This window comes from Mobula birostris, chromosome 13 (genome assembly GCF_030028105.1).
Source record: "Mobula birostris isolate sMobBir1 chromosome 13, sMobBir1.hap1, whole genome shotgun sequence".
Lineage (NCBI taxonomy): Eukaryota > Metazoa > Chordata > Chondrichthyes > Myliobatiformes > Myliobatidae > Mobula > Mobula birostris.
The window spans coordinates 66,566,045-66,626,992 of NC_092382.1; the positions used below are offsets into that span (position 1 = coordinate 66,566,045).

Below are 60,948 nucleotides of genomic sequence, written 5' to 3' on the forward strand. Positions count from 1 at the left end.
ATCGCAGAGCGTGACCGTAGGATTTCAGTGAAAACCTGGGCATCATCTGTGGGTGTCACAGGAACTCGACAGTGTTCTCTTTTGGGTGGAGGTGCTTGTGTTATAATTTGTAACTGCAAACTGTGTCTTTCGTGGTACACTACCATGTTGTGATGTTGTGATGTAATCACTGAAGAAACGCCACCAGAAAAGAAAATGGAAATACAGTGGGTGCCAGTCGCCGTCATGTTGGATACTGGCAGACTGAGAAGATTAATCGCATCATCTTTTCTGTAACTTCTCTGAGACTGAACACGTGCTATAAAAAAGCTTCTTGACTTCTTTGTTCATCTGCTTTATGATAAATCATATTTTATGATTTCTTATTGACACTGTCAAATCTGATGAGGAATTATTTATGGGTTGGAATCATTGTAACAAAGTGGTCACAGACCAGCCAGGATCTCATTGACTGGTGGGCCAGGTTCACGGTGAATGCCCCTCTCTGTTCTCTGCTCTGAATGTACAGCCCATCTCCAGAGAGGATCGGCATCCGGCCGTGTGATCCCGATAAAGGGAACATCGCTTACTTCGCATTCTCTGTGAATCTGGCAGTCCCCAATATGTTCATTTCTGCACCTCACAGAAAATCTCTGATCTCGCTGATAAGGGAGAGTTGGCGGATGGTTCTAAACTCCTCTTGAGCCTGGTGATTGAGAGAGGCTCCCGCGCCCGGAGGGTGATGTGGGAATCGTTTGTGAAAATGCGGAATGGCGTCCCAAAGTTGGACAAAATACTTAAAGAAATACAGGAATATGGTGAGATAATAGTAGAGATTAATGTCAATTCGGATTCAAACAATGCACACTCTATAATTCTGATTTCACCAAACTGTTTAAAATTAAACAGGTTGTGCACCGTACGAGCGATCAGACCCCGCTCAAGGTTTACGGGAGATCCCCAGTGAGCTGAAAGGTAGGTGAAGAAAATGCTGTTTCCACCAACCGCTGACACTTGCGCAGAACGGTCATGTTGATGAGTCACGGGGGTTTGACCAGGTAAATGTTGTCACTGTGACACAGTACATACTAAGGCACATAGAAACATCGTCTCCTGGAGGAAGAGTTTACAAAGGACATAATGAGGAACGAGGCTGAGAGTCGGGACTTGAGGAAAGGGGTGACTCCTCTCTGGTGCCTGGAACTACAGCTGCTTGCACCGGGGTCAGAGCAGACAAAGGAGCAATCCGGTGGAGGGGAAATCTGGGAAACCTCTACACCCCAAAAGGTCAAAACCTCACCCGACCTGCCTCTTTCCTCCTTCCCCACTGCCGAACATCCCTCATCCTAATTCATTTCTCTAAACTCCGTCAGTCCCCGCAGATAATCAGTTCTTCGAGTTGGACATCGATTGAAGTTCTAGTCACAGAATACCAGCAACAGCTTCCCTTTAAATAGAAAACCAGGTCATATTCCAACTAACCTGTCCAATCCCAAAAAAACAACTGTAACCCAGTCTGTTTATATCTGCACTCTCTTAATGCAAACAGTGGGAAGTCCATCAGGAGACAGTGGAGGTGAGGGGAGGGTGGGGGGGGGCAGTGAGGGTTGAAAACTCTACAGAACTGAAATTCATGTCTGCCTGTGGTGTGTGATGGAAACTGTGGACGGGTAAGAGCTGTCAATTAGGTCAGAGAAACCCAGTGTTGTGTTAATGCGGCGAGGAAGCTGAAAAGAACTGAAGAAATCGATAAAAAAAATGTTGAGATAAATTACATGCTCCAGACTGATGAGAAGCTCACTTCATCCATAAGCACATTGCGTCTGTGAAAATGGAGCCCTGGGCAGTGCAAGTGCTCAGAGTCCGAAAAGCTTCATATTCACAGACAGTGTTGTATCATCCAACTGCACATCTAACAGAGGAGAGGACGAAGGAAAGACAGATATTGCAACAGTTATTAATCTTACAGTAGCCAATGTTGTATCTCAGTATTCGAAAGTCTTCATCAGAAACATGAGGAATCCCTGCCAGTGTCCTGGTTCAGCGTCTCTCATTTCCAAGAACAAATTCCAAATATGTTATTGTTCTTATGGGACCTGAGATAGGCTAATTAGGAACTTTAGAAAGACCTCTCAGTCTCTGTCACTTCCGTAATTATTGTTTCGGTCCATATTCTGCCACCAAAGCCCCTCAGTTTCCTTGCACCACTGACTTAGTATATCTCTACAAATTGCCTGCAAAATTATTCTTCAATGTTCTTCATGCTGCTTGCCAAGGGAACAGATACAGCTGTAGAATTCTCACACCGACTTAGAAACATAGATACATAGAAAACCTACAACACAATGCAGGCCCGTCGGCCCTCAATGCTGCGCCTAACATTGAGTAATGTCAGTTACTTCAGAAATTACCTATGTTTACACATAGCCCTCTATTTTTCGAAGCTCTATGTACCTATCCAGGAGTCTCTTTAAAGACGCTATCGTACCCGTTCCCACCACCGGCAGACCATTCCAAACACTGACCACTCTCTGCGTAAAAAAACTTACCCCGACATCTCCTTTTTACCTACTTCCAAGCACCTTAAACCTATGTCCTCTCATGCTAGCCATTTCAGCCCTGGGAAAAAGCCTGTGACTATCCACACGATCAGTGCCTCTCATTATTTTGTACACCTCTGTCAGGTCACTTCTCATCCTCCAGGGAGAAAAGGCCGAGTTCACTCAACCTCTTCTCAAAATGCATGCTCCCTAATCCAGGCAACATCCTTGTAAATCCCCTCTGCACCCTTTCTATATTTTCCATATTCTTCCTGTACTGAGGTGACCAGAACTGAGCACAGTATTCCAGGTGGGGTCTGACCAGAGTCCTATGTAGCCGTAACATTACATCTCGATTCTTAAACTCAGTCCCACGGTTGATGAAGGCCAATGCACCGTATACCTTCTTAATTACAGAGTTAACCTGCGCAGCAGCTTTGAGTGTACTGTGGACTCGGACCCCATGATCCCTCCGATCCTCCACACTGCCAAAAGGCTTACCATTGATATTATATTTTGCCATCATATTTGACCTACCAATATAAACCACCTCACGCTTATCTGGGTTAAACTCCATCTGCCATCTCTCCGCCCAATTTTGCATCCTATTGATGTCCCGCTGTAACCTCTGACAGCCCTCCACATTATCCACAACTCTCTCAAGCTTTGTGTCATCAGCAAATGTATTAATCCATTACTCCACTTCCTCATCCAGGTCAATGATAAAAATCACAAAGTGAAAGGGACCCCGAACAGATCCCTGAGTCATCGACCTCCATGCAGAATATGAACCACCTACAACCACACTTTGCCTTCTGTGGGCAAGCCAGTTCTACATCCACAAAGCAATGTCCCCTTGGATCGTATGACTTCGTACTTTCTCAATAAGCCTTGCATCGGGTACCATGCCAAATGCCTTGCTAAAATCCATTATACTGTACATCTACTGCTCTACCTTCATCAATGTGTTTAGTCACATCCTCAAAAAAAATCAATCAGGCTCGTAAGGCACGACATGCCTTTGATAAAACAATGCTCACTATTCCTAATCATATTATGCCTCTCCGAATGTTCATAAATCCTGCCTCTCAGTGTCTTTTCCATCGGTCTACCAATTCCTGAAGTAAGATTCACTGGTCTATAATTTCCAGTGCAATCTCTACTCCCTTTCTTGAATAAGGGAACAACATCTACAAACCTACAACCCACTGGAACCTCTCCTGTCCCGATTGATGATGCGTTGATAGTTGCCAGAGACTCATCAATCTGCTCCGTCGCCTCCCGTAGTAACCTGGGGTGCATCTCGTCTGGTCCCGGAGACTTTTCCAAAAACTCCAGCACGTCCTCTTTCTTCATGTCTGTATGCTCGCCAAGATCCTTTTCCGTAGTGAATACTGAAGCAAAGTACTTACTAGGAACCTCTGCTATCTCTTCCGGTTCCATACTCAGTTTTCCACTGTCACACTTGATTGGTCCTATTCTCTCTTATCATCTTGCTGTTCACATACTTGTAGAATGCCTTGGGTGGTTTCCTTAATCTTTCCCGCCAAGGCCTTCTCATGGTCCCTTCTGGCTCTCCTAATTTCATCCTTAAGCGCCTTCCTGCTAGCCTTATAATCTTCTAGGTCTCTAGCATTGCCTAGATTTTTGAACCTTTCGTAAGCTTTTCTTTTCTTCTTGACGAGATTTTCAACAGCTTTTGTACACCACGGTTCCTGTACCCTGCGCACCTATGCAGAATGCCACGCAAATATCCCCTGAACGTTTGCCACATTTCTGCCATACATTTCCCTGAGAACATCTGTTCCCAATTTATGATTCCAAGTTCCTGCCCAATTACTTCATATTTCTCCTCACTCCTAACTTGTCTGTTCCTACGTCGCTCTAATGCTATGGTAAAGGAGACAGAATTGTGATAACTATCTCCAAAATGCTATTCCACTGAGAGATCTGACACTTGACCAGGTTCATTTCCCAATACCAGATCAAGTACAGCTTCTCCTCTTGTAGGCTTATCTACATATTATATCGGGAAACCTTCCTGAATACACCTAGCAAACTCCACCTCATCTGAAGCCCTTGCTCTAGGGTGATTGCAATCAATATTTTGGAAATTAAAACCTCCCGCCACGCCAACCCGGTTATTCTTGCATCTTTACAGAATCTGTCTCCCCATCTGCTGCTCGATGTCCATGTTACTATTGGGTGGTCGATAAAAAAACGCCCAGTAGAGTTATTGACCTCTTCCTGTTTATAACTTCCACCCACAGAGACTCAGTAGGCAATCCCTCCATAACTTCCTCCTTTCCTGCAACCGTGACATTATCTCTGACCAGCAGTGCCACGCCCACCCCTTTTGTCTTCCTCCCTGTTCTTTCTGAAACACCTAAATCCTGGCACTCTAGGTAACCACTTCTGAACATGCAATAGATACTCCCCTGGATCTTTAAAGAACAACTTCTCTACTAGTTTGCCATTCTCTAATGTAACTGTTTATACAATCCATGCTTTCCTACGTTCCCTGTCTCACTCGAATACGTTGAATGAATGGCTACTGAGAAAACATGCCTGCATCGTTTAGCGCCAGATCACCGGTGTTTTTCTCAGAACTCTCAACTCTCTAAGAAGATGATATAAACGGTATTTGCTGGCCCCGGATACATGGTGAAGACTAAAATGTCATTTTCAAGATCCGTTACACAATAAACGTCTATGTAGAGTATACCTGTTATTTGGAAACCCCACACACCCCTGGCAGGATCCTAATGCGCTGTGAAACCCTGCACATCTCTGGCAGGGTACTGACACACCGCTAGACACCACACACCCCTGGCAGGATCCTAATGCGCTGTGAAACCCTGCACATCTCTGGCAGGGTATTGACACACTGCTAGACACCACAGACCCCTGGCAGGATCCTAATGCGCTGTGAAACCCTGCACATCTCTGGCAGGGTACTGACACACCGCTAGACACCACAGACCCCTGGCAGGATCCTAATGCGCTGTGAAACCCTGCACATCTCTGGCAGGGTACTGACCCACCGCTAGACACCACACACCCCTGGCAGGATCCTAATGCGCTGTGAAACCCTGCACATCTCTGGCAGGGTAGTGACACACCGCTAGACACCACACACCCCTGGCAGGATCCTAATGCGCTGTGAAACCCTGCACATCTCGGGCAGGGTACTGACACACCGCTAGACACCACACGCCCCTGGCAGCATCCTAATGCGCTGTGAAACCCTGCACATCTCTGGCAGGGTACTGACACACCGCTAGACACCACACACCCCTGGCAGGATCCTAATGCTCTGTGAAACCCTGCACATCTCTGGCAGGGTACTGACACACCGCTAGACACCACACACCCCTGGCAGGATCCTAATGCGCTGTGAAACCCTGCACATCTCTGGCAGGGTACTGACACACCGCTAGACACCACACACCCCTGGCAGGGGCTGACACGCTGCGAGACTCCACAAGCCTGTTGCCGTCTACCTACACGCTGCGAGATGCCATACACTCCTGCAAGAGCCGTCACACAATGTGAAACCCTTTAACTACTTTACAAGGCTCTGGAGCACTCTGAGGTCCCGCACACTCCTGTCAGGATCCTGACATACCGTGAGGTTTCACATTCTTCAGGTGTACTTTCACTGCAAGTAACTTTCCCACACCTCATCCAGACCAGGTCCTACATTGACATCGGCTATCCCTTATTTCAGGACGGGCTCGGGTTTCAGTGGGAGAGGTTTCGGGAATAATGAACACAACTCAAGTTCTGAGATGGTTATGAATAAAGAGAGGTCTGCAGCTTAGGTGATACACAGGGTGGGGATGTTAAATTGGGGAAGGCAGATTAAATGGTAGAAGTCAGGTGAGGAGCAACTGTTACAGGGCAAATCTCCGTCTGGTGAGAGTCGATATATATCAGCTGATCAGAATTTCGAACCGGCATGTTGCAAAGAGGATTAGAGCATAGTTTGTCACCGTCCCGTGACGGTGATGGGAAATGTTGTGAATTTAGTCTGCAAATGAAATATATGGTTTCTGAAGCTGAGGTGAGACAATGAGTAATGGAGAGGGAAGAAGAGTCTCAAAGAGTCCAGTGGGGTATCGTCGTGGCTATCCCTCGAGGTCGAGGATGATGGTCTTCATTCTGAAGAAGTGGTCCCCAGAGCGAAGACGCCTGTGCGTGAATTTGTTTAACGAATACTTGATGTTGCACTCCAAGAAGCACACAATACTTCACAAATCAACCAACTGATTCCAATGGCATGGAAACCACGACGATTGGAGCTGGTGGATTTGTTGCAGCCTTCATCCGCCTTCACAGCCGTTGAGTGGGGTATAGATCAGTTGCAGAGGCGAGTGGGCAAATAGCAGATGGAGTTTAATCCAGAAAAGTGTGAAGGTATGGGGGATGTTTAAAGTAGCTGGCAGACGCTAACATCATTGAGGTGCAGAGGGAGTTTGTTGTCAATGTCCGTAGCTCGCTAGGTGTGACAACACAGGTAAATGAAGAAGATACGATCACATAGTTCACTTCATTGTACGGAGCACTAAGTCTATCGAAGCTTTAGGTTACAGATGTATAAAACTTTGGTTTGGCTGCACTTGGAGAATTGGTTCAATTCTGTCGGTCCATTACAGGAAGGATCTGGAGAACTCGGAGAAGAGAGGTTTACCAGATGCTACCGGGATTGGAAATGATCCTGCTTTTCAAAATTTTAGTTCAATTTGAATAATAGATCTGTAGCATCCACTCTCTCCCTTTCTCCAGAGCAGTGGTGTGCCTTGGGGATCGGTTTTGGGATCCCTACTGTTCGTGATTTTTATAAATGATCTGGATGAGGAAGTGGAGGGATGGTTTAGTAAATCTGCTGACGACACGAAGTTTGAGGGTGTAGTGAATAGTGTGAAGGGCTGTCAGAGATTACAACGAGACATTGATGGGATGCAAAACTGGGCTGAGAAGTGGCAAATAGAGTTTAACCCAGATAAGTGTGAGATGGTTTATTTTGTTAGGGCAAATATGATGGCAGAATATAGCATTAATGGTAAGATTCTTGGAAGTGTGGAGGATCAGAGGGATCTTGGGGTCCGAGTTCATAGGACACTCAAAGCTGCAATGTAAGTTGACTCTGTGGTTAAGAAGGCATATGGTGCATTGGCCTTCATCAGTCGTGGGATTGATTTTAAGAACCAAGATGTAATATTACAGCTATACAAGACAGTGGTAAGAGTCCACTTGGAGTACTGTACTCAATTCTGGTCGCCTCAGTACAGGAAGGACGTGGAAACCATAGAAAAGGTGCAGAGGAGATTTACAAAGATGTTTCCTAGATTGGGTAGAATGCCTTACAGTATGAGTGTGCTCGGACTTGTTTCCTTGGAGCGACGGAGGATGAGAAGTGACCTGATAGAGGTGTACAAGATAATGAGAGGCATTGATCGAGTGGATAGTCAAAGACTTTTCCCCAGGGCTGAAATGGCTAGCACGAGAGCGCATAGTTTTAAGGTGCTTGGAAGTAGGTACAGAGGAGATGTCAGGGGTAAGTTTTCTTTCGCAGAGAGTGGTGAGTGCGTGGAATGGGCTGCCGGCGACGTTAGTGGAAGCGGAAACAGTAGGGTCTTCTGAGAAACTCCTGGATGGCGACATGGAGCTGAGAAAAGTAGAGGGCTATGGATAAAGCCTAGGTAATTCTAAGGTAGTGACATGTTCGGCACAGAATTGTTGGCTGAAGAGTCTGTATTGTTCTCTAGGTTTTCTATGTCTCTATGTTTTTATTCTCCCTGTCCTGCTGAGTATTTCCCGTGTATACTGTTTAGTGGACATGAGACTGCAGATCTGCAGGCCCGGACATTCTTCTGGATGATCTCGGTGAGTTGTCCAGCATCCGTGGTATAGTAGGGTGAATAAATTATTTATGTTTGATTAGAAACGCTGATTGTCTGAGTCAGCTTTGCGAGACCTTGACAGCTGACCCCCACCACCCCTACAACGTTGCTGATCGACATGCAGTAGGTTTCTTTTGTTTTATTCTGTTACGTACCCCGTAACTGGGTTGCCAAACCAGCAGAAATGGACCACTTAGTTGGAGTCTGGTTTAACAGAAATTAATAAAGTTTTATTAAAGAAATAAGTAACACAGTACTCTAATCGTAAGGATGTAAATGAAACAGGTTAGCAATGATAATACACACGTGTACACAGAACTAGGGTAACAGGAATCAGCCAAGTTCTATCGCAGTCTAGGGGTAAAATGATCAGTCTCAAGTGACGCAGAGTTCAGTTCAGCTTAGTACAGTTTGCAGTAATCGCTGTTGTGCTGTTGGAGAGAGAGAGAGAATGCAAATTTTGATTCAAACAGACCTTTGATGTTCTTCGCAGTTAGCTTTCGGGCGAACCCATTTATGTCTTCTGTGGTCACCGACTGTGATCCCTCCGTTCTGGATACGACCGTTCTTCCGCGGTGAACCCGGCACCCAGGCAAGGGCGGGCACACACACCAGGTTCCCGCCACCCTGTCAGTCTATGGTCGGTTCCCTCGAACCAGACCTCCAACTTTAACCAACTTGTGGGGGCACACCGCTCTTCCAGGGTCTCGTTATCTCGTGATCTCGTGGTGTGTGTCGTGCCTTAGCGAACCTGTTCTTTTTATCCCCCTGCTGGGGTATCGCCTGTCCATTAAACTTCAAACAGTTCAGGTTCAAAGCAATCGATCTGTCAATATCTGAAATGTCTTTCTTTCTCTTTAATCTCGCTCTTCTCTCTTATTAGCATTTTGAATGTTTCTCCATTGTTCCCCTTATCTCTCTCATCAGCATCAATCTTCTGATAACTTGGTTTTTCGTCACAATTCTGATTCACTGCAACCAAATTTACTTTAGTGTATGAACATATTCTGATAAATTAAATTGATACAAGAGCTTTGTGCTGCACTATTTGTTGTTTGCTAAATTCTGAGTTGAGGCGTCTAACATTTTGACTCTTTCTCTGTTCCCATGGAAGATGTTCAACAGAAACACAAGGAGACTCTGCGGGCACAAACCGAAACACTGAGCGTGAACACGATCCTGATGACGGAGAAGGTGAATGTCTTCCAGCTGGTTGATCGATACGCTGAGATCACGGTCATTTCTACTATTCGTGATCGGAGACTGGTGGAACACGAGCTGCTGGCGAGAGGCAGAGACCACGAGGAGTGGAGAAAACAACATCTCCTCAGAGAGCTGGAAAAACTCCGGACTGATCAGTTGTTCCAGAGCAGCTTTTCCCAAAGTAAATGCAAATCTGGGAGTTCGGCAGCATTGGCTGGAGTCCCGGGGATAGGGAAAACAACAATGGTGCAAAAGATTGTTTATGACTGGGCCATGGGGAAAATATACCAACAATTCCAGTTTGTCTTCAGTTTCAAATTCAGGGATTTAAACTCCATTAACTGCAGAATAAACCTGAGGGAACTGATTTTGGATCAGTATCCTTACTTTGGGAATTTCCTGAGAGAGGTTTGGAAAAACCCAGAGGGATTGCTGTTTATATTCGATGGCTTGGATGAATTCAAACATAAAATTGATTTTGCTGACAGTCGGAGAGATACAGAACCTCAGCACAAGTGCCCAGATCCCGAGTGGTGGTGTGAAGTGTCGGATATTGTGTACAGTTTAATCCAGCACAAGCTGCTGCCAGGGTGTTCAGTACTGGTGACCACCCGACCCACTGTGTTACATTTATTAGAAAAGGCAGAAATCAATGTCTGGGCTGAAATCCTGGGATTTGTCGATGAAGAACGGAAGGGATATTTCATGAGGCATTTTGAAGATAAGACGGTAGCAGAAGCTGTTTTCAAACATGTGGAGGAGAACGAGATCCTGTACACCATGAGCTACAATCCCTCCTACTGCTGGATCCTCGCTCTGGCACTGGGACCCTTCTTCGCAAAAAGAGACAGGGACCCCCAGCGAGTTCCCAAGACCATAACCCAACTCTATTCCTACTATATTTACAACATCCTGAAAAACCACGGCCGTGAGATTGAGAACCCCCTTGACGTGTTACTCAGGGTTGGTCAGATGGCCTTCAGAGGTGTGTTTGACAAGAAGATTGTATTTACAAATGGAGATTTAATCAACTACAATCTGAAGCCTTCCCAGTTCTTGTCTGGGTTCTTAATGGAGCTTTTGGAGAGAGAGGATTCTCCCCGATGTGTGGTGTACACATTCCCACACCTCACCATCCAGGAGTTTGTAGCGGCACTCGCACAGTTCCTGAATCCGCATCCCGGGGATATCCTGAAATTCCTCACTGAAGCCCACAACACAACAGATGGCCGATTTGAGGTGTTTCTCCGTTTTGTTGCTGGCCTCTCCTCTCCAATGACAGCTCGGGGCCTGGAGGAGTTTCTGGGACCATTTCCCCGTCAAACAACCTGCCGGGTGATTGACTGGGTGAGGGAGGAGGTTAAACGCCAGAGTGGAAACACGAGGAGTGAAGCTGGTAAAAGGAGCCTCCTGAACACACTGCACTACCTGTTTGAGTCTCAGAATTGTGGGCTGGCTCAGGCCGCACTGGAATCTGTGGAAACACTTTCATTCAGTAGAATGACACTGACCCCGATTGACTGTGCGGTCCTGTCTCATGTCATCGGACTCTGTGATACAATAAAACATATCGACCTAGTTGGCTGCCACATTCAGTGTGAAGGAATCCAGCGGCTGGTACCTGGGCTGCACAAATGCCAGGAGTTGGGGTAACTTCACTTATTTCTCAGTCTGATCTGTGAAAGTATTTCATTATTTTGTTTTAATGTAAAGGTAAAGCAGATTATGAGTTTTTGTGACAAATTAATAGACAATCGGTCAGTAAATCAAGAACGGGAGTGCCCTATGGTTTCGTGTATAGAGATGTTGGAGACTTCAGATGAGCGAACAATGGCCGTTGGTTTAATGGTAGTAAATCACATGAATGGCCGTGTTTCTCACTGCATGTGACACGTCAATTGACAATGTTCCTTCTCACTGTCACTGACATCGACACCGACACTGACTGCAGCAGGTGTGACGGATCTGCGCACCCTCTTCCCGATGAAGTACAAGAGAGGATCAGAGGAATGTCCCAGTGAGAGGGAGAGAAATACCCGAGATTATCCTTCCCAACCCCTCTCCCCGCGTGTGACTATCACGATCACTCCAACAGTGTGACTTTGTTCACTGCCAGATACCCAACACTCATGTGGGCATCACCTCTTCCAATTGTGGGGTTCAATTCTGACCAACCCTCCCCGTGCGATCTACGTCTGCATCACATCCTGTTGTGGAATCTTGCTTCCCCATCTGCCTTCCTCCTATGGGATCTCTCTTCTTCATCCCCCTTTCCTCCTATGGGATCTCTCTTCCCCATTCCCTTTCCTCCTATGGGATCTGTCTTTGCCATATCCTCTTCGTCTTGTGGGATGGCTCTTTACCTATCTTCCTTCATTGTGGGATCTCGCTTCCCTATCCCACTTCCTCCTCTGGGATCTATCCTCTGCATACATTTTTCCTCCTGTGGGATCTCTCTTCTCCATTCTCCTTCCTCCTGTGGTAATTATCCACTCCATCCCCCTTCCTCCTGTGGCATCTGTCTTCCACATCCCCCTTCCTCCTGTGGGATTTCTTTTCTCCATTTCCCGTCCTCCCATGGAATCCCTCTTCTCCACCCCCCTCGTCCTGTGGGGATATCTCTTTCCCATCTCCCTTCCTTCTGTGGCATCTTTCTTCTCTATTCCCCTTCCTTCCCGTGGTATCTCTATTCCACATCTCCCTTCCTCCTGTGGGATTACTCTGCCTATCCCTTTTGCCCTGGCGGGCTTTTCTTCCACCATCTCCCATGGACACGTTCTCATCCACAACTCTTCCTCCCTGTGGGACTTTTTCCAGCCTTTCAACGCTGCAGCTTTCTACCATCTCGTCAGGATTTTTTTCCTAACGTCGGGGACTGAGACAGAATATAGAAAGTTTACAGAGTCACACCGACAGGCTAAATTACTAACATTCGGAGCTGGGCAGTGAGGGACATTGACAGTCATGTGAATTGGTCAGTGATTTATTGAAGGGTTTAATGTTTCCTGAAATACCGAGTGAGAGGAATTCCCTCAGAACCACTGTCTGAATCAATTTGTTCATCAATTTGTCTGTTTGTGTTTAGGCTTGGGATGAATAAACTGGGAGATTCAGGAGTGAAACTGCTGTCTGCAGCTCTGAGGAATCGAGAGTGTAAAATACAGACACTATGGTAAGTGTCAGAAAGGGATATTGCGGTTATAGTCACTGGGTATCTGACACTGAACATTAAGGTGATCAGTAATTGTATTACTGATAAACACTGGGAATTTCTACCGTCTCCTGTCTCTCTGTGGCCTTTACCCACACTCTCCCTTTCATCCACAGGCTGAGCAATGTCGGTCTCACAGATTCTGGTGCCAAGCATCTTGCCTCCGCTCTCAGCACAAACCCTTCACTGACGAAGCTGAACCTGAATGAAAATGAACTAGGAGATTCAGGGGTGAAACTGGTGTCTGAGGCTCTGACGAACTCGGAGTGTAAAATCCAGAAACTGTGGTAAGTGTAAGACTGTGGGAGATTGTCTTTACAGTCACTGGGTGTCTGACGCTGAACATTAATGTGATCAGTAATTGTCTAATTGGTCAACATTCGAGATTCATAGCGTCCACTGTCTCTCGGTGTCCTTCACCCTCACTCCCTCATCTCCAGGTTGTACAAGGTCGGTCTCACTGATGCTGGTGTCGATGATCTCGTCTCCGCTCTCAGTGCAACCCAATCACTGGCAGAGCTGGATCTGGGATCAAACTCGCTCACAGACCAATCTGTCCCCGCTCTTCGCCGCCTCATACTGGCCCTCCCGAATCTGGAGCGGATCTGGTGAGTGATTGTGTTCATATTCAATGTCATAAAATATCAGCGGATCCGCCGGGTTTCCGCTTGTGTTTGTCTGTGAATGTTGTTGAAACATTAACCCTAGTCCTCTGTTGCTGACACTGTTGTGTAATTTGTTATTTCCTCTTCACTCTTCCATCTGTTTCAGGCTGTGGGACAATCGGATCAGTTGGACCGGGGAAGAGGAACTGAAGTCTCTGCAGGAACTCAGATCCGGACTGAGTCTGATACTGTGAACATCTGAATGTGTGCACATCCCCACCCACAGTTTGACAGACTCTCCGCCCACCCCCTCCCCCGCGCCTTTAATGGACCGTGACAGATTTAATTCCCAAAGTTTCTGACGGACCCCGTCTCCAGCAGCGCGCTCTGTGACGTCAGAGTCAGTTCCAGAGACGTAATTCCACCTCCGGATCAGCGGAACTGCCTCCGATGTATGTTCAGTTCGGAGAGCTCCCCCAGGCAGTAAGAGCCCGGAGGCAGTGCTCATGGGACACCAGTCCCGGGATGGGGTAATCCGGGGAGTGAATCCTTTTGCCCACTTTGCTGAGGACGGTACATTCCGCAGTGTGGCCGAAATAATAATGTTAAATTGACAAATACCCACAACCTCAAATTGAAAAACAAACTGTACCTCACATGTCCTTTAGAATTATCCCCATCTGATCTTAAATTCATGGCCCCTTCTACTGGAAATTTCAACCCTGAAGAAAAGATACTGTCTGTCTTGTATATCTGTGCCGCTCATAAACTTAGAAACATCAATCAGATCTACTCTCAGCCTCCTCCGCTCTAGTAAATAAAAACAGTCGCTGTTCGTCTAAACTCCAGTCGTCGCGCATGCTCTCTAATCCAGGTAGCACCCTGGTTAATATTTTCAGCAGCCTCTACAAAGACTCGACATCCTTCCTCTAGTGGGGCCACCAGAGTAAATGCATTACTCTGGGTGCGACCACACTTTGTTAAGCTCTCCACCTTTCTTGTAATACCACGAGCATTTATCTTATTCAGCAGCCTTATGTGCAGCACCTTATCAAATGCCTTCTGAAAATCCAAATAAACAATATCCATTAACTCTCCTTTGTCTGTATTTGCTGTTATTTCCTCAAAAATTGCATCAGGAAAGAGAGATTTCCCTCTCACCACAATCTCCTGTCTTATCACCATATCCTTTCATGCTCTGACTAATCAAGATTCTGTCAACCTCTGCCTTAAATATAACAGATCACCTGTCCTCCTTAGACATCTGTGGCAAAGAATTTCACATATTCTCCACGTTCTGAGCAAAGAATTTCACATATTCTCCACGTTCATATTCCTCCTCATCGTTCTAAGTTGACCTCCTTCAGCCCCCTCTATTAGGAGGCTGTGTTTTCTGGTCTCAGACCTCTTCCATCCACCTCCATATCATGAGAAACATCCTCTCTACATCCACTCTATCAAAGCCGTTCAACATTCGATAGGTTTCATTGAAGATCCCAATCATCCTTTTAAATTCCAGTGATTAGCTTCCCAAAGCACCAAAACCTCCTCCTATGACAAGCCTTTCCATTCCGGAATCATTTTTGGGAATCAGTAAATGAAACAGTGTAACTTGGCAAACACCATGCCTGCTCCCTCAAACTCTCAGGGAGACTCTCTCTGTCTGGTTAGAATCACTGAGCACAGCAGTAAGAGTGTAAATAAGTGGAGAGGACTTTGGAGGTCATTCTTGAGTGGGAGATATTAGTGGCCAGTGTTGGAGTATTTAAGTTAAGGATAACAGAATGACATGGTGGAATAGTGGTTAGCATAAGCTTTAAGATTGTGTTTCAATTCCGGCCACTGTCCGAAAGGAGCCTGCACGCTTTCGCTGTGGGAGCTTCCTCTGGCTGCCCCGGTTTCCTCCCACATTCCAAAGATGCACAGGTAGGGTTACTGAGTTGTGGATATGCTGTGTTGGCACCGAATGCATGGCAACACTTGCGAACTGCCACGGCACCTCTCCAACGCAAACAACGTGTTTCCCTATATGTGTCAATGCACATGTGACAAATACGGCTGCTATAGTCATTGTTTTCTCTGTGGGGGCTAAGGGCACAGGAAATGCATACACTCGCCCGAGTCCCAACTCCCTCTGTCACCTCAGTCTTGTTTGTCACTATTACTCAAAGCTCTCACGTGGCTTCTCACCTGATGTTGTCTCTGTCTCTGATACAGGGAGTCGATCGATCACAGTCTATCAGCTTCCTCTAACACACCGGACATTAGTAAGGCTGTGGGCTCTGACAAATTAAACTTTAATGCACAACGAGTGTTGAAGAGCATCCACGTGATGTACCAAAAAGAGATCAAAAATTGATCACTTCTGGAAGTAAACTTCTTTATATTGAGCCTCAGCAGATGGGCAAGATCTTAAATCAATATTTATCCTGCTTTTTTTTCATTGTAGAGAATGATGCAAAACTTAAAATAGTCAATGCAAATGGTTTTGTGATAGTCTACATCATAGCAGAGGAGGTGCTAAATATCTCAAAATGTATTGAGAAATCTCCAGGCCAACAGCACTGTTGGAATGGAGGGAAATGGGAGAGAACTGGCTGAGATGTATGCATCACTAAAATAGGTGATGTGGAAAACAGTGAACATGGTATCGGGACTTGCAGAGAGATCTTGATCATCTCTTGATGTGATCAAATGAATGGCAGATGGAGTATAATTCAGATTAGTATGTTATTTCATTTCGTCAATAATTGAGAATAGGACTTCCAGGAGGCTGAGGAGGTGATAGATAGGACATAGAGTCACAGGAAAGTATAGCACAGAAACAGGCTGTTCACCCCATTGAGTCCATGCTGAACCACTTGAAGTGCCCACTGCCATCAACCTGTACTGGGACCATAGCCATCCATACACATACCATCTGTGTACTGATTCGAACTTCTCTGAAACGTTGAATCGAGTTCATATGCACCACTTGTGCTGGCAGCTTATTCCACACGCATGCAACCCTCTGAGTGAAGAAAGTTTCCCTCGTGTTCCCCTGGACATTTTCACCACTCACCATTAACCTAAGACCTCAATTGTAATCTCACCCAGCCTCAGTGAAAGAAGCCTGCCGGTATTTATGCTATCTATACCTCTCATAATGCTGTATACCTGTATCAGGTCTCCTCTCAATCTTCTACGTCCCAAGGAATAAAGTCCTAACCTAGTCAATCTTTCTTTCTAATTTAGATCCTCCAGATCCAGCAACAGCCCTGTAGATTGTTTCCGTACTCTTTCAACCTTGCTGACATCTCTCCTACAGGTCAGGTGATCAAAGTTGCACACAATACTATAAGCCAGGCTTACACAACTTGAACATAACAATACTTTGATTTATGAAGGCCCATCTGCCATTGTATTCCCAGATTATTTTGCTCTACCACAATCACCAGTGCTCTATTGTTCACTGTGTGAAACCTACCCTTGTGAGGACTTCAGGGTTACATACCTTCTGCCTGATAGTATCTGTGAAAAGATGGCATGGTCTTGATGTTTGATGATAGACGTTGCCTTCTTGAGTAGCACCTCATGTAGAAACTAGTGACAGTGGGGAGGGGTGTGTCTGTAATGTATTGATCTGAGTCATCCACTCTCCCCAGCTCCTTACATTCCTGAACATTCATACTGCCTTGTACAACTTTATTTTTGGACCATTCTCTCTCAACTCGAGCAATTGTTGTCCACGAAAATCCCAGTACGTCAGCAGTTTTGGAGATGCTCAGACTGCCCCATGTGGCACCAACAATTATTTCACTGTCATACTCTTTGATCACTTTCTTCCCCATTCTGATGTTTGGTCTGAACCTTTTGACCATGTTTGCAGGCACTTTTGCATTGAGTTGCTGACTCAAAATTTGCTGTTTAAATATTTGCATTAACAAGCAGATGTACAGGTCTACCTAATAAAGTGGCAAATGAATATGTGAAAAAACAGGACACTACGAGCATATTGTTTGAACAACATTACAAATGTGAAGAATACAATGTACTGTATATTTTTTGTGAATAAATTTTGCATGTCAAGTTTTAGAAAAAAATCTAAACATAGAAAATTCGAGATGAACATATTACAGAGAGATTGAAGTGTTATTGCGAATAAAATAATATCAAGTGAACATGAAGCTGCAGCAAACAATCAGGAAGGTAAAGGACATTTTGTCATCATTGTGAGGGGTTAGAGTTTAGAGGACTACTATTACACAAAGGAGGGTGTGTGACATCACCTGGAATATTATGTCCAGCCTTGGTACCATTATTTAAACAAAAGTAGAGACCAGCATTGAAGGTTGATGAGAAGAGATCCACTCAGCTGAATCCTGGGATGAGGAGGTTGTCCTTCCCTGAGGAGCTAAAAGCTTTAGACCTGTGCAGTTTGGAATTTAGAGTAATGAGGGGTGATCTTACTGAAATTTGGAAGGTCCAGAGGGAGATAATAGTGTAGATGTTGAGAAGTTCCCAGGGGTGGGTATGACTCAAATAAGGTGGATGTGGTAACAAGTTGTGTGGTCATTTATAAGTGATGTACATTGGTATTTCTTCTCACTGTGTTAAATCCAGAATCTTAAACACTGGGGTTATGGAATGAAATGGATCAATCTGTGAAGGAATGGAGATTTGAGAGCTTTGTGGAGCTGGTTCAGGAGAGGAGGTGAGGCCAGGGACAAATCACCCAGATCGATTTGAGAAGTGGGTCAGGGTTGAGGAGCTCAGTGACCCAGTCAAGCTCCTGATCTGTTGTGTGTTCTCGTGTGGAGGTGCTGGTGTCTCATGATGTACTTCAAGAGCAGAGGAACACGATGGACAGTGTTGCAGAATTTAAATCACAATAATAGTGACAGGGATGGGACAGCAGTGATAACTCAGTGGAGAGTAAGACCCGAGGAAGTCTTCACCCTCCAGGTCTCAGCTCCACCTCTCACCTCAGCCTGGTTTCCATCTGTTGTTCAGTGTTCCCCTGTGGCTCCTCACCAGATGTTGCCTCTGTCACTGACAAGAGTCCATCACTCTCGGTCTGATACCTTCCTGTAATAGACCCGTCATTAGTAAAATCTGACCAGTGGAACTCTGCCCACCTTAGATGCTCAGGTCCATCTCTCACCCTGAGGGAGTTCACTCAGTCTGGCCTCTTGCTAATGAAATACCCTCCCTCTACCTCAGGACCTCCTTTAATTACCATGATGGACAATGTAGAGGGTGCTTTACTCTGTCTGGCCACGGGAATGTGAGATGGGAGAGTGTGGAGGGAGCTTCACTATATATCTAATTGTGGGAGTGTGCGATGGTATTGTGCAGAGGCAGCTTCACTGTGTCTGACAGCGATATTGTGTGATGGGACCTGCAGAAACAGCTTCACTGTGTCTGACCCCAGGATTGTGTGATGGGATATTGTGCAGGGAGCTGTTCTCCTTGTCTAATCCCTAGGAGTGTGTGATTGGACATTGCAGAGGGAGCTTCACTGCGTGTCTGTTTCCGGGCGTGTGTGATGGGACTGTGTAGAAGTAGGAGCTCCCAAACTGGGTCCAGGTACCCTCAGTTAATGGGAGAGGTCCATGGCAGAGAAAAGCTGGGACGCCTGGGAAAGGGAGCTTCACTGTCTGAGTGCGGGAGTGTGAACAGAGGGGACTTTACTGTCACTGATGTGTAACCCAGCAGAGAGAGGGAAGACCCGGACACCCACTCACCCACAGAGGGACGGGGAGACAGGGGATCAACATCAATTGCTCTGTCTCCTAGTAACCTCTTCCCCTGTCACTGATGTGGAACCCAGCGGAGAGAGGGAAGACCTGGACACCCACTCACCCACAGAGGGACGGGGACAGGGGATCAACATTAATTGCCCTGTCTCCCAGTAAACTCTCCCCTGTCACTGATGTGGAACCCAGCAGAAGGAGGGAAGACCCGGACACCCACTCACCCACAGAGGGACGGGGAGACAGGGGATCAACATCAATTGCTCTGTCTCCCAGTCACCTCTCCCCTCTGCTGAGCTCCGAGATCTCTCCGTCATTGATCGGGGAGCCCCGCCCACCGCGCGATCATCGCGCTCCGCCCTCCGCCCTCACCGTTAGTTCCTGACCGCGCGAGCTCCAATCGCTCTCTAGCATTGGCCCATGGCTCCGCCCACAGCGCGAGTTTTAAACTCGCTCCAGCATTGGTCAATACCCCCGCCCTTAGCGCGAACTCCAATCTCCCTCCACCATTGGTCAATAACCCCGCCTACGGCACGAGCTCCAATCTCTCTCCACCATTGGTCAGTGGCTCCGTACAAGGCGCGAGCTCCAATCGCTCTCCCCCATTGGTCGAGAATTCCTGTCGGTTGCGCAAGCGCTGCTCTGCGCTTTTCATCCGTCTGGAAAACTCCGCTCAGTCTGACCGAGTCCGAGCAGCTTCTGAGGTGAGAGAGTGTCTGGTGTGTAGTGAGGGTCTCGGGGAAGGGAGAGAGTCTGAGGTGAGGGAGTGTCCGGTGTTTAGTGAGGGTCTCGGGGGAGGGAGAGAGTCTGAGGTGAGGGAGTGTCCGGTGTTTAGTGAGGGTCTCGGGGGAGGGTGAGAGTCTGAGATGAGGGAGTGTCCGGTGTTTAGTGAGGGTCTCGGGGGAGGGAGAGAGTCTGAGGTCAGGGAGTGTCCGGTGTGTAGTGAGGGTCTCGGGGGAGGGAGAGAGTCTGAGGTGAGGGAGTGTCCGGTGTTTAGTGAGGGTCTCGGGGGAGGGAGAGTGTCTGAGGTGAGGGAGTGTCCGGTGTGTAGTGAGGGGCTCGGGGGAGGGAGAGAGTCTGAGGTGAGGGAGTGTCCGGTGTTTAGTGAGGGGCTCGGGGTGAGAGAGAGAGTCTGAGGGGAGGGAGTGTCCGGTGTTTAGTGAGGGTCTCGGGGGAGGGAGAGAGTCTGAGCTGAGGGAGTGTCCGGTGTTTAGTGAGGGTCTCGGGGGAGGGAGAGAGTCTGAGGTGAGGGAGTGTCCGGTGTGTAGTGAGGGTCTCGGGGGAGAAAGAGTCTGAGGTGAGGGAGTGTCTGGTGTTTAGTGAGGGTCTCGGGGGAGGGAGAGAGTCTGAGGTGAGGGAGTGTCCGGTGTTTGGTGAGGGTCTCGGGGGGACGGAGAGAGTCTGAGGTGAGGGAGTATCCAGTGTTTAGTGAGGGTCTCGGGGGAGGGAAAGAGTCTGAGGTGAGGGAGTGTCCGGTGTGTAGTGAGGGTCTCGGGGGAGGGAGAGAGCCTGAGGTGAGGGAGTGTCTGGTGTTTAGTGAGTGTCTCGGGGGAGGGAGAGAGTCTGAGGTGAGGGAGTGTCTGGTGTTTAGTGAGGGTCTCGGGGGAGGGAGAGAGTCTGAGGTGAGGGAGTGTCTGGTGTTTAGTGAGGGTCTCTGGGGAGGGAGAGAGTCTGAGGTGAGGGAGTGTCCGGTGTGTAGTGAGGGTCTCGGGGGAGGGAGAGTGTCTGAGGTGAGGGAGTGTCCGGTGTTTAGTGAGGGTCTCGGGGGAGGGAGAGAGTCTGAGGTGAGGGAGTGTCTGGTGTTTAGTGAGGGTCTCTGGGGAGGGAGAGAGTCTGAGGTGAGGGAGTGTCCGGTGTGTAGTGAGGGTCTCGGGGGAGGGAGAGAGTCTGAGGGGAGGGAGTGTCCGGTGTGTAGTGAGGGTCTCAGGGGGAAGCAGAGAGTCTGAGGTGAGGGAGTGTCCGGTGTGTAGTGAGGGTCTCGGGGGAGGGAGAGTGTCTGAGGTGAGGGAGTGTCCGGTGTTTAGTGAGGGTCTCGGGGGAGGGAGAGAGTCTGAGGTGAGGGAGTGTCTGGTGTTTAGTGAGGGTCTCTGGGGAGGGAGAGAGTCTGAGGTGAGGGAGTGTCCGGTGTGTAGTGAGGGTCTCGGGGGAGGGAGAGTGTCTGAGGTGAGGGAGTGTCCGGTGTTTAGTGAGGGTCTCGGGGGTGGGAGAGAGTCTGAGGTGAGGGAGTGTCCGGTGTGTAGTGAGGGTCTCGGGGGAGGGAGAGAGTCTGAGGTGAGGGAGTGTCCGGTGTTTAGTGAGGGTCTCGGGGGAGGGAGAGAGTCTGAGGTGAGGGAGTGTCCGGTGTGTAGTGAGGGTCTCGGGGGAGGGAGAGAGTCTGAGGTGAGGGAGTGTCCAGTGTTTAGTGAGGGTCTCGGGGGAGGGAGAGAGTCTGAGATGAGGGAGTGTATATCCTGTTCCTATGGTGTGTCAGCCTCCGTATTGGTGAGAACAATGTAGATTCGGGTTCCGCATTGTAGAACACCATCGGTTCGCAGACACCCTCTGAAATCCATGCCTTTGGCATCAGCGACTGAATGTGTAAACAATTTTTCCCAGTATTCCTATCCAAATGGATCTACCGCCGATCAACAAGTAAGGATACCTACCCAGTGAATCCCAGTTTGATTGGCAAATTGAGCTTAAAACTGCCTTGCAACAGAAGGCAAAGTTTCATTGTGAAGACTTGCTCTGCGACTAGCCTTTTAAAATATCCTACTTTGGTGGCAAAAACAGGAAAACAGATTATCTGAATGGTGGCCGATTAGGAAAAGGGGAGGTGCAACGAGACCTGGGTGTCATTATACACCAGTCATTGAAAGTGGGCATGCAGGTACAGCAGGCGGTGAAAAAGGCGAATGGTATGCTGGCATTCATAGCGAGAGGATTCGAGTACAGGAGCAGGGAGGTACTACTGGAGTTGTACGAGGCCTTGGTGAGACCGCACCTGGAGTATTGTGTGCAGTTTTGGTCCCCTAATCTGAGGAAAGACATTCTTGCCATAGAGGGAGTACAAAGAAGATTCACCAGATTGATTCCTGGGATGGCAGGACTTTCATATGAAGAAAGACTGGATGAACTAGGCTTATACTCGTTGGAATTTAGAAGATTGAGGGGGGATCTTATTGAAACGTATAAAATCCTAAAAGGATTGGATAGGCTCGATGCAGGAAGATTGTTCCCGATGTTGGGGAAGTCCAGAACGAGGGGTCACAGTTTGAGGATAAAGGAAAAGACTTTTAGGACCGAGATGAGGAAAAACTTCTTCACACAGAGAGTGGTGAATCTGTGGAATTCTCTGCCACAGGAAACAGTTGAGGCCAGTTCATTGGCTATATTTAAGAGGAAGTTAGATATGGCCCTTGTGGCTAAAGGGATCAGGGGGTATGGAGGGAAGGCTGGTACAGGGTTCTGAGTTGGATAATCAGCCATGATCATACTGAATGGCGGTGCAGGCTTGAAGGGCCGAATGGCCTACTCCTGCAACTATTTTCTATGACTACGGGGTCCTCTGGGAACATGGGGATTCCTGACTGCCTCTGACCACCCCATTAGTAATGCCACCTTTGTAAACAACTTACTCACCGCTCTACAGCTACCTTGAGTTTTGTCTATTATTAAATGTGCGGCCTACACCCGCATATCCGACCGGGTCACTACAGGCAATGTTTTAGCGGATAAGACAGCCAAAAGTGCGGTCGAACCCTTGGTAGTTGTAGTTCCCTCGGTTTCCTTCAAGCAACCTTCCGTGACTTAAGCAGAATGGATTTGCTAGACATGCGGGAGGTACGTACTTTTCAGGGGGATGCCTCTGAGGAGGAACGCAAACTGTGTCCCAGATGGGGTGCCAGAAAGACCCCGATATAGGTTTTTGGATCACCCCAGTGGGACAGGTTTGTGTTCCTGCACAGTTTTTACCAATATTGTACACATCCCGAAAAGGAGGGAATGGTTGGTAACCTGTACCCTGTACACCGGGTATGTCTCCCTTGACAGGTGAACCTTTTTCACGTCTACAAGTTGATTTTATTGAATTGCCTAGAGTGCATTGCTATAGATACTGCATAGTTATTATAGACTTGTTTAATAGATGGATTGAAGCTGTTCCAACTACCAGTAATGCTGCTATGACTGTTGTGAAGGTATTATTACAGGAAATAATTCCCAAGTACGGCCTGCCAGAGATGCTGAGCTCTGACAATGGCCCACACTTAGTGGCGAAAGTAAACAAAGGGGTCTGTAACAAACTAGCTATCAAGCAACAATTCCACTGTGTACACCACCCACAGGCTGCTGGCATAGTGGAGAGAACCAAAGGCAAGGAAATTGGCCGAACTAACAGCAGAGACTGGACTCACTTGGTTGAAGGTCCCACCGTCACCCCTATTCTACATGAGGGTTACCCCACAGGGAAAACAGGGTTGTCACCAGCTGAAATCATTTATGGACGGTCCATGAGGACACCCTAGGGACCAAGACCTTGTCTACCATTGCTCCCAGAAAGTCTACCAGCAAAATTGGATATGCATACCCTAGGGGAAGAGATGGGGAAATATATATGCCAACTAACCAAAATTCTCCAAGCATTACATTCACAGGTACAACAGGCTTACAAGGAAGAGAACTACCCGACAGAGAGAAGTGACTATCCCACCATAGAACCTGGGAATTTTGTCCTGATCAAGATCTGGGATTGAGGGAATCTCGGACCTCGGTGGAGAGGACCATATCAGGTGTTACTGACCACTCCCACGGCTGTGAAACGGAAGGGGCAATCTCGGTGGATACATCGAACAGACAACAAACGTGTTACTGAAGGAACTGAGTAGAAGGACTCTCTCGACTAAAGGAAAATGTATTGGTTGATAGTGGTGTTCGTGTTTATGTCTTTGAGAGGGCTCACCCCAGCATCCGGGGGCCCCCATGTTAACACCTTTCTGTCACACAGGTGGAACTAGGGGCCTGCTGGGTTTGTGGTGAAATTCCCCAGCATGGTGAAACTATGGTTCCAATGTCAGTAATGTTACATGCTTAAGGAGATCTGTGTTTTTTGTGAGAATGCGGTAATGGTCTTTTGGAGGTCACCTGATGTGATTTTCCCGCCGATGTGAGGTCAGGTAATGACATGTGCCCCGTGACGAAATAAGGGTTGACTCAGGTGACGCAGTGGGTTTTTGAGTTTGTGGATTTCCAGGTAGAACGTGTTGTGCCTCCGTTTCTGTTACGTGTTTGTTTTTGTGATGCAGTTTCATTTTTAAAACAGAAGGTGTGTTCTCTTACAAGATATTGTATTTGAGCTGGGAATTTGTGGCTGGAAGTGCCAATTCACTCAATTCTGACAGTTTTGAAGGGAGAGTGAAGAATTCATCTAAGTGAAGGATCGAGAGAAGTCGGCATCGGTTGGCAGTTTAATAAAGGATCGACCTTATTGAGTCTTCGTTGGAGAGAACCTGCATTGAGATAACTCTTGCAATAGCGCAATGAGTTCATGCACAAACGCTCTCTCTCTCTCTAAAAGGAATTTAAGGTCAGTCGATTTAAACTGTTTATTTTCGGCATCGGGAATCCTGTGGACAGAACCGGCAGTAAAGGTGCGTCGGTGAAGAAATCGTTCTCCAGAGAAGTCTCTCCCAATTGAATGTGTAAAACTGTTGGACTTTCGAAGTTATCGCTTTAAGAACTGTACCTGACTGTATCGCTTTAAGAACTGTTTTCAGCATTTAACACTTTAAGAACCAGAGTCGAGTGGCGAGCTGGTGAACAACTGCGTACCTGTTAACCTCCAGTTAAAGTTTTCCTTTGTTTTTACCTCCTTATCGTTTATACGTGTTTAATAAATGTTTGGTTGTTTTTATAAAACCTGTCTCGGTAAATATTCATTGTTGCCGGTTACGCAACAGTAATCCCACTGAACCAGAGTGAGGAACTCTCAGCCTGAGCTTTCTCAAATAACACCCAGGGAAGTGAGGTGAGGAACTGTGGTCCAGTCAGAGATAACTGTGGCTGTCAGTGTTCTGAGGGATGGTATCTCTCAAACAGAACTTCCTATACTGGGAAACATGCATCCTGGCCATACTTGCAGGTGCCCAGCAGCGGAGAAGCTGAGACTGAGCGATTTTGGATGATCACTTTTCTCTCCTATGGAGTAGCCAGGAATTCACGAGAGATAATCAATTTGGCTACAGCACTTGAGGAGCTGGCCACAATACTGCAGGGGCTCTGACAGAAACACAGGCCCAAGTAACAGAAATATCCACTGAAATGATTGCAATCCGGCAGACAGTCTGACAGAATCGTAAGGCTTTAGATTTTATCCTGACTGAGAAAAGGGGGAACCTGTGCTATTATTGACACAGAATGCTGCACCTATATCCCTGATGACTCTACTAACATTACATCCCTCTCCGAGCACACTGCCAAGGAGATTGACAGCATCAAGAGAGTAGGGCAGGATTTACACAGCTTCACCGAAGGGTCGAAATGGTGGTCTTCGAAGGCCTGTCCGGTAATATGTGGGGCATGATATTGCATTATGGCCTAATAGTTGTACATATGATTGTTATCATTACCGTTGCTGCTTTCTCTGTAAAAAATTACTGCTTTGTAGATCAAGTAATAATCAAAAGGAGGGAATGATAAAGTATGTAAAAGGGTTAACACTTCGTTAAACAATAGCAGCCTGTTTTTCTGAAAGAAACTGCTGATGATCAACAGATGTGCTGAGCCATGCTGAGCCATATTTCTTCTTGAGGGTCGCTAGCTAGGGTTTCAGGATGCTTATCTCCCTGTGCACTCATGCATAGAGATAGGACAGCTTCAGTCTGTTCCGTGTGTGTAAGCCATTATGACTATTTTGTAATTTGTCTTTAGGGGCTGTCATGTAGTAAATAACTTTGGCTCCAGCCTGTCTTGTGTGGCGGGTATCTGGACGGATATATCTGTGGTGTAAGGGAAATTGTTAGTCAGTTAGTGGATTGGGCGGGAACAGTCATAGACTGAGTAAGCCCCGGGTGCTTGGAATAAAGAGTTTGTACTTAAACGGTCTCTGAGTGACTTTATCTGGATTCGACTTCCACAGAATAGGAGTGGTTTTAAAGGGCTGGGCTGCTGGAAGCACATTACCAGACCTGGAGTGATTGCAGCTGGGTCTGACAGAGGCATAACTGGCTCTTCTGGGCACATTCAGTCTCACCCCAACTGCTTCCTACCTTCTCTTGTATAGATATGTAATGTCTAAAGGACTAGTGTTTGAGTAAATAAGACTCACCAAACTTTCTCCTGACTGAATCACTGGAATCTCCGAGTCAGATGAGTTCTCTCCAGTTGATGCTCTCAATCCTCGGGCTGGTTCACTTGTTGCTGTTCCCTCGTCTTCAGTCGTGGTTTGCTTCCATTTGGGGTTTTTCTTCCAATAAATCTCTCACTGCAGGTCTAACTTTAACATGTAATGAAGCACATTAACAATAAAAAGGAGAACCAAACATTTCTGCTTCATGTTTCTAAGAACAAAACTCACTGAAATTTAAACGTTGAAGGCAAATATAATCATCTCAGTGAACAATCTTTTATTGTCCCTCACACGTCACAAAACGATATGGGATAAGAAGGAGCCATCAGTCAGTCATGGTAAGACATAAGACACAGGAACAGAATTAGGTGATTCGATCCATCTGGTCTGCCCCATCACTCAACCATAGCTGAGTTTTATTCCAACACCATATTCCTGCCTTCCTCCTGTAACCCTGAAGCTACTTAGCAATCATGAACATATTAATTTCTGTCATAAATATACCCAAATGGCAGCTTCAACCAATCTCTGCGGCAACAAGTTCCACAGATCAGACATATTTTCCCCAAATTTTTTTTCTCATCTGAGTTTTTAAGGGAAGCATCTTTATTCTGAGACTCTACTGTGAGATTACAGACTCTCTATCTAATGGAAACATCCTCTCCATGTCCACTGTATCCAGGCTTTTCAGCATTCGGTGGGTTTACTTAACCATACATCCCCTCACCACCCCCACTGTCCCTCTGAACTCCATTGAGCACAGGTCCAGAACCATCAAATGCTCCTCATACATAAAGCTGATCATTGCTGAAATGCCATGGGGTGATTGGTAAGTTCCTGGCCTAAGGTGGAAGGCGCCAATTTTAGAAAACCTAGCATTTTTCAATTATCTGAAACAGAAATACCACAAAAGTTATTAACTCCAAACTTTCAGCATAATCACTCAAAGAGTTGAACTACACGTGCATGTAACGAGAGCTGTATAACTTTAGGCCTTCTAACAGGCCACGAACTTATCAATCGCCCCTCTTACAGCTCCGGCACCTAAAAAAATTGCCACTGCACCCCTGCTCCGGCCGTCCGGCAGAATAGTGCTCCTTTCTCAATGCCCTAACCCAGATTTACACAACCACGAGGAAATCTTACTCACCGCCGCCCGGACGGCACACACCGGCAACTGCGCATGCGTTTAGCGGGAGGTTCTCCGCAGCACCTCCGGTGGCCGGAGGTCTGCTCATCCCACCAGTGGCTGGAGGTCCATGCAGCGCCACCAGTTGCCGGAGGTCCATGTAGCGCCACCGGTGGCCGGAGGTCCATGCAGCGGCCACCGGTGGCCGGAGATCATTCAGACAGACCTCCTCCGGCAGGCACTGCATAAGGAGGGCATTAAAGTGGGGGGAAGCGTTTCCCTGACCAAAGTTGGGATCCCCGGCATACGTGGCGTAAATGGAAGCAAACCTGTCAAAAAACTCGGGACCGTCCTCGTCTTTCCGAGGTTTACAATTCAATACTCTGATCAGATCCATTGGTTGGGACAAGGCCCTTCTCAGGGTGTCTCCAATGCGTTGGATCTGGTCCGGGCCCTGGGGGAAAGCGGCACGAAAAGCCGCCCAATCTGCATGGCCCCCTTGGGCCTAACGCCATTTCTCCTGTTCCACAGGATTAAGGGCCATGTAACAGAGGCAATAAAGGTCCTGGGGAGCAGCCTGATAGATTCGGATTACGCGTAGTAGGTGATCTATGAACCCTTCGGGATCGGTCTTTTTGTCGGGGGCCCCTTGCATTATCATGGCCATTTCCTGAGGCTTCCAAGGAGTGTATACCTCAATAGTTGGTCTCTGATTATGCTGGCCTGCCTGGGGATTAGGCACAGTCCTAAATGGGAACTGTCGGGTCACGGAGGCCAGTCATTCTCGGACTCATGATCAAAATTAGAGTTGGGGTCTGGATCATCAGGGTCCTGGGGATCTAGGGTGGGACCATGGCCCAACAGTCCGTCAGTTGGGCGAGCCACCGCGTTGCGCTTCGGCCGGGGCTTTGGGACTGGAAGCTGTGTGGTCCACCAGTGAGTTCGGGTAGCAATATAGTCCGAAAATTGTGGGGTACCTGATCTGCTATCAGTGATAGTCCCGGGAAGTACGGAGGATGCCGGGACGGGGGCCGTCACGGGGGCTGATGTGGGGGTAGGAGAATAGGGGGTGGTTTCGAGACCTGACCTGAAGGATTTGGTAAACCGGGTGGGGGAGGGAGTGGGATTCCTGCAGGGGCTGAAGGAATTATTACATCCTCATTGTCGGTTTCTTCGACGGTGTCAAATGAAATCTGCAGTCCTGACATATCCAAAGGTGCATCTTTCCCAGTTGATTTAATTTGTTGTTTATCAAATAATTCACATAAGGCCTTTACAACCACATATGGTCGGACCTGGCCCTGATCATCGGTAATAGGGATGTTTCGTTTTTTGGCATTTTCTTCCCAGGATGTCTGGCTGGAACGCTCATTTAATCTGTCCGCTACTTTTACCCACATTGTAATCAAATCTTTCCATTATTGAGAGCAATTTTGCTTCTAGACTTCAGTCTCTGTTTTTTTGCATTTGTCCAGGTCCCAAGTTCCCCCCAACGGCCAATTTCCACCCCCACCACCAATCTTTTATTTAAGCGCGCACTAAGACGTCTTAGGTTCTTTTCTAGCTCCGGATTTTCCTTACACATCTTTCCGAGTGGCGTGGTAATGTCCCCCTTATCCACAGTCTGACCCATGTTTATCACTTTACTCCCAAATCCACTTCAAGATCCTGACCGTCGCGGGGGAGATTTCCCCTCTTGACAACCGGTCTAAGGCTGGATGCAGTTTCAGTGAAATATCACCCGTCCCTCCCCGAATCTTTTACTGCAGTACTCGTGAGCGAGGCGACCCCAACTCAGTCAGTCGTAGAAAAGCGAGATTTCCACTAGTTCACAAGTGTACCTAAAACGTTTCTACAGCATCCGGATGGACTGCAAGGGAGAGCCACTTCCCCTGTGTTCGGCCAAACGTCTGCTCTGCCCTGTGCTGATCAATTTAATCTACACGCCCCGTCCCCTCCTACGCCAATTAGAATGGTTACCAGCTTCAAAATGTAATAGGATATTGCCACTAACCCGCTGACCAATTTGCTGTAACACAGTCAAAGAAAAATGTAATAGGTCACTACCAATGATCCGCTGCCCAATTTATTAGCACCGGCAGGCTTTAATACTCATAATACTTCATCGGGGATTGTAACCCCTCATTGAGGTCCCGGACCTCCAAAACAAATCCTGCGCGTCGGCCCCTGGTCTCGGAGTCCCGACTCCCTGTTTCTCAGACACTATTTCACTGCGTGTCGGCCCCTGGTCTCGGAGTCCCGGACTCCCCGTTTCTCAGACACTATTTCACTGCCTGTCGGCCCCTGGTCTCGGAGCCCCCGACTCCCTGTTTCTTAGACACTATTTCACTGCGTGTCGGCCCCTGGTCTCGGAGTCCCCGACTCCCTGTTTCTTAGACACTATTTCACTGCGTGTCGGCCCCTGGTCTCGGAATCCCCGACTCCCCGTTTCTCAGACACTATTTCTCATACAGAAATCCGTCAACGTTAAAACCACTTCCCCTCGTGGCCTCTACCGACTGTGGTCCGTGGAGTCCGCTGAGCAGCTCAGCAGGAACCCTGAGGGGAACAAGCAGCCAAAGGAGACCGTGAGAGGACCGGGGGAAAGTCACCCCGTGGGCCCGCCCGTCTCAGCGGCGTCCAGTGGATCGCTAGTTCACTAACACCAGGGCCGCTAGAGGCTCCCGTTGGGACTCCTGGCTGGCTCGCCAAGTTGTCCTTATCAATTCACCATTCACTCAGAGACCACGATCAATCCTTTATTCAACCTGATCCGAGCAGAGGTAACCACCATACGCTTCTACAGCGTCTGGCAGTCAGCTCTGCCCAGCACGAGTACAAGGTTACATTTATATCCAAAAGAAAGGTTTCAGTTAGCAGCTGTTTCCCCTGTCCACGCTTATGACGGTTTAGTGGTCAGCAATTTCATCAGGGTCACAACAGCTTCAGGTGCAGAGGTACAGGTCAGTCAGCGCTTCTGTTCTGAGAGATGAGCATGCAGTTGCAACACCCTAACCGTGCCCGGTTCTGTTGTCTAGTTCCCGCCGCTGCTATATTTTCCAGGTCACATACACCATTTAACCCTTCCTATCCCGTACTCCAACCCCCTTTTCACTTACACAAAGAAGGTTGAAAAGTTTGTCTGGACCGAGCCTTGTCAGGATGCATTTGATCGATTGAAAGTTATTATTTGAGATTAGGCCAATCAATGTAAGGTCGTCAGTGAATTTAATTAGCAGATTGGAGCTGTGGGTGGCTACACAAGTCATGGGTGCACAGAGAGTAAAGGAGGGGGCAAGGAGACAACCCTGTGGGGTTTGTGTACTGAGGGTCAGAGAGACAGAGGTGAGGGGGCCCACTCTTACCACCTGCCGGCAATCTGACAGGAGGTCCAGGATCCAGCTACACAAGGCAGGGTGAGGGCCGAGGTCTCTGAGCTTCTTGTCGATACTTCACGCCTTCGCATGGCTACTGCTCTGCCCATGACTGCAAGGAACTGCAGAGAACTTTGGTCTCACATGGGAACATCAGAGAAACAAGCCTCCCCTCCATGGACTCTTCCTACACTTCCCCTGCGTCGGAAAAGCCGGCCATGAACTCAAAGATCCTCACAACCCGGACATTCTTGCTGCAAACCCGCTCCCCCATCGGGGAAGAGATACAAAAGCCTTAAAGCGCGTACCACCAGGCTCAAGGACGGCTTCCTGTCTGCGGTTATAAGCCAAATGAATGGTCTCCAGTCCGATAAAATGGGCTCGACCTCACAATGTAAATCAACGTGACCCTGTACCATATGTTTATCTGCACTGCACTTTCTCTGCAGCCATAATGCTTTGTTACAGTTATTGTTTTGTCGTATATCAGCTCAATGCACTGTAGTAATGTATCGATCTGTGTGGATGGTACGTCAGGCAAGAATTTCACTGTAGCTCAGTACGTGATGATAACAAACAAATTCCCATTTTAATTGTGTGGAAATATTAGACAGACTGAGCTCCTGCTCTGGAACCACAGAAGGAAACTTAACTGTTGTCATTTCTGAGGAATGCAGATAAATGGAAAAGGCTTCAATCTCGCTTTACGATCTGCGGTGACTGGGATCAGGTGACCGGTGTGGGTCTCCCATATCAATATCAGAATCAGGTTTAATAGCACCAGCATATATCATGAAATTCATTGTCTCTGCAGCAGCAATAGAACCTAATTCATAACAATAGATTTTAACAATTGTGATTTAAAATAAGAACATACATATTAAATAGTTAAATTATGTAAGTAGTACAACATAAAAATAAACTATTTTAATTGTGTGGAACTATTTGACTGACTGGGTTGTTGTATTGCAAATTCTGGAGTGAAGCTTAACTAAACTACACATTTATGAGAAGCTCAGATAAATAGAAAAGGCTAAATTCTCACATAAATGGGTCATAGATCCAGAAACATTGGCTGCACTTCAGCAGGTAAAAACAGTGGAATGAAACATGCTGAAAATATTGCAGATAAAAACATATTGCCCACCCACGACGAGAGGACGTGACAGATCCGGATCTCACTGCCTTGTTTGAACGGGCAGAAGATGAAGCTACACGGACACGTTGAGCAGTGACCGGCAGATGCTGCAGATCTGCGGGGAAATGTGAACAGGAAACGGGATCAGGTGATGGGTGGAGGGTCTCCCACCTGAACAGGTGACTCTGCTCTTCACCCCTCACACGCTGCCCAACCCATCCGCTGCATTTCCCATATTATTGCATAGTTACGTATCCCTCCATATCTTCCCTGTCCCTTTCCCTCCACCTCCAGGTCACAGAGTTACAGGGTCGATTCCCATCCCGATCAAACACACTTTTCAGACACAAACTGGAAATGTACAGGTTTCATTTAAATCAGTCTGTGTTTATAAACACTAATTTCTATTCACATTCCTCTGGCCTCACTGGACAGGAACACTGAAACACCAAGTGAGAAACAGCAGGAGGTGGCCATTCAGCCCCTCTAACCATCAACAAGATGGCGGCTGCTCTCCCATCTCAGCCACATGTTTCTGCCCGATCCTCCATCATGGAATTAATTTCCATCTTCTGCTGCCCCGTGTTGCCCCAACCACTCACCTCCCACCCCTGTCACTATTTCCACCTTCCCACCTCCCCCTCACCTGGACCCACCTCTCACTCCCCAGCTCTTGCCCCATCCCCACCCCTCACCTCTTTTCTCGGACTATTTCCCGTCCACTCTCAGTCCAGAGGGAGGGTCTCGGCCCGAAATGTTGACGGTCCATTTCCCTCCACAGATGCTGCCCGACCCACTGAGTTCCTCCGGCAGTTTGTTCTTTGGTCTGTATAACCCGTGTTAGTGTGGGGAGCGGGATTTTACACCATATTCCCGGTACAATCTCAACAAAACACAAATAATTGTCACTTTGCCCGGACCATTGGCCCCGCTTGCAGGACAACAGTCTGCCGGTGTTTGCCCCCCAATGTGGTGAATCGCCACCACCGTGGGCTCAGGCATTTCCACAGATGAGCCCCTCCTGTCCCCACCGGGACAAACATCCTGTCCGCCCCCTCTCTCACCGTCTTCATCCTCTCCCTCCCCGGGGAACCGGCATCAAACCGACGGGCCGAGCGGTCTCCTCCTACCTCTCAGCGATACATCAGACTCCGGCCGCAGGAGACGCTTCACAAACGCCCCAACTTCCCTCGGAGGGAAATGGAAATAAATCAGAAAGCGGACATTTACTTTGGGATTTGTTCCGCTTTAATGAGGAGTTTGACTCTTGTGCGAGCGACGGTGTGAGTGGGGGTAACGCCCTCTCGGCCGGTCCGCCTCCACGACTGGTTGTAACCAATGATTGACATCCGTTCGCACCAATGGGAATAGCGCAGCTCCTGAATCCTCTGTTGACAGCGGTGGGGAAGGGGCTCGTCACGTGATTAGTAGCCCAGCCGTTAAACCGATAAAGCTCGAGCTCTCCAGCGCATGGGTGACGTAAGACACCGCCCACGTGAGGGCAGATGCCGGTGTGGGGAGCCCATGTGTGACGTCAGGCGCGTGGGTGCGCGTGTGTGACGTCACCTGTGGGGGGGGCGCTCGTGTTTAAAAGCACCTCAATGGACATTTCTTATGATTTCAGTGGGACAACAACATTAATCTCGGGTTTCATCACTGAATCCAGTGTTGTGAGATGTAAAGTCCCTGTTATGTGTCCGGCTGTGCCGTGTTGTTGGTGGAGTGGGCAGCGTGGTGTTTGTCTCGATTCGGGTCACAACACCAGAATTGCCAGCGGGGTCCACACACAGTGTATTAGTGACCAGAAAACCTCCCGTCCCTGCAGTCTTTGTCTCCTGGTAAACTCAACACCCTGACAATGTGGATCATAGATACCCCTTCCTCTCAGAGTCAGGGAATCATTCTGACAGTGATCAAAGAGAGGAATTATATTTATTGGTCATTAAAGTTCACCCAGATTCGTTTGTACGGATTTGATGTGGAGTTCGGGGGTCACAGTGAAAGGGCCGGACGGCCGAACTCTCCCCGTTGTCCAAACATCCTTCCAGGTGAGGCGACCCTTCACCTGTGAATCTTCCGGGGTCGCCCGTTGTGTCCGCTGCTCCCGATGCGGCTCCTCTACACCGGTGACACCGGCTCCTCCGCAGTTGTGCGGGGTCGGGTTGTTTTTTCGGGGGGATCGATGTTATTTTTCCCATTTGTGGGAGGGGTGGGTTTTGGGGGTTGATGATCGGGATGCCGTTCCTTTTTATGCGGGGGTGGGATGGGAGTTTGATGTTTCTCTCTGAACGACTTTCATGTTCTTTGTTCCGTGGCTCACTGGAGAAGAAAACAAAAACTCAGAGCTGTTTATGGAGATCTGCTTTGATAATTAATTAACCTTTGAACTATCTGCTCCGAGCGGGATTTCCCGGTGTCCAAACATTTTCATTCCGATTCCCATTCCCGTTGCGACGTGTCAACCCATTGCCTCCTCTTGTGCCAAGATGAGGCCACCCTCAGGGTCCAGGATCAGCGCCTCATATTCCGTCTGGTTACCCTCCAAACTGATGGCATGAATATCGATTTCTCCTTCCGCCGAACAAATCTCCCCCTCACCTCTCCCTCCCACTCCCTCTCTTCCTCTCTGACTTTTCACGTCCACTCACCTGCTGATCACTTCTCTCTGGATCCACTGCTCCCTCCCTTTCTCCTATTCTCCACTCTCCTCTCCTATTAGATTCTATTTTCTTCTGCTCTTGAGCTTTCCCACCTACCTGGCTTCACCTATCACCCTCCAGCTCGGCATTTCCTCGCCCGCCCCGATTTTATTCAGATATTTCCTTCATTCCATCTCAGTCCTCAGTTCAACTGGAAACGTCGACTGTTAACTCTTTTCGATAGGAGCTGTCCGGACTGCTGAGTTCCGCCAGCATTTTGTTTGTGTTGCTCTGGATTTCCAGCATCAGCAGACTTTGTTGTGTTTGTGATTTACATCTCCGCTGTCACTCACGCCTCCGGCCACTAGTGGCGCTGCAAGGACCTCCGGCCACCGATGGCGCTGCACGGACCTCCGGCCACCGGTGGCGCTGCACGGACCTCCGGCCACCGGTGGCGCTGCACGGACCTCCGGCCACCGGTGGCGCTGCACGGACCTCCGGCCACCGGTGGCGCTGCACGGACCTCCGGCCACCGGTGGCGCTGCACGGACCTCCGGCCACCGGTGGCGCTGCACGGACCTCCGGCCACTGGTGGCGCTGTATTGACCTCCGACCACCGGGGGCGCTGCATTGACCTCCGTCCACGGGTGGTGCTGCGGCGAATATCCTGCTGAGCGTCGGCCCGGTGCCCATCACAGTTGTCGCCGGCGGTTCTGCTATCGGGGAGGTGAGTAATGGAGTTTGTGTAAATTGGGGGTTTGTTGCAGTTGGAAAGGGCCGGGACCGAGTTCTGCCGGACGGCTGCAGGCTCCGGGCTGTCCGGTCCCGCAGCCCCGGTTTTAGCTTTGCGCCCGAGCCCGGGCTGTGGGATCAGTCAGTTGTGGTTCCCAGGCTGGGAGGGGGTTTGGGGTGAAGGGGATCTGTCTGTGTGTGGGTAGAGGTTACGGGTGGACTGTGGGTGTCGGGGTGAGTGGTCGGAAAGATGTGGGACCCTAGGCCTGAAAGGGGGCGGTTGTTAGAAAGTGGGATGTCCTTTCAGCAGGGGTGCAGTGCTAATTGTTTTAGGTGCCGGAGCTGACAAAATGCTTGCCATTTCCTATATCCCCTCTCTCACCCAGTTTGTGTATCTGCTGATTTCATGTACTGGACAACGTCCTTGCCCCATTCGAGTAATGAACAGGTAAACAAATTGAGTGTGGTATATATATATATATCTTATGTCAAAATCAGATTTATTATCACAGGCAATTGAAATGAAATTTGTTTGACTCAGCAACAGCAGTTGAATGCAATACATAAATACATATTCTGGCATAGATAATAAATTAAAACATAATAAATAAAAAACTAAATCATTATGCATAATGAATAGACCATAAGACAAAGGAGCAGAAGTAGGCCATTCGGCCCATCGAGTCCGCTCCGCCATTTTATCATGAGCTGATCTATTTTATCCTATTTAGTCCCACTGCCCCACCTTCTCACCATAACCTTTGATGCCCTGGCTACTCAGATACCTATCAATCTCTGCCTTAAAGACACCCAATGACTTGGCCTCCACTGCTGCCCGTGGCAACAAATTCCATAGATTCACCAATCTCTGACTATAAAATTTTTTTCGCATTTCTGTTCTGAAAGGGCGCCCTTCAATCCTGAAGTCATGCCCTCTCGTACTAGACTCCCCCATCATGGGAAACAACTTTGCCACATCCACTCTGTCCATGCCTTCTAACATGTGAAATGTTTCTATGAGGTCTCCCCTCATTCTTCTAAACTCCAAGGAATACAGTCCAAGAGCGGACAAACGTTCCTCATATGTTAACCCTCTCATTCCTGGAATCATTCTAGTGAATGTTCTCTGTACCCTCACCAAAGTCAGCACATCCTTTCTTAAATAAGGAGACCAAAACTGCCCACAGTACTCCAAGTGAGGTCTTACCAGCACCTTATAGAGCTTCAACATCACAGCCCTGCTCCTATACGCTATTCCTGTAGAAATGAATGCCAACATTGCATTCGCCTTCTTCACTACCGACTCAACCTGGAGGTTAACTTTAAGGGTATCCTGTACGAGGACTCCCAAGTCCCGTTGCATCTCAGAACTTTGAATTCTTTCCCCATTTAAATAATAGTCTGCCTGTTTATTTTTTCTGCCAAAGTGCATAACCATACACTTTCCAACATTGTACTTCATTTGCCACTTCTCTGCCCATTCTTCCAATCTATCCAAGTCTCTCTGCAGACTTTCCGTTTCCTCAGCACTACCGGCCCCTCCACCTATCTTCGTATCGTCAGCAAACTTAGCCACAAAGCCCTCTATTCCATAATCCAAATCGTTGATGTACAATGTAAAAAGAAGCGGCCCCAACACGGACCCCTGTGGAACACCACTGGTAACCGGCAGCCAACCAGAATAGGATCCCTTTATTCCCACTCTCTGTTTCCTGCCAATCAGCCAACACTCTATCCAGGTATGTAACTTTCCTGTAATTCCATGGGCTGTTATCTTGTTAAGCAGCCTCATATGTGGCACCTTGTCAAAGGCCTTCTGAAAATCCAAATATACAACATCCACTGCATCTCCCTTGTCTAGCCTACTGGTAATTTCCTCAAAAAATTGGTTGAATAGATTGTTAAAGATGTGTAAAAACAGAAATGATGTATATTAGAAAGTGAGGTAGTGTCCAAAGCTTTCAAAGTCCATTCAGGAATCAGATGACAGAGGGGAAGAAGCTGTTCCTGAATCGCTGAGTATGTGCCTTCAGGCTTCTGTATCTCCTGACTGATGGTAACAGTGAGAAAAGGGCATGCCCTGGGTGCTGAAGGTCCTTTGTAATGGATGCTGCCTTTCTGAGACACCGCTCCCTGAAGATGTCCTGGATACTTTGTAGGTTAGTACCCAAAATGGAGCTGACTAGATTTACAACATTCTGCAGCTTCTCACGGTCCTGTGCAGTAGCCCCTCCATACCAGACAGTGATGCAGCCTGTCCAAATGCTCCCCACAGTGCAGCTATAGAAGATTTTGAGCTTGTTTGTTGTCATGCCAAATCGCTTCAAACTCCTAATAAAGTACAGCTGCTGTCTTACCTTCTTTATGACTACATCGATATGCTGGGACCACGTTAGATCCTCAGGGATCTTGATGCCCAGGAATTTAAAGCTACTCACTCTCTCCACTTATGATCACTCTTATGATGATCGGTACGTGTTCCCCCGTCTTACTCTTCCTGAAGTCCACAATCAGCTCTTTCATCTTACTGACATTGAGTGCCAGGTTGTTGCTGTGGCACCATTCCACTAGCTGGCATATCTCACTCCTGTACACCCCCTCGTCACCACCTGAGATTCGACCAACAATAGTTGTATTGTGGGTAAATTTGTAAATGGTGTTTGAGCTGTGCCCAGCCACACAGTCATGTGTATACAGAGAGTAGAGCGGTGGGCTAAGCACACACCCCTGAGGTGCGCCAATGTTGATCGTCAGCGAAGAGGATATGTTATTACCAATCTGCACAGACTATGTTCTTCTGGTTAGGAAGATGAGAATACAATTACAGAGGCCCAGGTTCTGCAACTTCTCAATTAGGATAGTGGGAGTGATGGTATTAAATGCGGAGCTGTAGTCGATGAACAGCAGCCTGACATAGATGCTTGTGTTGTCCAGGTGGTCTAAAACCGTGTGAAGAGCCATGGAGATTGCATCTGCCATTGACCTATTGTGACGATAGGCAAATTGCAGTGGGTTCAGGTCCTTGCTGAGGCGGGAGTTCATTTCAGTCATAACCGACCTCCCAAAGCATTTCATCACTGTCGATGTAAGTGCTACCGGGCAATAGTCCTTAAGGCAGCCCACATTCTTCTTCTTTGGCGCTGGTATAATGGTAAACCAAGATGAAAGAAATATATCAATTCCAGAGCTCCACAGAAATATAGTGATAGTTAAAACATTAACAATAGTACAGCCTATCAGTACATTTCAGTGTGTAACTGGTACAATAAAACATATAATAATTTAATAATATGACAAAGTATTACATGGTTGTACTCACTAATTATCATAAAATATAATTATCAAGCAAGTAAAGAAAAAGACAGTAATCATGTATTTTACCAATTTAAAAATAATTACCTACTTACCAAATGCCACCAATGAGAAGTTTCACAATAATTTCCACAAAGGGTCAGGTGTAATATGTATTCGTGGGTCTGAAGCAACTCTTGTCCTGGTGTCATCTGCTGATCTGTGGTACTGCAGCCATGTTGTGACATACGGCTCAGGATTCCACTGAACTAGAGGAGGTCTGTGTAGTTTAACAAACATAAGTGCTGATACATGATCTATGAGAGTCCTTGAGTGTGTTGCTGTTATTATCAAGTTGATGTGACTGAATCCTCTCTCACACTCAGCAGTACTAATAGGAATAACTTGTGAACAGCTCAGTAATGGGCGTAAATCTTGGGGGATGCAGCGTCCACGATCCTCCACATAATCTCTGAAGGCATTTATTACAGAGGAAGAAGAAAGCTTAAGCCTCTTACAGAGAGATGATATTGCAGCTTCTCCATCATTCTCCATCAGGCAGAAGGTACCGAAGCATCCGGGCTCACACAACAAGACTGCGTAACAGCTTCTTCCCCCAAGCCATCAGACTCCTCAATACCCAGAGTCTAGACTGACATTCACATCATTTATTATTATATTGTTATTTGTCCGCTACTGTGCCTATTGTCTTGTTTATAAATTATTGTACTGCCCTGCACTGTTTTTGCACACTTTATGTTGTCCTGTGCAGGTCTGTAGTCTAGTGCAGTTTTTTAATGTTGTTTTTATGTAGTCTAGGGTAGCCTTGTGCAGTCTCACATAGTCTAGTGTAGTTTTGTGTTGTTTTATGTAGCACCAGGGTCCTGGAGAAACATTGTCTCGTTTTTACTGTGTACTGTACCAGCAGTTTATGGTCGAAATGATGATAAAATACGACTTGACTTGGAAAAAAAAATTAAGCAGTATTTTAGCAGGCCAGTTATCTTTATCAAGGACACACATTTCATTTAACAGGGAATTAATACATACTTTGAGGTTTAGAAGTTTGAGAACTTTTCAAGGATGTTGCCGTGAACATAAGGTGCTGCAGATTGTTTATAAAACGAGCAAGAAATTGTCGATAGTTAATGGAGACAATTTTGTTGTTGCTTGTTAAGGTAATTTCTCCAAACTTCCCCTTTTCAACTGCCTCTTGAGCTTCTAGAGTTTTTGTACCAGGTTGGTCTTTCAGTCCATGCAGTGATCTTCTGATCCATTGGGTCAGTTTGTCTGCATAAGCAGTCGTAGTAGTGTGTTTCTGTAAACACTCTGACAGTAAACCAGTTCATGCAACGCGTCATACGTTAGAGCTAAGTCCAGTAGAAACTGTCCTGAAGAATCTTTTCAACAGACCTTCATAGGTTTTTCTCTCACTCCCAGATCCTGTTTCATTCTTCATTGCTTTTTCAAAGTGAAAACACAGTGCTTCATAATTTTGTCACACTGCTGAAACTGTTCGAAATGAGCCAGCCACACACCTGGTGCCCAGAACACGGCCTATTTTGCAAATTTGTTGTTCTAGTTGAGAGGCACATTCAGACAGTTCCTTTTGATTTAGAGATGATCTACTGTAAACAGAATATAATTTGTCCATAAATGATTGAAAATGATTAATTCCGTGAACTTCTCTCACTGAATCACCTACTGCAAGTTCTAATCTGTGACTAAGACCGTGCCAATTTGTCACAGGGTAATGTTCCTTGAGAATTGTAGCAACACCAGATTTGACAGCAGGCATTACGTTCGCCCGATCACCAGCAAATGCTACAAGGTTCTGTTTCAAGTAAGAGTCATCAAACCCATGGTTCATGAGACAATTCAGAAGATGCTTAACAATAGTTGCAGCTTTCTGATCAGGCAGTTCAATTAGATCTAAAAACATAAAATGGGGATCACCTTCCTTATCACGTTTCAAATAAACTATTTCGGCGGTCTTAATGCTCAGGCTTGTTGATTGATCAATGAGAACAGAAAATTTGCCATTTTTTCTGTTTGATATGCTAGCAAATTTTCTTTTTCATATTAATGGCTACTGTTGAAGTCAGAAGTTTACATACACCATAGCCAAATACTCAGTTTTACACAATTCCTGACATTTAATCCAAGAAAACATTCCCAGTCTTAGGTCAGTTAGGATCAGTACTTTATTTTAAGAATGTGAAATATCAGAATAATAGTAGAGGGTGTAAAAGAGGTTTACCAGGATATTGTCTAGGTTAGAGGGCATCAGCTATAGCGAGAGGTTGGACAAACTTGTGTTGTTTTCTCCAGAGCGGCGCAGGCTGGGGTGACACTGGATGGACGTTTATAACATTACGAGTGGAGTAGACAGAGTAGACAGCTGGTATGTTTTTCCTGGAGGTTGAAATGTCTAACACATTTAAGGTGAGAGAAGATGTGAGCAGCAAGTTTGTTTCTTTCCACAGAGTGGTGAGTAGCTGGAGTGCTCTGCCTGGGGTGATGGGAGACCCCACCAGTCACGTGATCCCATTTGCCCCTGGCATTTACCGCAGATATAACAAGATCTTCGCACATGCTCACAGTCTCCGGCTGGGTGGTGCTGAAGTGTATCTGATGTTGGCCGTGAGCCCCGAACTGAGGGCCAATTACTCATTTAGTACCCAGTTATCTGGGCTTGTCAAAAATGTGTAGACTTCACTTAATCTGCATTGAACAATCCAAGCCAGGAGCCCAGGCTGTCTATTTCCACAGAATTGAAATGGGAGTCCCGTCAGCAGGTCACATGAGGCTGTTTCCCGCAGATCTGCCCTGCCTTCTGCTTTGTGACGCAAAATCATGTGGTGTGTGCTCAAAGTCCCCGGATTGGTGGTAATGCTTCCTCCATGTTGTGTTGGGGAAATCTGATGTTGGCCCCTGAGTCCCATTAACTTCCCCCAACTTGCCTCGCTTCCTGAGGCTCCTCACATTTGTCCTGAAGCTTTATGGCTGTCGTGTCTTCTCCCCGACTGGGGTGGGTGAGAAAGGTGAACATCCCAGGTTTTGGGGATCTTTGATTTCACTGCCTGCTTTACCGAGGGACTGGGAAGACTAGTGGGGAGAATGATTTCTGTGATGTGCTGATCTGTATCCAAAGTTCTCTGCTGTTCCTCGCAGTCACGGAAAGGGTAGTTGCCATACAAAAGCATGAAGTGTCTGGATGGAAACTTTCTATGATGTGTTGATAAAAATTTGGTGAGGGTCAAGGGGCATATGCCAGAATTCTTATTGTTTGTTCTAACTTTGTCATTTTAGGATCTTTTATACAGTAGTATGTGTGATTAATTCAATATCTGTGTATTGCTGGAGGATCATCAGTGATTGTCCTTGATCCCTTCTCCCACCTGGTTCTATCTGCTCATCCCTGCCCATCTTGTTCAACCTCTGTCCAGTCTCCGAACCCCCTCCCCCCCGCTTCAGTGATATGCATCAACCATCTGGGTCAACCTCGGTCCACCCTGTATCCCACCACCTCAATGTTATATATCAGCAATCTTTCTTCTAACCTTTGTCTTCATTGTGAAGTGTTCTTTTACACCTTTGGCCTCGCTGAGTTATTTCTGGAATCAGTTTTTGTTAGCTGGAATGCCAGAGGGTCATCAGGTACCAGTTCTGTTGTGCATTGGTGTGGAGGTGCTAGTTATTGAACTGTGACTGGCTGACACACTGCAGCATTTTACTAGCAGCAAAGAGTACTGGGAGAGTTGGTGCTTGGGCTATAATCCTGTGATCTACATTCCAGGCATAATGGACTGTCGGTGTTTTGGTTTTGACTTTGGTTACTGCTTCTGCAGATGGGGCTGGATGGTCGTCCTTCTGTAATGAAGCAGAAATTTCGAGCAGCTGGACATTGGTTGTGGGGAAATCCCGGATTGCACTACCCAGTGTGAGATGTGGGGACAATGTGTGAGTCTCTCAGGGTCGGTGAGTGGCAGATTCAGCTGTGTGACTCTGTGAGTGGGGTCCTGGGATATCACAGTTTTTGACCCGGGTAAATTGGACCTGGGGATCGAGATGGCCAGGTTTATGAGGTGTTGAGCGAGTATTTCTGGTCTGGGATCAGATGTTTGTTTCTGGAGTTCCTTTGGAAGCAATGACTGCTAATCTGAGGAAAGGATGAGTAACTTCAGTGTTACAGGAGGAAGGCAGGAATAGGGTGTTGGAATAAAACTCAGCCATGGTTGATTGGTGAGGCAGACCAGATGGATTGAATCACCCAATTCTGTTCCTGTGTCTGATGTCTTACCATGACTGAATGATGGCTCCTTCTTATCCCATATCATTTTGTGATGTGTGAGAGAAAGTAAAAGATTGTTCACTGAGATCATTATATTTATTTTCAATGTTTAAATTTCTGTGTGTTTTACTCTTAGAAACATGAAGCAGAAATGTTTGGTTCTCCATTTTATTGTTAATGTGCTTCATTATCTTTCATGTTAAAGTTAGACCTGTGGTGAGAGATTTATTGGAAGAAAAACCCCAACTAGAAGCAAACCACGACTGAAGACGAGGGAACAGCAACAAGTGAACCAGCCCGAGGATTGAGAGCATCAACTGGAGAGGACCCACCTGACTCGGAGATTCCAGTGATTCGGTCAGGAGAAAGTTTGGTGAGTCTCATTTACTCAAACACTGGTCCTTTAGACATTACATACCTGTACAAGGGAAGGTAGGGAATAGTTGGAGTGAGACTGAATGTGCCCAGAAGAACCAGTTATGCCTCTGTCAGACTCAGTCGCAATCACTCCAGGTCTGGTAATGTGCTTCCAGCAGCCCAGCCCTTTAAAACCACCCCCATTGTGTGGAAGTGGAATCCGGATAAAGTCACTCAGATACCGTATAAGTACAAACTATTTATTCCAAGCACCCGGGGCTTACTCAGTTAGTCGCTCAAACAGGAACAGTCTATGACTGTTCCCACCCAATCCACTAACTGACTAATAATTCCCCTCACACCACGGTTATATCCATCCAGATACCCCCAACACAAGACAGGCTGGAGCCAAAGTTATTTACTACATGACAGCCCCTAAAGACAAATTACAAAATAGTCATAATAGCTTTCACACACAAAACAGACTGAAGTTGTTCTATCTCTACGCATGATTGCCCAAGGAGCTAAGCATCCTGAAACCCTAGCTAGCGACCCACAAGAAGAAATATGGCTCAGCATGTCTCAGCACATCTAGAAACATAGAAAATAGGTGCAGGAGTTGGCCATTTGGCCCTTCATGCCTGCACCGCCATTCAGTACAATCAAGGCTGCTCATCCAACTCAGAACCCTGTGTGACGAGAATACACATAGATTAAGATGTTAGCTGTCCTGTGCTGGCACCAGTGGGATCAGCAGTTGGTCTGCCGCCTGTATTCAGGAGAAAGAGAGATAAGGAAAACAATGGAGCAGCATTTGGAGATGTTAATTAAAGGACGGAAGGAGAGCTGTCAAGAGCGGCCCCCCCTTTGAACCCTGAAATGTTTGAAGTGATGGACAGGCGATACCCCAGCAGGGGGATAAAAAGGGACAGGTTCGCTAAGGCAGGACACACACGACACCCGAGGTAACGAGACCCTGGAAGCAGTGCATCTCCCACAAGTCGGTGGGAGGTTTTGGAGGGTTGCTCGCGGGACCAAGCCATAGACGCTGTGACGAGAATACACATAGATAAGATGTTAGCTGTCCTGTGTGATCAGCAGTTAGTCTGCCACCTGTCTTCAAGAGAGAGATAAGGAACACAATGAAACAGCATCTGGAGATGTGTAACGAAGGGACGGGAGAGAGAGAGCTGTCTGGAGCGGCTCCCCCTTTGAACCCTGAACTGTTTGAAGTGATGGACAGGCGATACCCCAGCAGGGGGATAAAAAGGGACCGGTTCGCTAAGGCAGGAGACACATACGACACCCTGAGGTAACGAGACCTTGGAAGCGGTGCGCCTCTCACAAGTCGGTGGGAAGTACCGGACAACGCATGGGGTGGAAAGGTACGATCAGCGGGAACCCGGTGTGTGTCCACCCTCGCTTGGGTGCCGGGTTCACTGCAGAGGATCGACCGTATCTGGAGGAGGGGTCACAGTCGGTGACCTCAGGTGACATCACAAAGGACCCACCCGAAAGCTGCTTGTGAGCAATATCGCCGGTCTGTGAGTGGAAACCGTGTCTGAATGATCAGTCGTTCCCGTTCTCTCTCTCTCTCTCTCTCCCCCCACGTTGTCCATCGCCATGGCCACGATTACTGCGAACTGAACTGAACTGAACTTTGTGTCACTTTGAAATTGGTCATTTACCCCTAGACAACGATAGAGCTTGATTGATGCTGTTATCTTAATTCTGTGCACGTGTGTTTATCATTGCTGAACTGTTGCATTTATTATCCTTTCGATTACTGTGTTGCTTGTTTCTTTAATAAAACTTTCTTAGTTCCAGTAATCCAGACTCCAACTGAGTGATCCATTTCTGCTGGTTTGGCAACCCAGTTACGAGGTACGTAACAACGCACAGGGTGGAAAGGCACGATCGGCGGGAACCTGGTGTGTGTCTGCCCTTGCCTGGGTGCCAGGTTCACCGCAGAGAAACGGTCGTGTCTGGAAACGGAGGGGTCACGGTTGGTGACCTCAGAAGACATTACAAAGGGCTCGCCCGAAAGCTGACTGCGAAGAATATCGAAGGTCTGTGTGGAAGCCGTTTGAATATTCATTTGTTTTTGCTCTCTCTCTCCTTCCCCCCACTTTCCATCTCCCACGGCAGCGATTACTGTGAACTGAACTGAACTTTGTGTCACTTTGAAACTGGTCATTTACCCCTAGACGACGATAGAGCTTGATTGATCCTGTTATCCTAGTTCTGTGTACATGTGTGTTTATCATTGCTGAACTGTTGCATTTATTACCCTTTTGATTAGAGTACTGTGTTGCTTGTTTCTTTAATAAAACTTCCTTAGTTCCAGTAATCCAGACTCCAACTGAGTGATCCATTTCTGCTGGTTTGGCAACCCAGTTACGGCACTTCGAGCCTGCACCGCCATTCAGTATGATCACGGCTGATCATCCAACTCAGAACCCTGTACCAGCCTTCCCTCCATACCCCCTGATCCTTTTAGCCACAAGAGCCATATCTAACTCCCTCTTAAATATAGCCAATGAACTGGCCTCAACTGTTTCCAGTGGCAGAGAATTCCACAGATTCACCACTCTCTGTGTGAAGAAGATTTTCCTCATCTCGGTCCTGAAAGGCTTCCCCTTTGTCCTTAAACACCTCGTTCTGGACTTCCCCATCATCGGGAACAATCTTCCTGCATCTAGCCTGTCCAATCCCTTTAGGATTTTATATGTTTCAATAAGATCCCCCCCCCCCCCATCAATCTTCTAAATTCCAATGAGTATAAGCCTAGTTCATCCAGTCTTTCATCATATGAAAGTCCTGCTATCCCAGGAATCAATCTGGTGAAGCTTCTTTGTACTCCCTCTATGGCAAGGATGTCTTTCCTCAGATTAGGGGACCAAAACTGCACACAATACTCCAGGTGTGGTCTCACCAAGGCCTTGTACATCTGCAGTAGTTCCTCCCTACTCCTGTAATCGAATCCTCTTGCTACGAATGCCAGCATACATTCGCCTTTTTCACCGCCTGCTGTACCTGCATGCCCACTTTCAATGACTGGTGTATAATGACACCCAGGTCTCGTTGCACCTCCCCTTTTCCTAATCGGCGGCCATTCAGATAATAATCTGTTTTCTATTTTTGCCACCAAAGTGGATAACCTCACATTTATCCACATTAAATTGCATCTGCCATGAATTTGCCCACTCACGTAACCTATCCAAGTCACCCTGCATCCTCTTAGCATCCTCCCCACAGCTAACACTGCCACCCAGCTTCGTGTCATCTGCAAACTTGGAGATGCTGCATTTAATTCCCTCGTCTAAATCATTAATATATATTGTAAACAACTGGGGTCCCAGCACTGAGCCTTGCGGTACCCCACTAGTCACTGCCTGCCATTCTGAAAAGGTCCTGTTTATTCCCACTCTTTGCTTCCTGTCTGTCAACTAATTCTCTATCCACATCAATACCTTACCCCCAATACCGTGTGCTTTAAGTTTGCACACTAATCTCCTGTGTGGGACCTTGTCAAAAACCTTTTGAAAGTCCAAATATACCACATCCACTGGTTCTCCCCTAACCACTCTACTAGTTACATCCTCAAAAAATTCTATGAGATTCGTCAGGCATGATTTTCCTTTCACAAATCCATGCTGACTTTGTCCGATCATTTCACCGCTTTCCAAATGTGCTGTTATCACATCTTTGATAACTGTCTCTAGCATTTTCCCCACCACTGATGTCAGGCTAACCAGTCTATAATTCCCCGGTTTCTCTCTCACTCCTTTTTTAAAAAGCAGGGTTGCATTAGACACCCTCCAATCCTCAGGAACTAGTTCAGAATCTAAAGAGTTTTGAAAAATTATCACTATTTCATCCACTATTTCTTGGGCTACTTCCTTTAGCACTCTGGGATGCAGAACATCTGGCCCTGGGGATTTATCTGCCTTTAATCCCTTCAATTTACCAAACACCACTTCCCTACTAACATGTATTTCCCTCAGATCCTCCATCTCCCTAGACCCTCGGTCCCCTGCTATTTCCGGAAGATTATTTATGTCCTCCTTAGTGAAGACAGAACCAAAGTAGTTATTGAGTTGGTCTGTCGTGTTCATCATCTGTTCACCACCAGCAGTTTCTTTCATGAAGACAGGCTGCTATTGTTAGCCCTCCACATACTTTATCATTCCCTCCTTTTCATCATTACATCATCAACAAAGCAGTAATTTTTACAGAGAAAGCAACCGAGTATAGCACTGACTCATCAGTGGGTAAAAACAGCAGTCATCAGTAATTATAACAATCATATGTACAACTATTAGGCCATAATGCAATATCTCGCCCCACATATTACCAAACAGGCCTTCGAAGACCACCATTTCGACCGTTCGGTGAACCCGTGTAAATCCTGCCCTACTTTCATGATGCTGTCAATCTCCTTGGCAGTGTGCTGGGAGAGGGATGTAATGTTAGTAGAGTCATCAGGGATATAGGTGCAGCATTCTGTGTCAATAATAGCACAGGTTTCCCCTTTCTCAGCCAGGATAAAACCTAAAGCCTTACGATTCTGTGGGACTGTTTGCCAGATTGCAATCATTTCAGTGGATATTTCTGTTACTTGGGCCTGTGTTTCTGTCGGGGCCCCTGCAGTATTGTGGCCAGCTTCTCAAGTGTTGTAGCCAAATTGATTATCTCTCATGAATTCCTGGCTACTCCATAGGAGAGAAAAGTGATCATCCAAAATCGCTCAGTCTCAGTTATTCTTCTCTGCTGTTGGGCACCTGCAAGTATGGCCAGGATGCATGTTTCCCAGCATAGGAAGTTCTGTTTGGTGGGGGCCTGAGATACCATCCCTCAAAACACTGACAGCAACAGTCATCTCTGACTGAACCACAGTTCCTCACCTCACTTCCCCGTGTGTTATTTGAGAAAGCCCAGGCTGAGAGTTCCTCACTGTAGTTCAGTGGGATTACTGACATTGGAATCATAGTTTTACCATGCTGGGGAATTTCGGTACAAACCCAGCAGGCCCCCAGTTTAATCCCTTACTCACTCTTCCTTCAGTTAGTCCTGACGAAGGGTCTCGGCCTGAAACGTCGACTGCACCTCTTCCTAGAGATGCTGCCTGGCCTGCTGCATTCACCAGCAACTTTGATGTGTGTTGCTTGAATTTCCAGCATCTGCAGAATTCCTGTTGTAGGCCCCCAGTTCTATCTGTTTGGCGTAGGTGTGACAGAGACAGAAAGGTGTTAACATGGGATCCCCCGGATGCTGGGGTGAGCCCTCTCAAAGTCATAAACACAAACACCACTATCAACCAATACATTTTTCTTTAGTCCGAGAGAGTCATTCTACTCAGTTCCTTCAGTAACACGTTTGTTGTCTGTTCGATGTATCCACCGAGATTGCCCCTTCAGTTTCACAGCCGTGGGAGTGGTCAGTAACACCTGATGTGGTCCTCTCCACCGAGGCCTGAGTTTCCCTCAATCCCAGTTCGTGATCAGGACAAAATTCCCAGGTTCTATGGTGGGATAGTCACTCCTCTCTGCGGGGTAGTTCTCTTCCTTGTAAGCCTGTTGTACCTGTGAATGTGATGCTTGGAGAATTTTGGTTAGTTGGCATATATATTTCCCCATCTCTTCTCCTGGGGTATGCATATCCAATTTTGCTGGTAGACTTTCTGGGAGCAATGGTACACAAGGTCTTGGTCCCCAGGGTGTCCTCATAGGCCGTCAAAAAATGATTTCAGCTGGTGACAACCCTGTTTCCCCTGTGGGGTAACCCTCATGTGGAATAGGGGTGACGGTGGGACCTTCAACCAAGTGAGTCCAGTCTCCGCCGTTAGTTCGGCCAATTTCCTTGCCTTTGGCTCTCTCCACTATGCCAGCAGCCTGTGGGTGGTGTACACACTGGAACTGGTGCTTGATAACGAGGTTGTTACATACCTCTTTGTTTACTTTCGCCACTAAGTGTGGGCCATTGTCAGAGCTCAGCATCTCTGGCAGGCCGTACCTGGGAATTATTTCCTGTAATATACCTTCACAACAGTCATAGCAGCATTACTGGTAGTTGGAATAGCTTCAATCCATCTACTAAACACCTCTATAATAACTAAGCAGTATCTATAGCAATGTACTCTGGGCAATTCAATAAAATCAACTTGTAGACATGAAAAATGTTCACCTGGCAAGGGAGTAGTACCCAGTGTCCAGGGTGAAATCCTGGCCACTGGGAGATCCTGCTTTCTCTGGCAGACAGAGCGTAGGTGTTCAGCAAAACGATCACACACTCAGCCACACATTTTAATTTCACATCCCATTCCCATTCTGATATGTCTATCCACGGCCTCCTCTACTGTAAAGATGAAGCCACACTCAGATGAGAGGAACAACACCTTATATTCCGTCTGGGTAGCCTCCAACCTGATGGCATGAACATTGACTTGTCTAACTTCCGCTAATGCCCCACCTCCCCCTCGTACCCCTTCTGTTATTTATTTATATACACACGTTCTTTCTCTCACTCTCCTTTTTCTCCCTCTGTCCCTCTGAATATACCTCTTGCCCATCCTCTGGGTTCCCCCCCACAGCGTTGTCTTTCTCCCCGGACCTCCTGTCCCATGATCCTCTCATATCCCTTTTGCCAATCACCTGTCCAGCTCTTGGCTCCATCCCTCCCCCTCCTGTCTTCTCCTATCATTTTGGATCTCCTTCTCCCCCTCCCACTTTCAAATCTCTTACTAGCTCTTCCTTCAGTTAGTCCTGACGAAGGGTCTCGGTCCGAAACGTTGACTGTACCTCTTCCTAGAGATGCTGCCTGGCCTGCTGCATTCACCAGCAACTTTGATGTGTGTTGCTTGAATTCCTCGTGTTTACAATATATAATGTTATCATCTAACAAGGGTCCAATGAAAAATGCTTTCAGCTCTCAGTGTGTCTGTCTACAAGCCGCAGAGAAATGCTAATGAGCCTGCCTTAGCTAACCGCTGAAGACAGAGATTACTTCAGTTCAAAAAATCCTATTCAGTCCCAATTATTCGTTTAGCCAGTGGTTACGTAGGTTCAAAATGAATTTTTTATATATCCTCAATTCCTCTGGAGGATTCAGGGGAAATATTTATGTCCAGTACAGAAACTGGTGTTACCTGTGTGTATTGTGGCAATGCAAAAGTTGCTGGAGAATTTACAAGTGGGAAGAAGTGGAGTGATATTTGGAAATCTGACTTTTTAAAGCATAATTTAGCAAGCAAACCACATATGGACAATGTGCAAAAGCTCTGGTGAGAAAATCCTTCACTACCTGTTACAGGCCTGTTGCGTAGTTTGTGTGAGAGAGCAGGTGAACTTGATCGAACGCAGAGGAGATCAAAGTTCTTATCGACAGTGATTTGCCAGCTGTTAAAATGAGTACCTCTCTATATAAAATTCACTGTGCACATGTTGTCACTGGGTATAAAAATGCACAGTACAAGATTTATGTGCACACTGGTCATTACAAATTATAGGGGACATTGGTGGGAATGTGGGGAGACCTCCAGTGTCCCTGATGTCCTCACCTACAAGATGTGCATCCAGCTGCAGCTTGTAACCCTGCACTCTAAGGAATTGGAACTTGAAACGGATGAATTCTGGATCATCCAGGAGTTGGAGGGGGTGATAGATATGACATGAAGAGAGGTGAGTTACACCCAAGGTGCAGGACACAGGAAACTGGGTGAGAGTCAGGAAGGGGAATGAGGTTCGATAGCCATCGCAGAGTACTCTTGATGCTATCCCGCACAACAGCAGGTAGACCACTTTAGAAAATGTTGGCGGGGTATTACCTGGCAGAGGAAAGTCAAAGGGGTGACAGAGGATTCGTTAGTTAGGGGAACAGAACAAGAGGGGACTAATATCCTAGTGCAGGGGTAAGACTTGCTCGTGCTATTTCGCGGGGAGAGATGATGTGGTTGAAATAAATTGTGGGGGGAATGGGAGCCAGAATGACAGAACAGATAGTGGAGAGGGTGAATTGAATTAACTTTATTACATACATCCTTCTTATACATGAGGAGTAGAAATCTTTATGTTACGTCTCCGTCTAAATGTGCAATGTGTAATTTAGAGTAATTTATAATAAATAGTTTGTACATAGGGCAGTCAATATAACACAGAAATGCAGTTGTATCAGCATGAATTAATCAGTCTGATGGCCTGGTAGAAGATGATGTCCCAGAGCCTGCTGGTCCTTTTGCTGTGGTACCGTTTCCTGGCTGGTAGCAGCAGGAACAGTTTGTGGTTGTGGTGAATTGGGTCCCCAGTATCCTTTGGGCCCTTTTTCCACACCTGTCTCTGTAAATGTCCTGAATAGTGGGAAGTTCACATCTGCAGATGCTCTGGGCTGTCCGCACCACTCTCTGCAGGTTCCTGCGATTAAGGGAAGTACAGTTCCCATACCAGGCCTTAATTCAGCAGTCAAGATGCTCTCAATTGTGTAACTCTAGAAAGTTCTGAGCATTTGATGCCCCATCCCAAGCTTCTTCAACCATCTGAAGTGAAAGAGGAGCTGTTGTGCTTTCTTCACCACACAGCGGGTATGTGCAGACAATGTGAGATCCTTGGTGATGTTTATGCCGAGGAACTTAAAGCTGTTCACCCTCTCAACCCCAGATCGATTGATGTCAATAGGGGTTAGCCTGTCTCCATTCCTCCTGTTGTCCACAATCAGCTCCTTTGTTTTTGTGACGATCAGAGAGAGGTTGTTTTCTTGACACCAGTCAGATGTTGTTGAGACTTCAGACAGAGTCAGCAATCAAATGGTTGAGTGTAGTGTAATGAATGTGTTGAGCTGTGTATATCACATTGTAGGAAAGCCAGATGAGCTCAGGACAGGGAATTATGATGTTGTAGCCATTATTGGGACTTGGTTGTACACAACAGTCCGAGGGATTTAGAGAAACAAATTTGTAGAGAGATCGCAGACCATGCCAAGAAACAAAGGTTGATTCAGTAACTGATTTTAACTTTCCATATATTGACTGGGACTCCCATACTGTAAAAGGACTAGATGGGTTTGAGTTTGTCAAATGTGCCCTTAATCAGTACGTAGAATTCCCGACGTAGAAGTGTGCAATAAGCTGTTAGGAAATGATCCAGGGCTGGAGACAGAAATCAGTGATCATAATGCTATGAAATTCAAAGCAAATATGGAAAAAGAGAGGTCTGGACCATGGATTGAGATTCTAAATTGGACAAAGGTCAATTTTGATGGTATCAGAAAAGATCTGACAAGTATGGATTGGGACAGGCTGTTTTCTGGCAAAGGAGTACTTGGTAAGTGGGAGGCCTTCAGAAGTGAAAGTTTGAGTGTGTAGAGTTTGTATGTGCCCGCCAAAATAAAAGTTGAAAGGTTACTGGTGCAGGGAACCTTGGTTTTCAATAGATGTTGAGACCCCAGATATTTTGTTCCTCTAAATGCCTCAGACTGTTGGGTGCTACCAAGACTCATTAATGACTACAATATCATATTTCCACGCCTGAGCTCATCCGACTTTGTTTTAGTCGTCTTCAGTAGGTTTCTAAAAGTTTCCCAATAGTTTTTGCTCTTTTTTTTTGCCCTCTCTTTGGCTTTTATGTTGGTGTTGGCTTTGGCTTCTCATTTCAGCCACGGTTGTGTCCTCCTGCCTTTCCAATGCGTCCACTTCTTTGGGATGTATCGATCACTCACCTCCCCAATTGCTCCCAGAAACTCCAGCCATTGCTGCTCCGTTGTCACTCCTACTGTATCCCTTCCAAACAAGTTTGGCCAGCTTCTCTGTCATGGAAACATGAAGAAGTTCAGTAAGGAAACAGGCTATTTGGCCCATCTAGTCAATGCCAAAAAAAACTATTTAAGCTGTCTAATGCACCAATCTGCACCAGGACCATCGCCCTCCATACCCCTACCCCCATCTGAACTTTTTTGAAATGGTGTTGCTGAGCTCATATTCACCACTTCTGCTGGCATCTCATTCCACACTCTCACGACCATTTCAGTACAGAGCTTTTACACATGTTCCCGTTAAAATTTCACCTTCCCCACTTACCCATGACCTCTGGTTGTCATCTCACCCAACCTCCATGGAAAAAGCTGCTTGCATTTACCCTGTCTATACCCTTATAATTTTGTATACTTTGAACAAATCCTCAAAGCAATGTATAATTTCCTTGTTTATGTTTGGAGCCTTTTTCAGGTGTATAAGATGATGAGGGGCATTGATCGTGTGGATAGCCGGAGGTTTTTTCCCAGGGCTGAAATGGCTAACACGAGGGGGCATAGTTGTAAGCTGCTTGGAAATAGATACCGAGTGGATGTCAGGGGTAAGTTTTTTTACACAGAGAGTGGTGGGCGTGTGGAATACACTGCCAGCTATTTGTGTGAGAATGTTTCAATTACTGTGGGGCCAGACACCCATTCAGATCACTGAGAACAGGGAATAATACCAATGGAGAGAGTCAAACTGAGCCAGGTCACAGACTGGAGATGACAGAAATGCCCTATTCATTCAGGAAGAGCATCAGAATTTGATGGTCATTCCAGATACCAGCATTGTGCCCATTTAGAAGATGATTTCTCCCTCTAACTTGGGTTGAACCTCACAGTAACAGTGTGATGTCAGTTCACACCTTGACAAATCAAGTGATCTCATCTGAAATGTTGTCCTATACCCATTGATCGGTTTTGTAAATCTTTTTTGCAGGTTAAAAATGACGAGGAATTTGTTTCCGGGAATCTCGAACACAACCCACCAGTTTTGCTGTCTCTGTCCAGACATTTAATAAGTGGAGCAAGGGATTCACTCGATCATCTGACCTGCTGGCACGCCCGTCATTTTACACAGTGGGGAGCCCATTCATTTGCTCAGACAGTAGGAATGGATCAGTCGGTCATCTCAACTGAAGGTACATCAGCAAGTTCACACTGGGACAAGGACATTCACCTGTTTTGTGTGTGAGAAGGGATTCAGTCGGTCTTCCCACCTGTGGACACACCAGTCAGTTCACACTGGGCAGACGCTGGTTATATGCTGAATTTTTGGGGAAGGATTCACTCAGTCCTCTGACCTAATGGCTCACCAGCGAGTTCAAACTGGGGAGAGGCCATTCACCTGCTCAGACTGTGGGAAGACCTTCACTCGGTCATCCCAACTAAAGATACATCAGCATGTTCACACTGGAGAGAGGCCGTTTACCTGCTCAGACTGTGGGAAGGGATTCTCTTTGTCATCTCAGTTACTGAGACACCAGTCAGTTCACACCGGAGAGTGGCCATTCACCTGCTCGGACTGTGGGAAGGGATTCACTAAATCTTCTCACCTACTGAGACACCAGTCAGTTCACACTGGGGAGAGGCCATTCACCTGCGCAGACTGTGGGAAGGGATTCACTGAATCATCTCATCTGAAGGTGCATCAGCGAGTTCACACTGGAGAGAGGCCATTCACCTGCTCAAACTGTGGGAAGGGATTCACTGAATTATCTCAACTGAAGGTACATCAGCGAGTTCACACCGGAGAGAGGCCATTCACCTGCTCAACCTGTGGGAAAGGATTCACTTCGTCATCTCATCTGAAGGTACATCAGCGAGTTCACACTGGGGAGAGGCCATTCACCTGCTCAGAGTGTGGGAAAGGGTTCACACAGTTAGCTAGCCTACAAGCACACCAGTCAGTTCACACCAGGGAGAGGCCATTCACATGCTCAGACTGTGGGAAGGGATTCACTCGATCATCTCGCCTACTGACACACCAGTCAGTTCACACTGGGGAGAGGCCGTTCACCTGCTCAGTGTGTGGGAAGGGATCCACTCGATCATCTCAACTACAGAGACACCAGCAAGTTCACAGTGGGTAGAGGCTGATCACCTGCTGTGAATATGGAAAGCGATTCACTCAGTAATGTAACCTTATGTAACTCTCGCTTCGGCTAGCAGCTTAATACAGGGGGTGATAGCCCATCAGCCGGGCAAAACTTATGAAATCTCGTTTTGGTGGATGCTGTGTGATGTGTCCTCTGTTACAAATCAGTACCCCAAAATAACAAACAGTACACAATATGTGATTAAATGAATGAGATTTAAAATTCTTACTTTGACTGTAGGGTTAGTAAAGAAAACAAAAAAAAAGAAAATGGGCCCACTCTCTCCATTCACGTCTTCACATCTCTCCCCAGCAAAAGACCATGAAATCTCTCTTCCAGACTCACAAGGAAGAACATTTCTGTCATTGGATAGCCCCGCACTCCAAAACCCTGTTATCTCTAGTCATAACCTAAACATTGCTGCTACAGAGAAACCATTACCTCAGCAGTGAAACATTACAGAGAGGCCGTTACTTTAGCAGTGAAACCTTACAGCGTGTTACACTTGTGACACACTACCGGGTTCACACTAGAGACAAAGTTTGATTAAGCTGCATGCTGGATATTTGTCCATCACCGTGCTGAATGCAATTTCGAGAGTGACTGCCGGTGCTGAGCTCTGCAATAATTGCTGCTGCTCCCCACACCCAGTTCTGCACCCTGGTCACTGGGCATGGGAGGAGTTTCATCAGCTACATATTCACCTTTAATGGGACTGGAGTTTAATATTTTGGATCTGAGACAAATAAATCAGTTCTATTTTAAACTCTGTCTCCGGTACTTGGTGAATTTATAATACACCTAGTGTACAGTAGAGAGTCGACTCAGGCCGGCTGGACCCTGCCAGTGATTCAGTTCCACGACGGTCCTTTGAAATCCTGCCCTGTTGTTCATCTCCCGCTCTCCCTGTGGTGATGGGTTCCAAACAGTCACCACTCTGTGGGTGAAGAGGTTTCCCTTGAATTTTCTGCAGACTGAAGAAGTCGAGCTGACTGCAGTTCTGTCTGAGATGTACTTCGCCCCTCAAATCTCTGGGCTGAGGAAGAATAACATTGGTAGTTAACGTCCTTATTGATGGCTGATTTCCACATTATGGGTCATTTTCTCTGCTTGTATAGGGTTGTTAGAAAACACCACTGTCCTCTAAAGACTGAAAGCAGAATGGGAAACCACCAGTTGGATGTTCAGTGGAGCAGGGTCAGAAACCAGCGGCGGGTCTGCACAGGGCAGAGTTTGGGGCTCTGGACGATGGTCGGGGTGAGAACGTATGATGAGGAGAAGGGAATCAGCAGCGGGGTGTGGTAACGAATGACAGAGTAGCAACATTTGGAAGCTGATTGACAGAGAAAATAATTCGGTTAATATCCGTGGTGAGGGTGTGTTGGGAATGGTTTTATCTATTGAGAGAGTTGTTCCTGCTTGTTTATCCTGTAGTATTATATCTGGATGGTTATTATGGATTGTCCTATCTGAAATAATGTATTGATTATCATATAATTTGTCAGATTTTCTGGATCTGGCTTGAATTTATGGTACCTTTACGAATTGATGGAGGGTGTTCATGAGTTTGTATTTTAAAGCAAGATTTTGATGAATGATATTTGCCACTTGATTGTACCTTTGTAAGTAATTAGATTGAGTTAAACTGCTGCAGGATCCTGAAATGTGTTGGATTGTGTCTGGTTTCTCTTGGCATTTTCTGCACTTGCTGCCTTGTTTGTTTATATTTCATGTGTTTTTGATTTTTTTTTCCTTTTGTTAACCACCTTGTCCTGTATTTCTGGAAGGACCCCCTCTGTGTCTGGGAAGAGGTCTCCAACTCTCAGTCAGGTGCTCGATGCTTCCTTGTCACCATCCCATCTGCTCAGATCGTTGGGATCTCTCCCATGGAGGGTCATACTTCCATAGTGATGTTTCATTTTTCTGATTTGACCTCTCATTGAAGTTTTCTGGTCTGTATTTCTTACACGATTGCACATACACACAGGGAGTGATGAATCCTGTTCATTTTTGATGAAAATATATACGAGGGGTGATTGATATGTTCGCAGCCTCGGGTAGGAGTCAATTTTAGAAAACCGAGCACATTTATTTTTCAACATAGTCCCCTCCTACACACTTAGTCCAGCAGTCGTGGAGCACACGGATCTTGGACCTCCAGAAAGTGTCCGCAGATGGGCGATTGATGAGTTCATGGCCTAAGCTGGAAGGAGATGAGTTATAAAGCTCTCGTTACATGCACGTGCAGGTCAGCTCTTTGAGTGGTTATGCGGAAAGTTTGAAGTTAATAACTCATTTCTTTCTACCTTAGGCACAAACCTGTCAATTACCCCTGATGAGTTCTTATCTTCAAACTTTCAGCATAATCACTCAAAGAGTTGAACTGCATGTGCATGTAACGAGAGCTGTATAACTCATCTCCCTCTACCTTAGGCCATGAATTTATCAATCACCCCTCGTACTTAGAAGTTTTATCTGACTGTTGTGTGATTTTTTTTTAATGTGTGTTATTTCACTTCCTTCTTCTGTCCAAGGTAGTGTTAATCTAAGTGGGTTTGAGTGTAAATAGTCTTTTCTAAAGTTTTCCAAAGTTCTTATTTATCTTTATAAATTTTACTGATTGAAATGGGACAAAGATATTTTCACTTTAAAAAAGCTAATGTCGGTATTGATGAAAGTGTTTATTGCCTTCGTTGTATTTGTTAACTATTGAGCTCTGTTTGGCAGGTTTTTTTAAGCCTTCAACTAAATTTTGTCAAAGGTTTTCCCTATTTCGCACTACTTTCTATTTTCTTTGCTCGTTGATATTCCAGAGACGTGGATATCAAGAGTCCCGATGAAGGGTCTTGGCCCAAAATGTTGATTCCCATCCATAGATGCTGCCTGACATGCTGAGCTCCTCCAGCACTTTGTGTGTAGTTCTCTAGATTTCTAGCATCTGCAGGTCCTCTCATTTCCCAGATACTTATATGTTTCTTGAAAGAACAAGCCAAGAACAAGCTGGTAGTGGTGTTGTGTGGATCTGTTGCTAAAATATTAAATAGAGTTGTGAAAAGACGTGGCATAGGGTTGGAATGTGCAGCATCTGTGGGTAGAATTAAGGAACAGCAAATGTAAAAAAAAAAATCCCTGATGGGAATTGTACAGAGACCTCCAAACAGTAGTAAGTATGTGGGCCACAAATTACAATGGGAGATAGAAAATGTGTGCCAAAAGGGCAATGTTGCAATAGTCATGGGGGATTGTCATGCAGGTGATTAGGAGAATTAGGATGGTGTTGGTCTCAAGAGCAGGAGTTCCTAGAATGCCTACAAGATGCTTTTTTAGAGCTGTTGGTGGTTGAGTCCACTTGGGGATCAGCTATTCTGGATTGGGTGTTGTAATGAAGTGGAATTAATTAGGTCACTTAAGTTCAAAGAACCCTTAGGGGCAAGGGATCTTTATATGATCAAATTCACCCTGACATTGGAAAAGGAGAAGCTAAAGTCATATGTGGAATAAAGGGAATTAGAGAGGCATGAGAGATAAATTGGTCAAAATTGATTTGAAAAGAACATGGGGAGGGATGAAAACAGAGCAGCAATGGCAGGAATTTTGGAAGCAATTTGGAATATATACAGTGGCATTTCAAATGTTTGGGCACCCCTGGTCAAAATTTCTTTTACTGTGGATAGCTAAGTGAGTAAAAGATGACCTGATTTTCAAAAGGCACAAAGTTAAAGATGGCACATTTCTTTAATATTTTAAGCAGGATTACATTTTTATTTCCATCTTTTACAGTTTCAAAATAATGAAAATGGAAAAGGGCCTGAAGCAAAAGTTTGGGCTACCTGCATGGTCAGTACTTAGTAACACCCCCTTTGGCAAGTATCACAGCTTGTATACGCTTTCTGCAGTCTTTCAATTCTAAGAGTCTTTCAGTTCTTGTTTGGGTAAATTTCTGGGTTCAGTCATTAGCAGCAAAGCACTGACTGTGGAAATTACAGATCAGAATATTGTTAGAGTCACAGAGCCCAGCAGCACTGAAACAGGTCCTTTGGCCCTTCTAGTCAATGCTGACCTGTTTATGTTTTTACTGCCTATTTCCATCTACCTGCACCATAGCCTCCATACACCTCCCATCCATCTCATCACCCAAATGTCTCTTTAGTGTCTAATTGACCCACGTCCACCTCTTCCACTGGCAGCTCATTCCACACTCCCAGCAACCTCTGAGTGAAGAATTCCCCTTCAGACTCCCCTGAAAGAATTCACTTTCACCCTGAACTTATGTCCAATGTCAAGGTGAGAGGGAGGACGGGGTGGAGAGGAAAGACAGTAAGGGGACAGTAATGTTGCCTCCTTACAACAAAACTAACCCTCTCACTGTGTCAGAATCAGTGATAAAATCCAGCCCCAAACACTGTGCTTTCATCCCTGCACATTGTAACTTGAACCATCTCACTAAGGGTCTGATGGAGACACAACCCCTGCCCTCTGCACATGTGATCACATCGCTCCTGCTTCTGACATTTCAAATACCCTCAGAATGGTTTTCTGATTCAGTCTGAAGGTTATGGTACATTCAGCTCATCTTCAGACCTGACAAACCATGTCTTCCCACAGCTGGTTCCACCTGTTGGTGTGTCCTCTTTCCTCCAGCTCCATGGAAGCTGCATCTCCACACAAACTCCTCACTTGAGATGACTGTCTGTACCAGTGACACAGGAAATCACATCACTGTCACTCTCCTGATACCATCCGGGAAGCGGTACCGCAACATAAAAGCCAGGACCAACAGGCTCCGGGACAGCTTCTTCCACCAGGCCGTCAGACTGATGAACTCACGTTGATTTGAGTGTACTCTATATTACATTGTCTGTTTTATTTATTATAAACTGTTATAAATTACTATGATTGCACGTTGCACATTTAGATGGAGACGTAATGTGAAGATTTTTACTCCTGATGGATGTAAGAAATAAAGTCAATTCAATTCAATTCCTGATTCTGTGTCTGACCTGCTCGCCTCCGGGTATCCTCAGTCAACAAGCTCCTTCCTCGGTCACCATCTGTCAGATTATAAAAAACAATTAAAATGATCTATCAGACAGCTCCTGTACCCCTCCACCCCTGAAAAGGGTCCCCTGTTAAAACTCTCTGCTCAGCCCCTTCCCTATTCCCTTTCCCTTTCAGACTCCCGATGTGCCAGCAGATCCGAATTCACCGTGTGGACATTTCTACCCCACAGGAGGCTGTACAAACCCGTATCCTTCTCTGATGCACAGCTCAGTGACCCCAATCCCTGTCTGCACTCGCAGCCCATGACGGTGACAGCTGTCCTAGACTCTGTAACTCACAATCTTGTAACACATAATCTTGTTCACAGCAAGTTTAGACAGTCATTAATATGAAGAGAGAATTGTTGTTTCCTGAAAGGACAGGCGAGCGAAGCTGTCTGATCCAATTCACCAGATGGTCCGGTGTTTACAAGTTAATGTGTCCCGGGACCCACTCATAACCCCGACCCACACAGACAGACAGACAGACAGACTGTCCCTTCGCCCCAAACCCCCTGCAGAACCACAAGGAATTGATCCACGGCCCGGGCTCGGTCGCAAAGTGAAAACCGG

At 46.6% G+C, this 60,948-nt stretch overlaps 2 protein-coding genes across 7 annotated transcripts in view; both read left to right on the forward strand.

Annotated features, from left to right (window-relative positions):
- The window catches only part of LOC140207666 (NACHT, LRR and PYD domains-containing protein 3-like), a 15,737-nt gene extending 1,946 nt beyond the window's left edge, over nucleotides 1-13,791 (forward strand). Inside the window, exons 2-8 of the mRNA XM_072276223.1 lie at nucleotides 626-797; nucleotides 889-954; nucleotides 9,540-11,277; nucleotides 12,714-12,800; nucleotides 12,956-13,126; nucleotides 13,280-13,447; nucleotides 13,611-13,791. Coding sequence (XP_072132324.1) covers nucleotides 626-797; nucleotides 889-954; nucleotides 9,540-11,277; nucleotides 12,714-12,800; nucleotides 12,956-13,126; nucleotides 13,280-13,447; nucleotides 13,611-13,698 — 2,490 coding nt within the window. The 3' untranslated portion in view covers nucleotides 13,699-13,791. The remainder of the gene's footprint in view (nucleotides 1-625; nucleotides 798-888; nucleotides 955-9,539; nucleotides 11,278-12,713; nucleotides 12,801-12,955; nucleotides 13,127-13,279; nucleotides 13,448-13,610) is intronic.
- Nucleotides 13,792-35,424: 21,633 nt separating this feature from the next.
- On the forward strand, nucleotides 35,425-60,251 carry LOC140207667 (uncharacterized). Of its 6 annotated transcripts, XM_072276229.1 has the most exons (6): nucleotides 35,425-35,510; nucleotides 43,306-43,473; nucleotides 45,279-45,526; nucleotides 54,178-55,051; nucleotides 59,117-59,173; nucleotides 59,942-60,251. In XM_072276229.1, exons 4-6 carry the CDS (start codon nucleotides 54,545-54,547, stop codon nucleotides 60,020-60,022), a joined length of 645 nt encoding a protein of 214 aa, XP_072132330.1. In that variant the 5' UTR covers nucleotides 35,425-35,510; nucleotides 43,306-43,473; nucleotides 45,279-45,526; nucleotides 54,178-54,544; the 3' UTR covers nucleotides 60,023-60,251. The 6 variants fall into 6 exon arrangements, with proteins under 6 accessions (XP_072132330.1, XP_072132326.1, XP_072132325.1 ...); XM_072276225.1 differs by lacking the exons at nucleotides 59,117-59,173; nucleotides 59,942-60,251 and adding an exon at nucleotides 53,661-53,797 and having other exon boundaries at nucleotides 45,279-45,341; nucleotides 54,178-56,212; XM_072276224.1 differs by lacking the exons at nucleotides 59,117-59,173; nucleotides 59,942-60,251 and having other exon boundaries at nucleotides 54,178-56,212.
- The last annotated feature ends 697 nt before the right edge of the window (nucleotides 60,252-60,948 follow it).

What these genes read in the sequence shown, in the direction of transcription:
- LOC140207667 (XM_072276224.1), top strand. Translation starts at nt 54,545, where the DNA reads ATGGCTCACCAGCGAGTTCAAACTGGGGAGAGGCCATTCACCTGCTCA.